This window comes from Azolla caroliniana, unplaced genomic scaffold (assembly GCF_043228905.1).
Source record: "Azolla caroliniana isolate FFs.n. ecotype wild unplaced genomic scaffold, voAzoCaro1.0.p SCAF_5, whole genome shotgun sequence".
In the NCBI taxonomy this organism is placed as follows: domain Eukaryota; kingdom Viridiplantae; phylum Streptophyta; class Polypodiopsida; order Salviniales; family Salviniaceae; genus Azolla; species Azolla caroliniana.
The window spans coordinates 19,547,337-19,619,425 of NW_028230440.1; the positions used below are offsets into that span (position 1 = coordinate 19,547,337).

The following is a 72,089-nucleotide window of genomic DNA, read 5'->3' on the forward strand; positions in this document are numbered from 1 at the left end:
TCAAGTTTAGGGTTTAAAATGCCTTTGTTGAAGACATTTTAAAAGAGTTGAAGAAAAGGATACTTCATGAAAACACAAGCAAAATGATTAGATAATTGTGAATATATGGGCTCCCAACTCAAAAGAAGATTCTCTTCCAAATGACCATTGTAAAAAAGAAGGGAAATTATAGCTCTCATTAGAATCCTATGGTATAGAACAAAGAGAACTAGGAAATACTTTAACTATAACTTTATGGAGTTGAAGACGTGAACAAGCACAAAACAAAACCAAGAAAGATGATAATATTCGAGCACACTTCAAAATAAAGTCACTAACATTTGTGTATTGAATAGTTGCACTTGCGTTACGAATCTAATTATAAAATGTGATTTAGTAATCATACGTTATAGCAACTTGTTGATGTAAGGAAATGATTAATAATTAACCTAGATCAGTAAAACATGCACACCCCTTGTGACTTCTATTGGGATGATGATTGCGTGATTTAGGGTAAGAATTGTTTATTTGACTACCAAAATATGGTTTGGGTAATGCTATACTTCACCAACAACCCAAAATACCTAAATGCCCTTTACTGAAACCTCCAAAAGAGACAAAAGATGATATGGAGCATATCATCACTCAAACAACATATCATATAGAAATGCTCAATTGTTGGCTATCCAAGTTGGTGAAAACAATGAAAATCTAGGGGCATCTGGGCTTTCTGACAATTGCATGCAAGTTGTTTTTAACTACTAAAGTATAGGACTTGCATTTAATGGCTACACACAAGTTTTAGAAACTTGGTTCCTTCTAAATAATTAACTTTAACAAAACCTTAGTCGAACAAGACTTTTCGAAATGGTGAAACCACCAAAATACCCCTTATATTTTAGCAATTTATAAAAGTATCCCTAATGTTTTTTATATTCCCAAGATACTCACTAACTTTGATCAACCAATTGGACGAAGAATTAACACTAATCAAACTAACATTATTGGTAGTAGTTATATGGTCTCTAATTAACACTTGTAATCAAGCACTTATAACCACTCATAGAAACTTGCATTTTAGCCTCTAATTGATATTAATAGAGTTAATTTGATTTGATTAGAAAAAAGTGCTATTTTTAAAGTTTTTAAAAAGAAAACTGAAATACTCTTCGAATGTAGAAGAAAACATGGGAATAATTTGGTAACTTTGCAAAAAGTTACAGGTATGTTGGTGTACAAAATTAGTTGAAAAAATTACATTCAACACCAAGAGAGAGTTCTGTTTGGCTTTTCTCCCAAAATGTGTATTAGGAGTGTTTGACAACAATGTATTGAGTCTTTCTTTAAATAGAGTTCTAGTTTCTTGAACGCACGATTTACATGTGAGTTCTGTATTCATACCTCATATCAACTCTTAATCTTTCATATCACATGATCGTCAAAAGTTTTTTAAAACCTCCAGTAAGTTTAAGGGAGTTCCTTTTATAAAAGTTAACAAAAACTTGTTGTCTCAAAATGGAAGCGTAAATCAATTTTGCTTTCTTTTTTACATCTAAAAAACACTACTACTTGTGACACCTTTCCTCTTGATAGCTTTGGAACATAAATATTGTAATCCATGAGAGCTTCATGGCTAAAATGATAGGCTAACATTTCGTCTACAAAAATAGGGATAGTATACTCATGGTAACATCAGTGGGGTGCTATATATATAGATATATACTATGGGTCTTAATGGCTTTTTCAAAAATGTCGAGCAAAATTCAGACCATCAAACAGCCTGAAAGTCTTTGAAACTTCTCATGAGATCCTTTGTAGAATTAATTGGGCGCCATACTTGGGCCTCAAGGTAAGAAGAGTGACAGGTGCATGCCTATATGTGGGTGATAGTGTGAAACTAAACCTTTGAAGAATCATAGCAAGAACAATTTTTGTTTCCATGAGCGCAAAGCCTTGACCAATACAATTTCGTGGCCCAAATGCAAATGGTATGTATGCAAGGGGGTGTTTGCATGCGTGTGCGACTCCTTGTTCAAATCGTTGTGGTTTAAACTCATGTGCATCCTCACCCCATAGCTCTTTGTCTAAATGAAGAGCGAGGACGGGTATCCACACAGATGCGTCCTTTGGTATAAACATGTCACCTAATTGCATGTCCATCAATGCATATCTTATTATGACAATCGCAGGAGGGTACAATCTTAATGTCTCATTTATAATCATGCCCAACTGCAAAACCAAGCAATAAAAATTCTCATCAAAACCCTTTTATGTATGTCATATTATAACAATGATAACAACACATTCAATGCATATTATGCAAGAAAAATCTAATGATCTAGTCTTGAGATATTGAACCATTTGTTTATGCGTATTAAGATCAGGATATCAAAAAGTGAACCTTCAATGGAAAAAATAAGGAATTGGTTGGGGAAACATACAATTTTGAGCTTGTGTAGTGACTCTGCCTCTAGCAACTCCACACCACTCCTGCCAAGGACGTCAATGACCTCTTCTCTAGCCTTCTCTTGCCACTCAGGATTAGATGCAAGGAGAACCATTGTCCAAGTGAGCAATCCGGCCGAGGTCTCATGCCCAGCAAAGAAAAATGTTTTGCACTCATCCATGATTTGTTGGATATTGAACTTTGGTGACAAATATGGTTTTTTGGTATGATGACCATTATTGGAATAATTGCTCTTGCTTATACCATTGGTATTATTATTATCATTACGATTATCACATTGAATACCTTCACCCTCTCTTAGCATTAAACCAAGTAAATCATTTCCATATGATTCAATTCTTCCTATGTTCACCAAGTCCCTTCTCTCTTGTATGACCTCTTTCATTAAAATTTCCATCTCTCTCTTTAGGCTCCATATCTCCCGATTCCAAGAAGTTGGCAAAAACCTATAAAAATTTGAAGGAAAAAATTAAGAAATGAAATCCAACTTTGTTGGAATATATCAACAATATGGCTGATACATCATTGGTTTTGGATACTTATGAATAAATGGGGAAGAAATAGATAAAGATAAAATAAGAATGCATGTAAATTTTATTTGATCATAAATAACATTCAATCTACAATGTTGAGATTAGCAAGCCTTGTGAGAAAGACTAGATCTATGTTAGGATAACACTCTCCTAAATGCATAGTTATCATGAACACAATGTCTAACTAATTCAAGCATGTTGAAAGCTAGAGTATTTCTCTCCACCCAACTAGACACATCCATCATGCTTATTAGATTGATCATAGTATGCACCATACGTACCATATGTGCATTTGCGTTCGTGAATGATTGAAACATTCGCGAAAGAAAAACACCCTCAAAGAATGAGAAATACAATACTTTTGGATTAACTATTTATTATGAGGTAAATAAGCCTAAAAATGGAAAAAAAATATTAAAAAATGGGGGAAAAACAAAAAAAAAAAAACACAAGAATGTTTGAATAATATTCGCATTCGTTTTCCTACTAGACGAACACGAATTTTACGTACTATGAGACTGATTATACAATATGAAAGGAACACTTGCACAAATCTTAACACGTTTAGTAAGAATTTCACATGTTTATCCAGTAGCCTATTGCTAGGACCCTCCTAGAACTAAACTTGCTTGATTTGACTCTTTAATAATGATATGGTATGAATGAGTCTACTTTATAAGCATTGAGGCCTAAAAGTAAAGATTGCACCTGCTTCCGGGCAACCAAACAAAGTGTGCAAATTGAAGGGTGAGCTTCTGAAGAGAAGTGAGGAGGTCGAAGATGCGTTTGCCTTTTTCATAACTACTCCCAAATTCGGTGCATGCGATGATATCTGCAGTAAGGACGCGGAGGTGAGTGTGAACGTCCACCTCCTTGCCACCCTTTACAACAAGGCCCTCCCATGTCCCCAACATTGTCTTTGTACACTTGGCCATCACCCCAACAAGTCCCTTGTGAATCCACAACACAGATAGAGCACAAGTTTGATAATTGGTTATTGTGTCAATTTCATTTATTAATCAATGCTTATTCATGGATGGAATTGTGTATGTAGTAATAGTAAGCACGTGAGGTGTGTGTATACACACATACACACTTCCCCATTGTCCCCCATTACCGTTTTATTATTTTTTCTAATCATGTGCTTTACAAGCAACATAGTTCAATCCCCAAATTTTCATAAGTTTAAATTAACTTCATAACGTTATACTACATTATTGAAGAAACAAAAAAGATAAATGTACTAACATCGCTAAAGAAATGCTCTCTATTATGTCAATTATAGAATTTATACATGTGCATAATGGAATAGACAATTGTAACAATATTCAAAGCCTATGGCCCTATGTAGAAAATACGTTGAGTCGGTACCATGACTAACCATAGTTTGTCCTCTTACATTGTGGCCCATGAGTAGATGGGAAGTAAAAGTGCATATTACACGAGAAATTGTTTATGGGCCTTTGTAGTGTTTATAGATAGTATGATTAGGGTCAACTTTACATATCACATTTGTGCATGGTCACACTTTTAACTATATACAACTAGCTTTATAACCAAACCCATGCCTATGGTACAAGGAAGTCACACTTCAAATGGGAGTTATTCATGTACATGAGGGTCTTGCTATTGAGCATCCATTTAGACAAGAGTTATGCATGTGCATTCTTCTTCTACGACGACAATGAGGAGGAGGAGGATCAATGAGATAGTATCAAAGAGGTGACTGAAATGTGTTGGATCAATGAGCTAGTTTCAAAGAGATGAATAAAATGTGTTGGATCAATGAGATAGTATCAAAGAGGTGAATGAAATGTGTTAGATCAATGAGATAGTATCAAAGAGATGAATGAAATGTGTTGGATCAATGAGATAGTACCAAAGAGGTGAATAAAATGTCTTAATTCTTTTATGTCAAGAGAATAGCAACATACGCTTGGACAAACTTAGAACGGGCCAACGGGAACTAGTGTTCCTTGCATTGCAGGGGGTGGCTCCAATTAGGGCCGACAATATAACATGATGCCTAGCTAATTGCACCAGCTAATTGTAAACAAACCCATGCTTAAAAAGACACATATAGTGCCACCAAATTCTACATATATGTAAACAAACCCAAACTTAAAAGGACACATATAGTGACACCCAATGCTATAGAAACCCATACTTAAGACACATATAGTGACAACCCAATGCTACATATATGTAAACAAACCCACATTTAAGACACATATAATGACAACCCTGAATGCTACATATATATGCATACACACAAAACACATATATAGATATAGTCTTAGAGATATGAGATTGTTAGTACCTTGAGCCTCTCGAGGTGGAATGCGGGTGCGAGGGTGCGGCGCTGGCGAGCCCAGGCTTCCCCGTTGGCCATCACGAGTCCGCGGCCGAGGAAATGCTCGCAACACCTCTGCTGGACGAATGACTTGCCGTACGAGAGCACACGCTTGGTCGACAACACCTCCCTTATCAGCTCCGGCTCCGTCACCACCACCCGAGGCTCCGATGCCTCCCAAAACACGAATCGCTTCCCTACCATTTGTGCACATACATACATATATGACATATATATTATCCATAATTTACAATATCATCGGATTCAATTCGATTCCGATGAATTGTCAAGTCTTGACTATATTTTGCAATTAGATATATGGATGCATTTGGATTGACAATGCATTGGGATTCTTAAATGAATTAACTATCATGCATTGGGATTCTTAAATGAATTAATTAACTATCATGCATTGGGATTCTTAAATGAATTAATTAACTATCATGCATTGGGATTCTTATGAATTAACTATCATGCATTGGAGCTCTAATGAATTAACAATGCATTGGAAGTGCTAAAAGAGGTAACGACCGCGATGGATGTAATGATGGAAATGGGCTGATAGACAAAAATTAGGTTAATAAAATGTTATGATGGTTAAGGATTGATGTATATGTAATCATGATGGAAATGGGCTGATGGACAAAAATTAGGTTAATAAAAGGTTATGATGGTTAAGGAGTGATTAAGGATTGATGTCATATTGTAATGATGGAAATGGGGCTGATGGACAAAAATTAGGTTAATAAAAGGTTATGATGGTTAAGGAGTGATTAAGAATGTAATTAACCAAATGGGGCTGATGAGAGATAAGGTTTAAAAAAATGGTATCATGGTTAAGGAGTGATTAAGAATGTAATTAACCAAATGGGGCTGATGAGAGATAAAGTTAAAAAAAATGGTATGATGGTTAAGGAGTGATTAAAGGATTTAATTAACCAAATGGGGGGGGGGGGGATGAAAGATAAGGTTAATAAAAGGGTATGATGGTTAAGGAACTGATTAAGGAGTGATTAAGGGACTGATTAAGGAGTGATTAAGGGGCTGATTAAGGAGTGATTAAGGAGTGATTAAGGAACTGATTAAGGAGTGAATTAATCAAGGAATTGAGGAGATTAGCATACCATAAGATTGTGTCCATTTGGTGTAGTAAGGGAGCATGCGGCAGAGGATGTCATGGCAGAGGTGGGGCATGTCTGATGCCATCTCCTCCCCTTCGAGCTTCATGATTTCTATGTAGTTCCCGATCATGAACTTTGGATGAGGCCCATGGATACCCTGCAGACGGAGTGCCCGCTGCAGAGAACGGGGATGCCACCACAAGGACCTCACCACATTCGCAAGCACCATTAGTAACCTGCACACTAGGCTTGCCGCTAACCCTAGGCAGAGCAGGGCCATGGCATAGCTCCATGTCCATGAGGATGTGCTCGCCGCTTTTGATGGCGATGGCACAACAATCATCATGGCCCCCTCCCTCCTAAACGCTTTTGATGGACCTGATGATTCACTGATGATTGATTGATTGATTGGTTTATGGATTGATTTATGGATTTATGGATTTATGGATTGATTGATTTATGGATTGATGGATATATGTGGTCTCCGAGGTTAAGGGATGAATATAATTATGGTGATTCTTCAAGAGCTTGATCGGGGATCCATGGCAGAAGAAGCAGTAGCAGGGGGCTGCGGTATGATACTGGATAGCTTCACAAAAACAAAAGACAAAAAAAAAAAAAACAGGAGCTCTGATATCTGATCGGAGCAGAAGCAGAACTCAAAACAAAACAAAAAAAAGGCTTTTATTTTGTGTGTGTGTGTGGGGGGGGGGGGCAGAAGAAGAAGAAGAAGAAGAAGAATTGGGGCAGTTTTCTGTTCTTTTCTTTCTTCTTCTTTTCAAGAACAAAAAAAAGAAGAAGAAATATATGTGTGTGGGGGAAGGGGGGGGCCAAGTTTCGGGCGGGACGGGATTTTCTTACGGCCGGCCGGCCGGCCAGAGTAGAATGAGGCTTCCGGGTTTTTCCGGCCACGAGAGACTAGAGAGACAAGGAGGGGGGAGGGGGGGGGGGGGGGGCTCCGGACAAAAAAGATGAGAGACTGAAACACGCGCACACATGCAGGGAGGGAGAGAGAGAGAGAGAGATGAATGAAGGAATCGGCAAAATTCACGACCAAACCCGATTGGAGCTTTCCAATGCAGGTGGCAAATTGTATTGTATCGTATCGTATCGTATTGTATTGTACCGTATCGTATTGTGTATTGTATTGTATTGTATCGTATCGTATCATATTGTGTATTGTATTGGGTATTGTATTATATTGTATTGTGTATTGTGTATTGCGTATTGTGTATATTGTTGTATTGTGTGTTGTGTATATTGTTGTATTGTATTGTATGGTATTGTGTTGTGTATTTGTATTGTGATGTAAATAGATAGATGGATGGATAGATGTGTGTGTTATGTTAGGTAGTTGTTGCCCAAGGTAAAAAAAGACTCAAAAAGATTGATAGAAAGAAAGGTAGAGTATATATGACAAGAAGAGAGCACAAGTGGTCCAAAGAGAGAAGAACAATACCATTACATAGAAAGACCCACACTCACTCACTCTCTCTCTCGCTTTCTCTCTCTTTCTCTCTCTCTCTCTCTCTCTCTCTCTATCTATCTATCTATCTATCTATCTATCTATCTATCTATCTTTAAGTTTATACATATATGTGTGTGCCTATATATCTACACATGTGTGTGTGTGTATATATGTATATGTAAACAAAGATGACAAGAGAGAGGATAAGGTTACTCTTAAGGCAATTTTAATCCCACTTGCCACCATAACGTCCTCGTCCAAGCGCCGATTAATAACACACAAGAAACAAACGAGCTCCTTCGAGTTAATAATAATATCGGCGGTTTTTGCTTTCATTCAACTGAGATATAGAAAACAATTCTCTTTGTGTGTTGTGTGTGTGTATGAGAGAGAGAGAGATAGAAAGAAAGAGAAACATGCAGTTTATACATAATAATTGAATTATAAGAGCTCTCTCTCTCTCTCTCTCTATGTATTTATATGTTTCTATAAATCTCTTTGAGCCACTCATATTTATGTATATATATAGAGTGAGATCTCCCCCTCCACATGTATCCATGAAGCCTTTTTCTCAACAAAGCTTAAAACTAATGCCTCTCCCCTCCCCCCACCCACCCATGTGCCTCACACACAAATAATGGAGAAAGAGAGAGATATGATCTATGAGTGAGTGAGTGAGTGAGTGAGTGAGTGAGTGAGTGAGTGTGTGTGTGTGTGTGTGTGTGAGAGAGAGAGAGAGAGAGGATCTCTTCCCCCTCTCACTCATGCCCTATTTAAAGGCTTACACTTTGTTAGTCGATATTATCACGCTTTTGTTGAATAAGGAGAGAGATAGAGAGTACTCCTTTTCGTGACACTAATTTCTAGGTGATGCCTCCATGCATATACGAAACAAGTTCATTCCGAATCTATCTTGGCTTTTTGCCCCTATTTGTATCTCGAAAATGAATGAATGGGTTGCAGAGATATTCTTATGCCAATCTTCTCAAAGGTGGCACAATAGTAGCATATATAGATGGTGTGGAAATGCCCATGGTTTGAGGGCCAAGTCCTTACCTAAAGACATCTTGTTGTGTTTTTAGGTTACTATAAGAGTTTACACAAACAAATAAAAAAAGAGATCATGCTTGAGGTCATCTAAGGGCCGTTGCAAGGGTGTTATACGAGTTCACACGAATCAATATTAGATCCATATGAGAAGACATTAAGTTGGCTGATTTCTTAATTTCATGAAAATCTAAGGTTTTCCAAGTAATTTGTTATTCTTTACAATATAATTGGATGGCCAAAATCATGAAAGAAAATAAAACCAAACTTTAATAACGGGCGAGGTTGCACAGACCTAGAGGGATACTTCTATAGGCATTTAGCAACCTTGCCTTCAAGGAAGGCAATGTCAATCAAAGTAAAACGAGCACTAACTATTAACTTTTGCAAGTGTGTGTATGAGAGAGAGAGAGAGAGAGGAATTATGGAAGGCCTTGTGCATATTAGAATGCTCATACCTAAGCTTGGGGAATGAGATCACTTCTCTACACTTAGGGTTTAATCTTATAGTTCTTAAACCTTGTAGACAATTCAGACACCAATTTATCTATTACCAATTTCAAGTGTGACTAGAGACCTAGGTCCTACTTCACAATTGATAGAAATATTCATATGGTCATTAAAAGAGATACATATACATTGACTTCCTCGTTCACTTGTTAAGAGACTGAGAGAAGAAGAGAGGAACTCACACTTCTTTACACCGACCTATTTAGAGATTAAGGGAGAAAGGGGCGCGCATATCTCAATATCTACTAAGAGATTGGATAGAGAAGGACCCAATTCACTATGGAGGAAAAAAAAAACACATAAAGGAGAAAAGGGATAGAATTGTACATGCATCCATAGAATGTATGTAAGACCAAAAGTTGATACACCGAATTATTACAATCCACTTCGGGGACGTTCACGTAAGCATGTGTGAACATGAAGTTTTATGTTCTACCCATTGAAAGAGAACAAGGGAGAAATGTGAATGGCATAAATGTGGTATGCTTCATGAGGCTAAAAGTACATATATTGTCTCACAAATGTAAGATACAAGGACTACTCCAATTCTAACTTTTTAACTAAGGTGTAACAAAGTTCATACAAAGTGAAACAACCTTATCATTCCATGCCCAATAACACACATCCAAGGCAAGAAAACCTAGGGTATTGTACTTATAACAACTTATCCATGTATGCATAAAATGGTTCTATGAGAACTTCTATCCATAAAATAAAGTCCACACATACTACAAACAACCTACCATTATGTGCACCCTTAAAAAACATATGAGAAACACCTAGGCTATTGTACTTATACCAACTTATCCATACATGCATAAGGTGAATAGATAGGCTTTTGACCCACTCAAATTTCATGAGGTTAGCCTAGAAAAGGTTATGAAGATTATTGGTTAGTGTGCGTCTTGTTTCTACATGGCACATGATAATTTGTGTTTCCTTGCAGACACTTTTGTCGTGGATACTTCGACATTTGCCCTTAGTTTTAGAGCTATTCACCGTGCACAAAGAAAAAATGTATATGACACGTCCGATTAGATTTATACGTGTGCAACATATTTGTACATGTTTTCCTTTGTGCTTTCTTACACCATAAGAGAATATCTTACCCTTACTACTTGATGTTTCCTAATAAGAGGAGAGTGTGGTTAATTTATGCATAGGAGTTCAACATCATATAAAGTATGCGTGAATCTCATTGCTTGTGATGTGCATTGTGTGTGACTCGCCAAGATGGTGATGTAACAGCAAAAGATTAAATCAAGAACATATTTCTTCAACATAGTTGAAAGTTAGAAGTATCAAATGCACCTCTTGCTAGGGGTCAAAATGGTTGATTTCATACATCATATTCACATATGAAGACCTCCATGTGCGTTAGAATTGACGTTCTACAAAACTTTCATTAAAATGTTCATAGATAGAGAAGTGTCTATAATGTGTAATAGTAATGCATACGTATGAATCATGTTTTACACACAAATCTCAAGATGCTTGCATAATAGATAGAGTGATAGATCGTGCAGCACAACAAAGTTTACTTTATATTTTATTTTAAGCACAAACATTAGTACGATGTCAATGAGAGGGAGATATAAGAAAAGAAAAGAACTTCACAGTTGAAAATGGGAAAGTGCATAAGACACATAGGTGATACTATTCCGAGAAAGTGCCTTGGGAGAATGACATGTTTGAAAGCCAAATATACTACTACACTTAACAATCTCAAGCAATCAGAGAACATTTCCCAGTTTTTACTTTCTCTTTCTCACGAGAAATACAATACAATAACCATTTGTGACAAGTAGTACAAGCACACCAAACTGTCTTGCATGGTAAAACTAATTTGATGCTAAAATGTGACCATTTGTGAGCATTAGGGAAAAGTATGGAAACCAAGACCATCACATCCTAATGAGACCATGATCTCTCTGCATCACAAGTCGCTATTCTCAAGTTTAGACGATTTATTTAATCATCACGCGTTTTTCAATATTCTCAACCTTAGTAAAAAGCCCTCACTTTTTTGGGAATAACTTTTCTATAAATAAAAAATCTCGATTGTTTAGGAATCTCTGAACTTCTCTACCTTGACAAAACAATACAATTGTGAGGGCAAGAAGTATTGATATGCGGTCATTAAGCTACTTCAATCTATGATAAGCCCTCACTTTTTTGAGAATAACTTTTGAATAAATAAATTGTCTCGACTTATTAGGAACCTCTCAACCTTAAGAAAACAATACAATGGTGAGGGCAAGAAGTATTCCTATGGAGGCATTAAGCTACTTCAATCTACGATTTAATGAATAGAATACATTGCATTTATAATAAAATAGTGCACATTCGAACTACAAGAAGTTTGGTGGATGTTACTTCAATGTATGGTTTTTTGGGTGGTGGAAATATGAGCTACAAGTTTGATAGGTGTTAACTTCAATATGTCTTATTTATTAGCGAAAACAAGTTTGATGTTACTTCAATGTATGTTTTAATGAATACAAGGCGAAACAAATGCTAAGAAAGGGGACAAAAGCTCATAAATGATAAAGATATAGGGGAGAAGGATAGAGTAAAAACAAATGAAGACATTATGTTCTAAAGCACAATGTGAAAGCATTGATTTTGTACCTTTGTATGAATGTGTATGCATATTTATAAACTTCAGATGTGGGTTCAAGTTCTACTCCAATGGGTCTCGTGTTTGCGAAGGTGTGAATTGGATTCGCCTTCTTGATCTTAAATCACATACACCATATAGTTTTTTTCACCAAGAGAATGAAACTACAGAACACCCTAAAAACTCACCAAGAAAACAATTCCACAACGTAATGGTTCTATCATTTGAGTAAAGCATAGATGGAAGCTATAATTATTATAACAATTGTTATAACACCAATTCATATCAAGGAGTTTTATATGTTGATGGCAACCTAAGACACATATATGCATGCACGCGCGCACATGCCACAAACACAAACAAACAAACAATTCATGTGTGAGAGGGACCAGGGTTTAGGCTTTAGCATCTATTGCCTCAACATCATCCCATGGAGAGATAAAGAGCTAGTTTTTGGGAGATGCTGCAAATTGGCAAATCAATAAACCTCACAAATGGTGAGCATGTTTGATCACTCCACTTTTAATCTATCAAACACAAAAGCAACCATCCCACTCTAATAATTTTGTCAAGCATTGATCTATTATCTTATTTTACATGATGGATGCAAGGACAACCTCCTCATAAATGGTCATTTTAGGAGAATTGTCACATAGGACCTATGCATAAGGCAATTGTAATATATATTGGTGAAAGAGAGATTAATCTCCAAAGATGCTCTCAAGGCACCATATCAAAAGCATTCTTGAAGTCTACAAAGCAACAATATAATCCTTACCTTTCGAATGACTTTCCTCCATTACCACTTGAAGAATGACAAGGTGATAGATGACGTTATGTTATGTTTTAATTTTGGTTACCCTTTCAATGAGTTCTTACTCTAAGGAGCCAAAGCTTGACTACTTTAGGTTTTGGGATACAACTGCAATATGTGAAATGGGTTATTTTCAATACCACAAAAGGATAACTTGGTTATTTTTGCAACTCAATTGTATGGGTACCTTATCCGTCTAGGAGCTCCTTAATGTCTAAGTAGTCTCAGAAGGTTTACATTGCCATAACATCCTCATTACTAAAAATGGGGAAACATGTTTTTTATTTATTTCATGTTGTTTTAATATGTACACTACTTTGAGAGAGAGAGAGAGATGGAAGAATATCTAGTTTTTAATGTTTGCATGAGACCAACAAATACCTTTCCTCCATTAGCTCTTGAAGAATGATAAGGTTATCAATGGTGCTATGATTTGTTTTAATTGAAATTTATTTGGTTATTCTTTCAATGAGTTTTTGCTTTAAGGAGCCAAAGCTTTACTACTTTAGGTTTTTGGACATGTGCTACAGTTGCGGTATGTGAAATGGGTTATTTTCAATACAACAAAAGGTACATATGCCAAAAAGTTAACTTGGTTGTTGCTACTCAATTTTGTATGGGCACCTTATCCTTGTAGGAGCTCCTTAATGTCAAGCAATCTAAAAACGCCTTAGAGGGTTTACTTTCCCATAAGATCCTCATCACGACAAAAGGGGAACATGTTTTTTATTTATTTCATGTTGTTTTAATATAAGCACTACTTTGTGAGTGAGTGAGCAAGTGTGTGAGAGAGAGGGAGAGGAAGAGATGGATGGATATCTAAGTTTTAACATTTGGAGGACACTAATTGCAATTTTTACGATATTTGGGACTGCAACACAATTGGAATATGCATAATACTTTCATGCTTGATTGTAAACATGGGATAAAAGCTTATATTAAGAAATTGATAGGCATGCTTATGTGGATTTTTTGGATATTAGAGCACACGGGGATCATTTCCACAAGCGCATATTCAGGTTTTCTAATGGCTTTATAGGATTTCCCTCTCACTAGGTAGGTAGGTTAGGTAGGTAGAGGAGATTAAGAAGTTGTAACAAGTGAATTTTATATAAAATTAATATAATTGTGTGCTTTTACCAGAGAGAGAGAGAGATAGTTGGTAAGGTTGCCCAATGGAGACCAAGTGGTCATGGGTTCAACTGCCTGCATTCCACAATGGCGTCTAGTGAAATAAGAGATATCTATGGAGTAATAAAGAGGTGAGAAAATTGGGTTTTGAACCCAAGATTTAGTGTTGCTAGTGTAAAAAACTTACCACTGAGGTAAGCTAATTACGATAGAGAGTGATAGAGAGAGAAGGGAGAGGGAGGGGATATAACACTTAGATAGGATGTAGCTTAGTTGGTAAGGTTGCCCAATGGAGACTAAAAGGTCATGGGTTCAACGCTTACATTCCATAATGGCATCTAGTAAACGTTTAGAAGATATGTAGGGAAGTGAATAATTTGGGTCTCAAACCCAAGATGTCAAGCTAGTAGTTGTACTAGAGCTAATTAGAATAATGAGAGAGAGAGAGAGTGTGTGTGTGTGTGTGTAACAAGGGGGTACAACCATTTTGGCCCATTAGGACTGTAATAAAAGTATAGAAATATTGTATGTGTCTCCTTCCCAAGCATGTGGATTGCTACTTTATAATAAATAACTTTATGAAAAGTAATGCATGCATACATGTGCTCAAAAGTCTAGGGAATACCTTGTGTATAGCATGTAAGTTATATGTCCACTTAACAAGTCTTCATAATTCCGTGAATCTAATTATTTGCTAAGCATATGAGATCTAAGAGAGATTTATCCTCAACTAAGTCTTTATTGCATACTTGCAAATTACTATACTTGTTTTCTAATGACATGACACTACCTCTTGCCTTGTGAATTTTCCATGGATCATGTGAGGATTTCTCCGTGACATGATTGCTTTGGCATTTTGGCCTAGTATTTGAAAGGTGCATGTGTATGTGTGCGCACACTTGTGAGAGAGGTTACAAGGGATGCACAAGTCTTTCTAAAGATCATGGGTACTTTGTGAATGTAGCGAAAACAAGTTTATTGTGGTAAAAAAAAAGTACACAGGACCAAACCTCTTCAATGTTGTTGATAGTTCAAATACCTTGATGTAAATGTTGGCATCAAACCATATTTGGTATAAATATGTGGATTATTGTTTGAAATCAATATGTCAAGGTATGTCATGAAGTTGTAAAATATCACATGGAATGACCTACTAATTGTTGGAAAGTAAAAATCATGTGCTACACAAACTCTATTTCATGGTTATGTGGAGGACGTGTTCCATGAAAATAAGGACCATCATTTGGGGATTAAAAGCACAAAACCATACCATGCTTCTCAACATAAGGTGAAGGAAATTAGGGGTAGCCACTAGCTACTTTAGAAAGGGCTTATAAGTATGTGAATAAAGTTGATGGCAAGTCCAATGCTTTGTTTGCCATTAAGGAAGGAAAGAGAAGGAACATCAAGCCACACACAATTATAAATGTGTTGGTAGCATACAATCCCTTGAAATGCAAGATGGATTTAACGAATTGCATTGGAAATATTACCAAAAGAATGAAGTTGTAAGTATTGGATCTTAGTAGTTTTAGTATTATCGAGGTCATATATGTCAAGAACACATTGACACATCCATGCAATTGAAATATACCCATATGTCAATGAGTGTATTGAATGAGCTAGAAGCACCATAGCTCTTATTCCTAACAACTAATAAAGAGTACGACACATTCTGATATGAAGATGGCAAGTACATGAAAATATAAGTATCCTCTAGTTATGATCTCAAATTGAATATAAATCACATAGAGGCCTAAGTAGAGTACACTTTTCCTAATCAACCTATGATGTGAAATTATGCATGACATCAAGCAAAGAATTCCAATGCACCTACCTTGCACAAAAAACTCTTCTAGATGAACACATCCATATTTGCCCCTTAAGTCACATAAATATCCTCAACATAGAAGCTACCTACAGAAAAATGCATGAATCGCATGCATTCTACCAGTGTAATGTTTTTTTTTGTGTTACATAAATGGTTTAAGTACTAATGAAGATAATACATAAGTAGTCTCATTTTCTTGATCTTGATCTGAGGGAGATTCCCCGTTTTGTGTATAAGCTTCCTTGTATAGTCTCCTTGTAATAATCCTTCCTAACTAATGGGAAAGTAGCTTTATTTTGGAATAAAAAAATAAAAAAATACACAATGTCCTTCTCTCTCTCTCTCTCTCTCTCTCTCTCTCTCTCTCTCTCTCTCTCTCAAAAGGTGATTTGCACCTATTTTGTTGGCATTCCATCTTTTCCTTTTTATCCAGCACATTTAGTTTTGTTTTTTTTATTTGCTTCAAGATTTCTAACACAATCTGTGTTTTAATTGCAACAAAACATAATTTATAGAAGAGTCAAAAGATCAATTTGATTATGATCACTACTATGACGTCAAGAGCACATGGAAATCACTATAAGGAAAATGTGACGTTTCCATGGTCAAGACGTAAATGTCAAGAGAAGAAAGACAATGAGCAGCATCAAATTGATGTGGAGGAAGACCTTGAAAAGGACAGGGATCGTGTATGGTTTTTGCCTTGTCTTACATTGCAACTAGTCTTTTCCCTCTTTTCTCTACAAAAAAATGAGCTCTTATGTACATGTTTCAATGTTAGGTATGTCTTTGTCTATTTTCTCGTCCACCCACTCACAACTCACTAGCATTTGAGGAATATAGAATAATATATTTCAAAGTCATGCCTTGAGACAAGAACCAACTGTTAGTCTAGCATTAGAGCACGATGATTGAACAAATAAAAGGTATGCCATGAAATAACACCTTCAACCCATTAGAACATGACAAGTGAACAAGCAGGTACATATGATGATACATGACTCTATGCAACTTGATGATGCCTATCAATTTGAGTGAGTTCATGTGGACATACTATAGGTTGCCTTGTAATGCTATAACTAGATCTACATTTATTCTCTTTGGACCAACTTGTCCATTTCAATCTTGGTGACACAATAAAATTTGCACTTGCGCCCCACATGGGTCATGATATGGGACGGTGCAAAGTCAAAAAAAGAATAACTAATCATGTGATATAGATGAAACATAAATATTACCAAACGTAAACTTTTGGGAAATTTACACAAATTCTAGGAATAAATGTGGGTCTTAGAAGATGAAAACGAAAGGAAGACACACACATATACCACTTTTTGGGATTTTAGTTTTTGATTGATTCTAAAGTGTTAATGTTGCATGGGATGTTGACTAACTTTGTTGTGGTCAAATTGCAAATCCTCTATTGTGCAATTATTTGTACACACACATATCGCTGACATGGAAGCTTGATGTAACTATGAAACTATAACATTAAAAACAAACACAATCAGATGCACCTTTTACAAAATAACAGTTATTGTATATTATTATATGTGTCATAATTAAACATATACAATGTGATTGATACACTTTTCAATCTTAGTTAGATATTTCTTATTATTATTATTTATTTCAGTGAACCACAAGTCTACAAACTTTTGTGACATTATGGATATATTCATATTAAGAAAAATAAGGCAACAATATTCAAGTCATGTTGGTATATCAACCATTCAAAAAAGTGTAATTAATCACAATTTGGAATGTAATCTCTTTATTTTGGTATCATGGCTTCACATAAGCTTGAGCAAATTATATCTTGAGAAGGAAGATCCATTGCACATTTTGGACATTTCCTAATTGATTGTGCAAAGTTAGAAATGAGTATTATGCATATGAGATGACAATTGTCGTTGATTGAGTTGAGGAAAATGATTGTATGAGAAATAGACACAGAAGCAATATATAGATATTGAACCCAAGTTGCCAAACTATGAATTTGGCTATGTATATTGTGAAGTAATTAAGATCTTTCCTAGGCTAAATGGAATTTTGGTGAGCTTGTATAAAACTTTAATTTGACATAACTATTTGCGTGAAATACATACACACACACACACACACACAGAGCCCAGATGGATGTAGCTTAGTTGGTAAGGTTGCCCAATGGAGACCAGGTGGTCATGGGTTCAATGAGAGAGAGAGAGCCCAGATGGATGTAGCTCAGTTGGTAAGGTTGCCCAATGGAGACCAGGTGGTCATGGGTTCAATGAGAGAGAGAGAGAGAGAGAGAGAGAGAGAGAGAGAGAGAGAGAGAGAGAGAGCCCATATGGATTCAGTTGGTAAGGTTGCCCAATGGAGACCAGGTGGTCATGGATTCAACCCTTACGTTCCATAGTGGCATCTAGTGTAGTGTTAACAACTTACCACTAGGGTAAGATAATTACGAAAGAGAGAGAGAGAGAGAGAGATTATAGATAGATAGATTATGTTATCGTCTTCAGGGGTCAAATATGACCTATGAGACCAAAAATATTACATTTCACGTGATATGTGTGAAAGCGAGTAGAGACTCTCGATGTTCATGAACTTTTCCAATGAATTTTGCAATCGAGAGTGCACATTGTGGTTTTGAGAGAAATTCGTGCAAGAATTGGGCTTGGTCGAAGAGATGTGGAAAGCATGGTCGAATATGATCAAAGGGCAGAGCATTGTATCAAAGTGTGATACTCAGACTCTCGAACTTGTTTAGGGCAAAGTGTGCATAGCCGGCCACTCTCATCACTTGTGCCCCAACGCCCCGTCTCACATCACAATGCACGTGAGCTAAGTCGCATGGAAGCAATGGTTTGAATGGTAGATAACGAGATGTGCTCTAACATGTATCGATGTGTACGATTTCCCTGTTCCGCGAAGAATATGATTTTGTAATTAGGTGTAACATGTGTAGTATAATGTGTGAAGTGTGAGCCTCCACATTTGTCCCATGTCATGATACATTGGAATTGCAAAAAGGCATAGTTTACTGAGGAATCTAGTGATGCATCATGAAGCAAGTGTCTTGCATCCCATCTACCAAACCATTTTTCTATATCTTGCATCCAACCGGAACACAATCATTATTATTTTGTCTACGAGACCACCATGTCCATCATATAATCATACATCACATTCAACATTGTAAAATAGTTCATATAGTGAGTCCTCTAATCCATCCTTAAATAGAGAAGGGAAGAGAGGGGGAACATGAACAAGTAGAGCATGGATGTCATTTATCCATTGTGATGAAGAAGGCTAACATTTGCTTAGCATATGCATGTGGTTGGCCACACAATGGGAGAGTGGGGATATTCTCACATGGGTTTATGACTGTTTGGTTATTTTCGGACCATAAAAAGTGTCATACAATTGTATATTTAGCAATCCACGAGATGATTGCCCATACCATTTTATATGTCGTAATCCACAATGCTCCTTATTTTTTTGTGATGGTTAGAAGTCACACTAAGTAGACTTTTGGTCACAAAGGGAGAATGGTTGGTTAAACCCATGGGAACCATGATATTATTAATTCAATGCGGACATAATGTAGTTTCATAAAAGAATGGTGCATGCCTTGGATGGGTCCTTGGATGTGTCCCTCACCCAACAACCACCCGTATCAAATTTGAGGTAGAGGGGATAGTCCAATTGTGTACTCTTATAGATGAGGTCAAGACATGTTAGACCTCAGCTTTTTGCTACACTTCAAGACAAGATTTCTCCAAAGATTGCCTTGATGTTGGAGTCTGATACTCTAGAAGATGAAGTGGAACTTGTGATTTCTCACCTTCCATGAGAGAAGAATCTACACTAGCATAAACTCATTAATAATTTTTCAAAGCCTTTTGCCAAACTACTTGAATTGCTATACACTTATTCCAACCTATGTGGCAATGAAGATGGCTTAGCTCATGGTTTGATAGGCAACATTTTCCCAACATTGTTAACCTAAAATTTGAGCAATGGGGACCAATTTCTTCAATGAACAATTTGTACAAGATCTTTGCTACGATCCTCGCTAATCATTTACATAAAGTGTCGTGGACCATTGTCCTTCCTTTAGTACATGAATTTATTGTAGATCGTGATATTTTTACATAATATCTTTGAATCTAGATATAACAATGGATTAAGGTAAGAAATCAAGGTGAAAGATTATCATGAAGTACTACTATATTGGAAAAGGCATATACTTGTGCAAAATGTCTTTTAGTGGTCCACAAAAGCGATTGAATTTGGTGAAGATTTAGTATAATAAAATACATAGATTATCAAACACTTTTTAGTAACTGTGGCCCTTACCATAAAATTCAAGGGCTTGGATGGCATTTTGCTAATAGTAATCACCCATCTAAATGTTTTGGCTCCAAAATGACATTTATTGTTTTCATGGCAAAAGAGCTTAAACATTGTCCAATAGTACTTTTCATTGATAGAGGTGAGAAAGGACATATTTTCATGTTCTGGCTAGGATGGAAATGACACTTTCAACACCTTGGTTTAATTGCCTAGCTACACTTAGCTTAGCGATGGATATATCATTGCTAAACACCGAAAGCTCATGGCATTTTGAACCATTTGTAATATGTTTAAAGTTACCACAAGTTACGTTTGGTTTGGATTTTTTCTAGCCTATAGATACTGGGTATTATCATCCCTAAGTGAGATGACGTGAAATCATGGATAGATCGGTTATTTGACAACCAAATATCTAAACTAATAATATTCATAAAAGTTTGATTGAGAAGGAATCATGATTGGTTGGTCAAATAATGATGGTATGAGTTGTGACATATAACTAGATTTTCTGAAGTGGTGTTCAGGAGTTCACGATACAGTTTGACATTCTTATTTGTCATTTTGAGGGAATATTTTTGGTTGGGGACTCAAGATGGTTATATATTATCATTGGACCATTTAATGAAACAACATATCTTAAATGGTGTGTTTCTTTTATACAAACTCCTCAAGGATGGGATACATAGTTTTCTACGATGCCCAACTTCAAGTGCTATACGTAATGATTTCACAACTTTGAACTTTGGTTATAGAGATTACATCAACCTATTAAACACGGTCTTGGTTGGGGTCAATTGAGCATTGCCATTGTGCTCTTATCTAAGGTGGCGTTTGATTTTCCAAGGATTCTCAACTATCAAATCCTAACTATTGTAAGGCTGCAACTTCTCTCTAGACTATCTTGCTCACACATGCACACAAATTACACCAATTCCTTTATGCTATCTTTATGGAGTATCTAGGTTTAGGACTTATGATGTATGAGAGTTTCTTTTGCTTTTGGTTCTCTTAGGTTCTTTTCCCTTATGAGGAAAAAAGGAGTAGGTCATTAAATATGCCTACATTCGTGGGTCTTCATAAACTTGAAAATTTGAAGTTCAAATTTTTTATGTAATATAGTGTTCACTGTTCATTATACGTTCCCACCGTCTTTAATTCTCTCTACAATAATGCGGCAATAAAAAGATATTGCCAATCAATTGCAATTGATTTTTTAGTTGTCAATTATGTTATGCATTCACTTACTCAAGCCTCTCGTAATAACTACAACCTCTCTTTTTTTATGGGAGAATGTGATGGACTCACATAAAGTATTGCCCACTCTTCTATATGACTTTTGTATTGTCTAAGATTTTGAGTAACTTTAGTTTTGTTCTAAGATTTCTAAGGCCATTGTTTGATCAATTACCATGTGCCTAATTGATTTTATAAATACAACAAAATCATTTATGTACTTTTAGTGGCTCATATGCATGCCAATGCATGTATGATCAATCATATCTAAAGACACACATATTAGAACAAAGGATTTTACTTGAATAGTGGTTCTCTCAACGATGAATCATCATTGATTTCTTTGCTTTTGTAATATTGTGGCCCTCAGATCCTATTAGAGACAAATTTTAATACCATAAAACCTTTAATGACAATGAGTTGAAACATGCATGTGCCATAAAGATAACATTCAAATATAGTTACAATGGTTCATCACTAAGATTGAGTGTACATACACTTGTCTAAGATCTAATTGACCATAGGCCTTTTTATCAATGATGTCATCTCTTTAAGATAATCTCAATTCATGGAAGTTCAGAGAATTTTGGAGTACGATCAACACAAAACTAGAAAAGGACTTGCCTTTTACATGCTTTGTCTGACACATATTTGAGAAAAGTAAAGAAGCCCATAAAATATCTCAAAAGATAGTATGAAGAAGAACATCCTCTAAAAAATATGAAGAATACCTAAACTCAATTCAAAACAATAAATTGTATGGTCCAAAAGTATAGTACAGAGTATGCCTATATGTGGCAATATGCTAGGAGGCACATCATAATGCATGTTTCACAGGTTATTCGATAATAGGAATGTGTTCAAAATTCTCAAGATTAAATATAGAGCACAACATAAATTCATACACCTACCCCGATGAATGGATGATCATGGATGCGAGGATTAGAATTGCGAGAGAAAAAACATATAGTTTATCATGTCTTGTGAATGGAGATATTCCATCATGGTAAGAGGCTCAAAACCTTCAAATGTTAGCAAATTTATTTTGCAATGAGTCTAGTGGATGATAGATGATGATAGTGGGTGTGGGTGTGGGTGTGGGGTTCAATTTGCTCCGAAGAGACCAACAAATGCATTGAGCGTTGTGTATGGATCATGGATCATGAATGTGAATCGAGAAGAAATCTACATCATACATTGAGACTTGAGAATGGATGACTGTGGATCATGGTTAGGTGGTCATTATGGGCCTCAACATATCAACAAAGACACCATGAATTGAGCATTATGAATGGAGGGTGGATTATGGATATGTTGTCTCAAGCCTTGAGATACCATCAAATGCATTATGCATTATCAAGTCTTGGATCTTAGGGTCTTATGCTATTAACAAATGTATTGTTTACTAAAAAGCCTTCGTGAATGGATGATAATCAAATATTGTGGATATGAGGTCTATAGGGGCCATGAGATCGTTGTATGGATCATCCATCAAGCCCTTGAGAGTGAATGGTAATCGATTTCTTAGATGGGAGGTCTAGATCTTGGAGAGAACAAATGTATGCATCATACATTGAGTTTTGTGAGCCAATCATGAATGTGAGATCAAGAGCATACAACTGAAGAAAATGCACCATCCCTTGAGGCTTCCGAATCGACAAAACTCAAGAGATTGAGTGTATATAAGTTGTAATCATGAACAATTGAGGGTGTGAAACTTTGAATCTTGAGGAATAGTTAAATAGTTGTGTTAGTGTGGAATTTGGATCACGGATGTGCACATTGCCACACACAATACACACTTCAAACATATCATACACGCACGCATGCATGTGCGCACACACACTACCAATACACACACCGTTTTTGGCAATGTATTCTTTTACTAGTGACAAATCTCAAAGTGGGGTAAATATGCCCACCAATGTCATGAGATACAAGACAATCATACCTAAATAATCAATATGAGATAGGCATTGCTTATCCAAAATTGTGCTCAACGTGAATAGTACCCATGCAAAAAACATAGCAAATATTTCAAGGTCTTATGCTAGAAAGCCAAGAAGATAAAATAAAACTTTTATTATGAATGAGTTATTGGAGTCATGTACAGTTGTACTCTAATCCCCACATCTCGACCAATTACTCTTTACATGGTTTCCTACCATTATAAACTTGTTTTAAAATTGTCAAAATGATTTTACATACATTACCTTATTAAATTGTCTCGACTCCCATTTTTTATTTTTACCTAATTTTCATAATTATAACAAAACTTCTCTAGAGTAATGAAATAACAGATTCTATGGTTAATAAAAGTGTAGACGCTTTTAATCGTAATCAGTTTCATACATAATCTTTAATTGTGGCTTTTTCATTATAGAAAAGAGGAAATTTCCTCAATCACTCAAAATTCTCTCTCACTCTTTGAACATTTTTCGTCGTACATATTTTGTCAACATTCACGAGGGGGTCAATGTGACCCATGGGACCAAAATCTTTACAAAGTACTCACTCACTTCAACTTGTATAGGTGGGGGATTTTCAAATGATAAAATCAGAACAAAATTAAAGGTTGAAATAAAAAAACTAAGGTTCTTTCCCAATGTCACAATTTAGAAATTGGATGTTCCATTCCAATGAGGTCACAGAAGTTCCAATTCTTGTTAGGGTACTTGAAAGCTACTACAAACTTATAAGAATTTCAAAATATAAGCATGCTTGATGTCCTCACATGCAAGACATTCCCATGTGATAGGTTTGTCTATTTCTATTATGTTCAGGCAACATAGATCACATGTTACATCTTTCTATTCAAAATTCAACCAAGCACTAGTTTTTATTTTCATTGTGTGAGCGTGTTTGCATCCACATGACGACATATCTCACTCTCTTAGGCATTGGTGCATCAAATGTGAGCTTGGGCATAAGCTAGGCACCCTTAGTAGTTTTCCCACTATTAAGCATTAATCATTTGCCCAAATAGTCTCTTGATGAGCCATTTTCTATTGTATAGACTCTGGAGACCTTCAAGTGTGTCTAAGTAGAACATGGGCTTATTTTCTCTACCACTTTCTATACATATGTACTTGAACATGTGCATCTTGATTTGCCATTAATAGCTTTAATATGCCATATGATGTTTTAGACCCAATTGGATGCAATAAATTTGCATTTATAGTTTTTCTAAAGGAAGCATCCAAATCCACATGTGGTCTTAGGGAAGAAATTTGAACGCATTTCCTTTTTCATTATGAATTTGTAAACTCTTTGAATACTATTGAACTCTTTTGGCGTCTTCCCGTTTCTAGGAACATTAGTGACTGTGGAGTTATGCTCTCAACCCTAAATTGGTTTTGTATTTCTCTAAGAATGTTGAAATACTATTGTCCACAAATCTCAGTTCAATAAAGTGACGTTTACACCATATGCATGCATTGATTAAGACATTAGTCTACTCAAATATATCATCTTTGAGTTTTGTAAAAGTGGCACATGTTCACGAATTCATAACGTTGGGTATGTCGATCGTAGTATGTTGTGCTTTTAATTCTAACTGACAACATAGAAATTGCTTGTGCTTGAATTGCTAAAACATTGCCCCCCAACTAAAGTATTTAAAATTGTGGACCACTTGAATTATGGTCTCTTCATAGTGCAATACTAGTTGGTGATTCATATTTAAGAGCTTGCCACCAAGGTTCTGATCTTAGCCACATTGACTACATACCACTACTTATCTAAAACCTTTTGTAGCATCGAGTGAGGCTATGACAAAAGTGCAACATTTTGTATGTAGGTTAAAAGCAATATTATGAAATGTTTGATAGTTGGTTTTTCTTTGGGTACTCCTAAGGCTTCTTGTACACTGACCAAATAGAGTAGGTGATAGAGGGCATCTTTGTTTCCATGTTATAGATTTAAATTTGTACATACTAAATATGAGAGATTTGTCTCCTAGGTTATGAGTGACATGGGTCTCCCTAGTATAGTTGATCACCTTTTTAGAGGTTGATGAGAGATAATTTAGTATATTGATATAGAGGAAAACTGTAGAGATTGTTTTTGGTAAATCTCCCTTATAGAGAGAGTGTATACCACTTGGTATAGAATTATTTTTATTTTTATTTTTCCAAAAACACTTGGTATAGAATTTTCATCATTTAAATAAATTATTGCCTTAATACTAGCTAGTTTATCATGAAACTTAAACAAAATATATTTTGTTAATCAAACTTTCATTTAACTTATACAGACTAATAAGGGTTTAGGGTTTATTTACCCAAATGCCTCTAAATTTTCACTATTTCCCCAATATGCTAGACTTGGTTAACCTCGTCAAGCAATTATATGGCCTTTTTCTCAATTACTTGTGCTATTTGAGCAATCATGTTGTATGTTTCATCCCTTGGTTCTCTAGTCTAATGGTTGACTAGGGGCATTTGGGGAAACAAAGAAAAACACATTGTAGTTCAAAGTTTTCCTCGATTAAATAACTACAATGTCCTTAGTCCTCGCTTTATTATTATATAGAAAAGATGTCATAGACTACTTAATCTTAGATTCCCTTGTAAAAAAGCTATGACCCTAACTCTAGGGTTTTAAACCTATTAAAGCAATAATTTGTTACTAGATATATAGATTGATCTAAACTTTAAAGCATACTCATATTATATTATTATCTAGAAGCTATATTTCATCTTGAAGCAAACTCTGTATTTTATTACAAAAGAAAAAAGAAAGGTATTGTCATGAATGGTGGTCCATTAAGTAGAGTACTGTACATACAAATCTATGGAGGCATAAAGTTTAAAATTATTTCAATTCTATAAATTTGACTAAACTTCTTAGTGCTCAACTATCCATTGATCAAAAGTTGCATATCTATCATTAAATTCTATCAACTAAAGTTATTGAACTCCATTTAGACTTTTTTGAAGCCAATTGAAGATGCAACTAATTGTCAACTAACTACACTTGCATTGTTTTAAGCTAATTATAAATGAAAAAATGTCACTAACTCTTATAAAACCCAATATTATGGAATAACACTAACCCTTGTAAACTCCAACTCACGAAATAACCCTAACCCTCTTAAGCCCGAACTTGCAAAATTACCCTAACCCTCATAAACCCTATCTCATGAAATGCTAGAATAAACACTAATTGTAGTCACATCCCATTAACCAATCATGGTAACTATCCCACTTAGGTAGCTTCAAATGACCCTATACATTCCAACAAAAAGTTAGGGATTCCATCATGTATGTAAGAAACATAGTAGCATGGTGCAAAGTAGAGAGATTTTAATGGAAACTACATAAGCATGAAATTAGGAGGTAACAAATAAAAAGACAAGAAACTTATGAATTAGTGGTATTATGATCAAGCCAAAGTGTGGGTTCTAATATGAGATGGACAAAACAAGCCTAACATGTCTCAAATTGTGGCAACACTTCAAAAGTGAAACAAGGTCAACCTTTGCAAAGGAGATTCATCCTCCCAAAGAAAGAGGTCAATATTTTGGAAAGGTGAAACATACCCCAAGGTATAGGTCTACCTCGGAAAAAGGCAAATCTGTGGCTAGGGAAGAGCACAATTGGAACAAGGAACGAGGGTCATGCTTGCAAAGGGTTTTTGTCCGATTATGAAAAAGACAAATATTTGGAAAGGGGTCCATTATCTAGGTATAGGCCTACAGTATTTCAAAATGGACTCCAAGCCTCATGTTTTGGATTAGATATTGTACATATTGAGCACAAGGAAATTGTCCCCTATGTTGCTAGTGGCACACACTTCTTGGGTATGATTACTCGAGGTTTTAGAAAAGAAACCTCGTGAAACCAATTGTGATTGAGGGAGAAAGGACACTAATGCTAATAAACCATAATTGTGATGGTTGTGTCAACTATTTAGAGAGTGTGAGTGAGGTGGTTTAGTTTGACACATTGATTGACATCTAGTTTAGAAGACGAACTATATAGTGCGATAAAACTCATAACCTAATTTTGAAAGTCTGTAAGCCCATTGACCTAAAAACAAACAATATATAGCCTATTTTTGAGGTTACATAAGCTCATTGCCTAAAAAACATCGCCATATAAAAAACTAAGCATAAAATAAATGAGACACAAGCCCACATACACGCCTAGGATGTTTAAAAGTATTTTAGAACCATTTGACCTATTGTCATGTGCTTCTTTATGGCCAAGATGAAGAATGTGACCTAGTTGGTAAGGTTGTTTGCCAAAGACACTAGATGGTCATTCAGTTCCAATTAATAAGATTTTATATTTGAAACCTTGGTGCATGGGCTAGTAAAATTTTGACTTAGATAGCAAGGAGCAAAAACACCATATTCAAAATGACTTGAAAGGCTTAGTTGTATGCCATCTTTAACTAAACAAGGAAGAGCAGAGCTTATGACATAATTGGGTACTTAATGAAGGGCTCCATTAGCTATTGGATATCCTTAGGCAAACCACAATGGCTATGGATTAGGCATAGAAATTAGGGTGTCATGCTATACAAATCTTTTGGGGTATTATTGTTCGCGTTCTCTAATTGTGGATGTTGGCAAAACTACTACAAAGTATGTGTTAGGTTGTTAACTCCATACTATGGCTCATGAGTCCACATCACTAAACAATTGATTGTCTCCAACGTGAGTCACACTACTACCATATAGGAATCCTTCATGGTTATAGATAGAACAAGAGCCTCACATATAATGTGGAAGCACTACCTTGGGAGAGGAAAGTGCAATATGCATGAAAGTCGAACTTGTGGATTTGAAGAAATGACCTAAAATAACTTATTAATAATGCCATGTAATATGTCCATTGGATTGCTAAAATCAATATAATCTAGAACAAGGTTTGGGTCACTCCACTACAAAACCACATCCTTTAACTGCCCATGGTAATAAAGTCACTTGAGGGGATAATTATGGATGTTACTTATCCACCTTAATGTGAGCAAGCACCTTGTTATTACGTTACATCAATAATCTCTCTTGTATTATTCAAATATGATATACATCTCCATAGGTTCTAAATGCTTGTTTGAATAAGTAAATGTGCATAATTGGTTTGTCTTTGTTTTGTTTTTCTAGCCGAGACTTCTCCCTAGAGCTCTCCAAACAAGAAAATGTTAACAAGATTTCTCCCTTCAGCTATTTGGTTTTTGACCCCTCTTTTGTTTTAAATTTTCCACGAAACCCACCACACACATGCTAACCTAACCTTCTCTTAGATTGGGTCGTGCATACTCAAAGCTTAGCTTTTGTGAAATTTCTCTACCGCTAATGCAAAAAGAACACTAAATTAGTCACAAATGCTCACATACCTCGTTCCGTGTTGTGTAAATGAAATAAGCACATATCATTTGGCTATTCTTGAGAATATTAGGAATTAAGCAATAACAAAGTCGAATGCTCATTCAGTCGAGATGCTTAGTACATGAAATGTGTGCACTAGATTACTTAGTTCTACAATTCCCAACAATTCCCAAACACGAGCAAATTTACATTCCTCGTGAAATTACACATGATCTTCAAATGGATATAATTTATCATGTGAACTTTGACAAAAAGATATGCATGTGACATGGAAGAGCATTGCGCTAACTTATCTTAGTGACACAAATTCGCATAATTGATATTGGACAAACACTTGAACGTCACACCATCAATAGTTCACGAGCAGTTTTCGTTAATGCTCATTTATGGAGGTTCAAATCATGTAGCGATTTTCAAAGCCATGATTTATGGAATGGTAGATATAATGAAATAGTTCTAAATTAATTACGTAGGAGGTTGGTTGAAATTTGTGTGATTTTGAAGTGTCATATCACTAGGGATGGATCACCTTGCTTAAGCGATTTACAAGCAAAAGGCATGACAATAGTGATAATAGTTAGTGCATGACATGTATATGAATTGTGCAAGGGTGTAGTTCCTAGGTTCCTTATGGAGTGCTTTTTGTGATGGAAAATAAATTATAATGAATACATACTCACATCAAATACCTCTTTAGAAAAGTAGGAGGCAATCTAGGATTTTGTAACATAGTCTTTTCGGAGCTAAAATCCCAAGACTTTGATCCCTTTCCCAATAGGGAAGTGGCTTAGCAACATCATGGGGGGATGATGATTCATAAAGAAGCCAAAAGGAAATCCATGATTCAAGGCACTCTCATATGGGAAGAAATAAAAAATTGTACCTACTCACTAGTAAAGTGAGCTAGAGTTTACAAAGGGATACATAATTTAAACATGGTATGCAAGCATTCTGATGAAACTCGTAATAAATAACAAAGGTTTGCACTTTTGTTATTATAACTTGTGCAACTTACGTGGGTCACTTGGGTCACGTGTTTTCCTTTGGAATCATCAACCTCCTATAGCATTTTTTACCCCTTGCTTTTCTAGAAGTAAATGCTACTATACTTTCTTTTTTTTTCAAATCTATTTGTCACTAAAATATTTATGCATAACCTTATTCCTCTTGGGTGCATCAATCCATAGTAAAAACAATAGAAAAGTAGATATGAATGGCCAATAATCTATTAGCAAATGAAGGAAATGTTATTGCTTTCCGACTCTTGGGTGATGGAGATCTTATGAAGCTATGTTTAGAAGCAATGGGTTGATTGGATTATCTTCATCTAGAATTATGAAGAGACTTCCTATTGCATGAAACATCCTGCTAATTGGAAACTTTAACCCAAAACTGTAATGTCCCAGGTCTACGAGCAATAGGCAATAATGAGAAACCAATGCCTTCATATATATTGAAAAAGAGCCTCCAAAAATCTTAACACATTATTGCTTGGAGACTCACAATGTTCAACTTTGAACAAAATGTCTGGCATTCACAAATTATGGCCATATTCAAAGGAAATTTTGAGATATTGTCTTCTTGCTTGATCATTTCACTTAAAACTCTTAATTAGCATTTAAGTTTTTGTGTTCGCCACATTAAAGATTGTGTCACTTTGGAAGCTCAAAGAAAAGTTTGCTTGCTTGGTCTCATTACTATAGCTGAAAAATGGTATTGCTTACTTGCATGATCACTCAAATCAGAATTCATAGGCATTCAATTCTTTCCTTTCATCGCATTAAAGATTATCTCTGTTAAAGTTAAAAGAAAGTTAGAATTGCTGAATGTTGCAAACCATGTAAAATTTCCATAACATTGGTTTCAAAATGCTTTCCACGGATGATCATTCTAACCATCGTTCTTGTGCATTTAATCAATCCTATTCAAACTCAAAGAAAACCTGCTTTGTTGCATTTATAAATTGTGGCCAAAAGATGATATTTACTTCTTGGACAATCATTCTAATAAAATTTGTTATGCACTCATTTCTTTCTCTCTACTGCATTAAAGATGTATCTCATTGTGAAAGTTCAAAGGAAATCTATTTTGTTAGGTTTGCAAACTGTGGCCAGAAGATTATATTGCCTTCTCTCATGATCATTCCCCAACATTAAAGACGATCTCACTATGAAAGTTTGCTTTGTTGGATTCACAGACTATGACAAGAAGATGACTTTGCCTTCTTGCATGATGATTCTAATCAGGAATTGTTGAGATTTTTATCTTTTTGCTGCATCAAATATTAGTTTATAATTATCCATGAACTTTCAAGTGCAAATGAAGATTTGGTGGCCACCCGCACATTTCTACCGTTCATCAGCATATCAAAAAAGTCTTTATGAAGAATGCCACTGTATCAACCAAGACTTGCAAGCATATGTCAGATTTCCAAATCCCTGTAATAGTTCCAAAATTTACAAATTTCCTTGGATAAAATAAAAAAACAGTTTTTATGAACTTCAGCAAACACATGACAATTTTGAATGAGTAGAGATTCTTTTTTAATCAAGCAAGAATGGCATCTTACACAAGTTACTAGAAATCATGCACTGGTTTCAGTATAACCTGATAATTTAGAGCATATGTTACCACATCACAGAAAGCAATGCAAAAGGCTGATTGCCAATGTAGATAGTTTGTATTGATCCATATTACTCATTTTTACCTTCTCATTGCCTCTGAAAGCCATGCTCTCAGAGTTCTCTTGACTTCTTCAGGATGATTTCCATCTGAAATAAACAAACATTGTATAATTACGGACCTTGTTGTGTTAGAGCTCTAATGGAACTTGTAATTTCTCTGATCATAAAGAGACAGCTGAAAAAAATGATGTTTGGTCACTGACAATAATGATGAGAAACATTCAATACGAATTGAATTGTTATGTGAGCGGGCATAACTTTCATTACAAGTCACTATTGTGGTTATAAACTCATTTCCACGTGGATAACTTTGTTTATAGCATATACAGTCTAGTAGTGATGGAGGGAAGCTTAGGCTATTATAGTTCAACTCCAAGGCTTGTATCTATCGTTAATCAAAATCAATAATTACTTTGACTTTATTACTTCTATTTGCATTCGATTCTAACACAAATTGATGAATGAATGAATGATTGCTTACTTTAACAAATTGTTAAAGTAAGCTTTGGTCATGGTGAAGAATGACCATGACCAAAGCTTACTTTAACAGTGATAATGGCCATAAAATTTTCATTGCTCATTATGGAACTCTTCTAAAGATTCACATAATTATATATCTGGTAACGTTAACCAGTGAACATATATATCCAAACCCTATATATATCCAAATGGATTGAAGAGTAAAGGGCAAAGGAAAACTAATACTGCTAATGAAAGTACTTAAAGTCTCTATCATAACAAAACCCTTATATTTGAGCTAAAATATACTAAGAACTGTATGATTGTTTACTTCCTCCTGGATCAGTAAGATACCAAATACTCAAGAAAGGTCTTTACTATCACCATCACAATCATTATGCGATATAATTTACCTTTGCTTTTTTCTCTGGTTGAGGCCGTATGCCATCCTCAATGCTGAGTGTGGAATTGTAAATTTCTGCACAATAAACAATCATCAGACTGTACATGCATTCAGTAAAAAATTAAAAACAGTTCGTATAATCAAAGATGTCATGGATGTCCTTAACCTTTAAACTCTTTTGCTGGTTGAGACAATTTTCACCATGACGTCAAAAGCATATAACAGACATTCCTATAAAGAGTTCATACACCTTTGTTAGAACAAACCACACACGGGTTTGACTGTTCAACTCAAAAACATGAAGATTAAAATGAAACAGGAAATCCCTAAAAGAAGTTCAACAAACAAGACAGTAATATGCAAGATAATACAAAAGCTATAAGTGCATTGTTCACCTCACCCATGCTCATCTCAAGAAGTGCAAGATCATAAACTTAATTATGCCATTTAAAAAAATTGCATCCTTAGTAATGGAAAATATTAGATTAGATTTTTTTAATGTGAAAAGATTAAATTAGATTTTTTTAATGTCCACAAGGAAACCAAATTTGACACATGGGACTGAATAAACATAGCATTTTGTATGAGACTCCTTCCTATGAAAGGGGTTTACTACTCTGTAGTAAAAACTTTATGTGAAAATAATGCACACACATATGTGCTCACCCTTCTTGGTAGACATTTGCGTATGACACATTATCATACATGCCTAACAAGTCATCATATTTCTTGCAAATTACCTTATGTCTTATTCATCCTCCACTAGGTTTTCATTGCACACCTTGCATATCTTCATATTGGGTGATGATGCCACGATGCCACGATGCTACCTCAACACCTGACTTGTGTGAGTGAGTTCGAAGAATTGTTAAGGCTCTTTGAGAACCAAGACTCACGGGGGCAGTGAGATGCGATTGGATACGTTTTGGCATTTTAACTTGTATTGGGGCCAACATTGGGTGTTAATATTTGCAATGTAGTATTCCAATTTTGACATTTTAGCATTTTACCACTTCATCATTCGTGCCTCTAGAAATCTATCCTCAATGATCATATACTTCATAGCATCACTTCGGAGCTCCAATAGATCTTTTACTCCCATGTCTTACTTAAACCATTTCATAATGTCAAGAACCCAGCCAGATATTAGGTTTTTGTACCTTGCATGCAACGTTCGAAGCTTGTTTTGGCAATCTATGATCAGCATATTCCTAATTTTTTTGAAATATTGTACACTATGCTTTGCTAGTACCTCAATGGGGCAAACACCTGTTTCTAATAACATGACAGGATAGGTCGTTGAGGATTTCAACCCCAATTGTCTATGTAAGAACAATTCTTGGATTTTCTCTATTTCATTCAATGCATAAGTGATATAGTGCCATCCCACATTTCCACTCCATAAAGCAACACTTGGATCACCATAACATTGAATAACATCAATCTCACATCCCAATCCTCGAATATCACTTTGGATGCATTGATTCTCAAACATGTATAAACTATTCCAACCCACTGAAAGTCCAGACTTATAGAATACATTCCACCTATTCGTTGATAGGACATTAATACCAAGATATTTGAAGCTTTGCGCCATTTATATTGGTTCTCTCTTGTATGTAAAAGTGAGGTAGTGTCTTGGTTGAATTGTCTTTATTGTCATCATTTTTGTTTTGACCACATTGATACTTAGCCCACTGATTGACAGAACGTGTCCAATACATCAAGTAAGTGTTGCATATATTCCAAAGTATATGAGAATAAAACAACATCATCAGAATATAGTAATATAAAAATAAGCTCATGCATGAGTTTTGGGCCATCAAATCCTTCTTCTTTTGCAGCAATGTTTGCTATTTCTTCAAGTTTATCAATGCATAAACCAGAGACTGTGGGAGAGAGCGGACACCCTTGCCATGTTGCTCAAAAAGTACTTCAAGAAACCACTATCCATTTTCAATTGACACCTAACTTGCTCATACAATCATGCTACAGCTACTCTATACTCTAATGTCATTCTTTTCCATAAGCACACTTCTTGATATAGTGGGCGTTCTTTAAGTTCACAAACAACACAATTGGCACCCAACTTGCTCATACAATCGTTCTACAGCTACTCTATACTCTAATGGCATTTCAACCTCTATCATTCTTTTCAAAAGCTCACTCCTTCATACAGTGGGTGTTCTTTAAGTTCACAAAACAACATTATAGTTTTTATCCTCAAAGTCGACTTTCTTCCATAAAAACTCTTTGTGGAACCAAATGATATATAGTTGATTGTTTTTGGTTTGAAAGCTTGTTTGATCAAGTGCTCGTTCATGATGATGTTCAGCCCATAAGTGGTCATATTAGCCCTTATAAAGGGTTCATGTCCAAAAAACCCAAATATCCGATTACAAAGTTAACACACTCACAACCAAAAACACATATATTCTATTTTTCCTGAAGTAGGTGATTGAAAAGAAAAAACGTAAGGACACCAGAATATATCATTTTTGCCAAATACACCCTTTTAAAAAATAAGCATGGTAAAAATTACAACGTTATATTTTATGCTTACTTTTCACAACAGCAAGTTCGTTACTCTTCAACATTTCTACCACTGTCACAAGAGTCAATATTTCTGTACAAAGAAGAAAACTAATCAATATCAAATGCATTGAGGCGTACAAACCTAATAGATTATTCAATATTTGATGCAAAATACTCCTAATGGTGGTTGAAATCAACAAACATGGGTATTTACTAGAATGCCCTTAACTTTTGTACTACATAGGAGCATTTTTATAGTCTATTCAAAGCTTAGGGGTATCTTAGTAAATACAAAGCAAGTTAAGCATATGTTTTGTTTGTTTTCCCGTTCTCAATTCGAAAAGCTTTTCTAAGGACCCTGGCATAGATACCATATGACAAACATGCTTTAACAGTACAAATTTGAGCTCATAAACCAAACATGATGCTTGTGAATCAGTCATCAAATGATAGGACCATCAATAGGTGAATCCATTGTCTTTCAAGCCATGGGGAGAAAGAGATAGTACACTTACAAGACTTTACATATCCTCCTCTTCAATACATAATTCTAAGTTTTTAATTCTTTAATAGACTAGAAATGTAATGTTTCAAGTTAAACAATCTCTCAAAATATAGTACTCAGTAGACATCTAAGTCTAAGTTTTGATAAGATTAGAAAGATTGAATATCAATCCGCAAAATTTGTTAAAACCTTGATGTTCAGGAAAAATATTAGAGCTTAACAAGCTAGGACGTTAAGGTGTCAAGCCAAAAGGGTTCGCGGAAACTGAAGTCTAGTCACAAGGTTACGTCCTAACACTCTGGAAACAAGTGTTCCAAGTCAAACCATCTTCCTGGACCTAAGTTCTCAGCACAGGATTAAAGTGCCAAAATTTCTGACAAAACCTCAAGTAACTAGGTCTTAAAGGGCTGAACAGCAGATATTCCGACTGTGACCATCTGTAACGTTTCAGATCGAATTTCAAAAGAGTTTGGTTCTCAGCACTCTATAACATCACCCAATCTTTCTTTCTGCATCAAAGGATCATAATCCATGCATGCTACAATCATATGTACAGTTATTATCTTCACTCTTGAATATTACATGATATCAATCAAGGGAGTATTACTAAGGGAGTTGAAAGTTTCTAGTTTCAATCTTGGCTAAGTGGCCAGGAAATAGAAAAAGTCAATGTTTCAAGCCAAAATCATCTCTCGGGAACGAACCTGAAACGTTTCTTTGCTCCCTGAGTTTCTGTCATTTCCTCAAACAGGATGGAAAAATGGGATGAATTGATGATGCAGATACTGAATTAGCACATATAATTGAGAGAAAGGGGGCGAATTCCAACATGAATTGACTATACATATGCTCAACTAGCACATATAACTGTTCTTTCAGAGGTTAACAAAAACTCACAGGCACATATAACTCGGAGTCTTTTCCTAAAATGAAAATTTAATGACAAGGATGTTTAATGTTTCATGCGGAAATAACTCTGAAAAACCTCAGTTTCCCAGGATATAAAAAGTTAATTGTTAAAGGCAAATCATCTCTAAGAACATTTCGTTCTCAGAATAAAATCACGTGTGGGGAGTTTCATATGGAAGATTTAAAGCTAGTGTTTTATGTCTAGATCATTTGAAAGATCGACACAATTTGGTTAAGTATTGAAGCAGTTGAAATTCATAACTCTGATGTACAATGAAGACATAACGTTATTTTCTTAAGAACTACTATGTAGCAGACAGTTGATTCTGATCAACGGCTTTATCATCACTTCTGGAGGGCATAAAATTGTAGGAAAAATATGTCTATTTACATAAACCGATTACTCATGAAGACATAAATTTGGGTTTTGAGAATAAGTCTGTAGGAAATGATTGATTTTAATAAAAGGATTTACCTTTGATGTAGAAAACGATCGAGAGAAATTATGAAGTAAACAGCTGATTTTTCTTAAACAGATTAACTATAAAGAAAGACACAGAGAGACGGAGAGAGATTATGTGGTGTAAGAGAATGAATGAATGAAAGAAGTGCAAAGAAAGCACACCTTGGCAAGATCATCACGAATGAAGAAAGGAAAGGAAGGAATGGGTGACAGAAATGAATGGATGGAATGAAAGTGAAGGTGAAAGAAGAGAAAAGAAAGCATAATAGCATACCTGGGCGAGATTAACGCAGAAAGGGAAGGGGCGATTTGGTGGTAAAGGCTTGAAGATGTCTGTTCTTCCTGATTTGGCCATCGCCTTTCACTCTGAGCCCTTCTCTTTCTGCCATGACGAGATATGCAGAACACCACCCATCTTTCGAGAGACCAAAACGCAGAATGAAGATCGATGAGGCGAGACCGGAGAAGGAGGAGGAGAGAGGAGAGAGGGGTATTTCTGTAAATTTCCCAAAACGCAGGAGTTTGAAAGGAGGTTTGGAGGAGGAAGGGGGGGGCAGAGGGGTATTTCCTGTAGATTTCCAAAACCCAGGATTTGAAGGGGAAGCTTTTCTGCTTTTTACCTATAGATGGATGAAGATGGATGTGTATAATATTATGAAGATTTCCATGTGTCTGTGCTCCTCTTAGATATGTGGCTGTGTGTAATTTTCTGTTCTTTCTGTGTGCGTTAAAGAAGAGAAGATTGGAAGAGAGGAGGCTTTTTTCCCATCAATTCTTTCTGTTCTTTTCTCGTGTTTATAGCTTTTTTTTTGCCTTTCTGAGAGGTTTCAGAATTGCCCATCTTTTCTTGTATTCCCAGCTCTTTTGCCTTTCTTCTCAATAAGATGGTCATCTAACTCTTTAGTGCTTTAATCTGCAACCCTCCTCCTTGCTTGCTTTAATCCGCAAGAGAAAATAAGTCCAAATGGACAACACTGCTTTCGTGGCCTTGTGTCAGAAATGCATATGATCGATTGCTATATATGCTGAATGTGGCTTGCTCGATGACACTAAGCAAGTTTTCCATGACGATCTCATGATTCAAGATGTAATCTCTTGAACTTCACCATTGATTTCTCAACATTGATAGATGGAATGGCTGATCAGTGAGCCACATGCATGCCAAATGTGGTTCAATAAGCCCAATATGACTGTCCCATGGTGGCTCGAAATGTCACCTCATAGACTTGTTTTGTTGATTTTGTTATTGATTTCTTAGCATCAATGGAATGGTCTACTCAGATTTACCGTCGTTTAACTCACTCATCAATGGCTATATAAAGCATGGGAAGCTGCGTGATGCCCTCTACCTGTTCGCCGAATTGCAAAGGGATAAGCATAACACTGTAAAACCAAATGGCTGCACTTTTGTGGCCTTGCTCAGAGCATGTGCGAAGCTCCACGATCTTCGATCGGGGATGCAAATCCATGAGGTAATCTTGGAAAAGGCGGAGATCACATCGGATGGCTTCATCGGGAATGCATTGCTTGATATGTATGCCAAATGTGGGTCAGTCGATAAGGCCAAACAAGTCTTTGATAACCTTTCGGTTCGAGATGTGGTCTCTTGGACTTCATTAATTTCAGGCTATTCTCAACATGGGCATGCTGAGGAGGCTCTCCAATGCTTCAATCAGATGCAATCGGAGGGTGTTGAACCAAATAGCATTACATTTGTTGCTATCTTGAAAGCTTATGCAAATGTAAGGTTCATAGGAAAAGTTGAAGAAATACATTATCTAGCTGAAAGAAAAGGTGTCTTAGCAAAGAGTGTGATGGTGGGTAATACCTTGATAGATATATATGCCAAATTTGGCTGGCTAACTAAAGCACAAGAGGTTTTTGACAAGCTTTCATTCCGAAATGTGGTCTCGTGGACAGTCCTAATTGCTGGTTTTGCTGAGCATGGGTATGGCAAGGAGGCTTTGAAGTATTTGGATGAGATGTATTTGGAGGGCACGTTGCCAGATTCCTACACGTTTGTGAGTAGTTTGAAAGCTTCTGGAAGCCTCAGAGTAATAGAGAAAGGGCAGGAAATACATGCTGAAGTAGAAAGGAGAGGACTATCGGAGAAGGACCCTTTTATTGGGAATGCCCTGGTTGATATGTATGCAAAGTGTGGCTTTCTTGCTAAAGCACAAGAAGTGTTCGACAAAATCCCGACCCCAGCTGTAGTCTCATGGACAACGTTGATATGTGGATATGCTGAATATGGCCATAATGAGGAAGCTCTTATATGTTTTTATAAGATGCAATGCAGGGGTATCTCTCCAAATGTTGTCACATATGTTTTTGCCTTGAAAGCTTGTTCCAATATAAGAGACATGCTTAAGGGCCAAGAAATACACACAGCGATTACAAAAAGGATGGTATTTTGCCAGCAAGATGATCTTGCACTTGGAAATAGCTTGGTTGATATGTATGCCAAATGTGGCTACCTTGCAGAAGCTGAAGAAGTATTTGATGGGCTTCCCTTTCAGGATTCAATTTTATTTACTACACTAATAGCAGGATACACTGAACATGGGCGAGCTGAAGAAGCTCTCGGAATCCTTGAAACAATGAAAAATTGTGGCATTTTACCCGATTCAGTAACACTTATTTGTAGTTTAAGATCTTGTGCCAGCATAGGAGCTATAGAGAAAGCCAGAGAGTTACACTCGTATATCAAGAGGCATGGATTCATGGAAGTAGACCTGACTATCGGCGATGCATTGATTGATATGTATGCAAAATGTGGTTTACTTGTGGACGCACAAAAGGTATTTGATGACATTAGATCGGGAAGCTGTGTGGCATGGAATGTATTGATTGCTGGATATGCTGAGCATGGTCTTGGTGAAGTTGCTCTAAAATGGTTTGATCGGATGCAATTAGAGGGTATGCTTATGGATTATGGCACGTATATTCCAGCCCTGAAATCTTGTGCATCTTTAGGACTCACTAAGAAGGGCAGAGAAATCCATGCTAAGATTCAAGCAATACGGTTGCTCGAAATAGACTTCATAGTTGGGAATCTTTTGGTAGATATGTATGCTAAATCTGGTTTTCTGGTAGAAGCAAAGAATGTTTTTGATCAATTGCCCTCCCAAGATGTGGTCTCTTGGTCGGCATTGATCGCTGGCTATGCCGAGCATGGGCATAGTGAAGAGGCCTTGAATTGCTTTGAATCCATGCAAATGGACGATGATGTCTTCCCAAATGCTATTACGCTGGTTTTTAGTTTAAAAGCTTGCAGCACCTTAGGGGCCATTGTTAAAGGCCAAGAAATTCACGCTCATATTGAAAAGAGAGGTTTCATAGGAGGCGATCTCATTGTTGGCAACACAATAGTGGACATGTATGCTACATGTGGTTGGCTTGAAGAGGCACAAGAAGTGTTCGACATGCTTCCATCTCGGGATGTTGTCTCATGGACTGCATTGATCGCTGGGTATACGGACCACGGACATAGTGTGAAAGCATTCGAATGTGTAAATAAGATGAAAAGCGAGGGCATTCCGTCGAATTCTGTAACAATGGTTTGCATCTTGAAAACTTGTGGTAACATCAGAGCAATAGAAAAGGGGCAAGAGATACATACTGAAATTGAAAGAAAGGGGTTGTTCGATGTGAGGGGTACTCTTATTGAGATATATGCAAAGTGTGGGCTACTTATTGATGCGCGAGATGTTTTGGAAAAGCTCTCTAACCGATCCACTTATGCATGGAATTTATTACTTGTTGGATACACCGAATGGGAAAATGATTGGGAAGCATTAAAATGCTTTGAACAAATGAAACAAGAGGGTGTTCCACCAGATACTCTCTCATTCATTTGCATCCTAAAATCATCAGGCCGGATCACAGCTATGGACATTGGTCATCAGGTACATTGTGAGATTGAGAGAAAGGGTATATTACTCGAAAGTAACCTTGTCCTTGGAAATGCTTTGATTGGTTTCTATATGAAATGTGGTTTACTTGTCACTGCACAGAAGGTGTTTGAGATGTTACCTATGCGAGATATAGTGTCGTGGAATGTATTAATAGCTGGATATGCTGAACATGGGCATGGTCAGGAATCTTTAAACCTTTCAAAACAAATGGAGCTTCTTGATGGCCTTTCGCCCGATCCTATTACTCTCGTCTTGGCTTCGAAAGCTTGCAGTAGTATAAGATCCATGGAAATGAGCCATGAAATGCACGCCGGCATCGAACGGAATGGATTTTCGCAAAGAAATGAGTTCTGCCAAATGCATTCTGATGTACCGAGCAATAGCTTGATTCATATGTATGCGAAATGTGGCTTGCTTATGAATGCCCGCGAAGTGTTCGATAAAACCCCCTTACAAGACGTCGTCTCTTGGACATCTCTCCTTGAAGGGTATGTGGAACAAGACCGTAGTGAAGAGGCAATTAGGTGTCTTGAGAAAATGCAACTAGAGGGAATCCGACCTGACTCTGTCACATATATATGTATGTTAAAAGCTTGTGGCCGCATTGGAGCCATTGGGAAGGGTAGAGAAATACATGTGGAGATTATAAGGAAAGGGTTCCTGGATGAAAATGTAGCGCTTGGCAACTCCTTGGTCGATATGTATGCGAAATGCGGCTTACTAATAGAGGCTCATCGTGCCTTAGAGAAACTCTTGGTCAAAAACGTCATCTCATGGAATTCAGTTCTTTCGGGGCATGCTCAATTTGGAGAGAGCGAAAATGTGTTTTATAATTTTGATCGAATGGTAAGGGAAGGTGTGAAACCGGACTGCGTCACTTATATTATTCTTCTTAATACATGCAGTCGGACAGGTTTGTTCGATAGGAGCCAAACATATTATGATGCAATGAGCAAAGAACATGGCCTAAGTCCGACTCTCGAACACCTCACTGGCATGGTAGGTTCACTCTGTCGAATGGGGCAATTAGACAATGCAATAGCCATGATGCACAAGACTCAATTCTATCCGACTCCTGAAATGTGGCGTATCGTTTTATGTGCTTGTAAAAATTGGGGAAATGTAGAGCTTGGGAAACAAGCTTTTGAGCACACGAAACATGTTTAGGTGAGAAAGATGTTAGACCTAACCATACATCTCATAAGCCGAGGCCCATCGATTAACGAGAGGGTATAGGCCTTGATACTCATACGAAGGAAGAAAGATATATTAACCTTTACTAGAAGCCAAAATCAGTGTATGAGACGAATCATGATTATGAATATGGATCCAATTATCCATGTTGAAACAAACTGAAGGAATGAAAAGAAATGATGTATATTTCGACAACATTGTAATCATCTCATCAAGTAGAATCATTCAGATATAATAATTATAATAAAGTAGAATCATATATAAGGTATTGTAGGGAGGGAGATCATTTCATTCTCTCCTAAATTTTTTTTTGACTCCTACACTTTTTTCACATTTTAGGAAATTCATGGAATCCACTAAAATTGAATGAGAGGAGCGGATCGGTCAGAGTGTTCAAGATCCAACCGAGGATTCGATGGAACACTCAGGAGAAGATAATGATAATGCCCCATAGGATAGCGCTGCTGACGAATTATCACATTAATGGAGATAATCTCCATTGATGTTTGTAATTAGACTATTGTAAATATATGGGGGGCATATCATATGTATTTGTAATTCATGATACTTATTAATGAAATTTGTATTTGACCAAATTTAGTTGTTTGTGTCATTACATTGGCTCACCCACCATGATCAACAACCCACTATTCATCCTAGATGACATGAACCAACCTAATCCCCCCCCCCCCCCCCCCCCCATCCCCACCCCAAAACCAACATTCAAATTTGACCCCCTATCCTCATTGTCATGACATTATTGCTGAGTGGAGGACTACATCAATAATTTCTTTTTGGTAAAGACCTCCAAGTTACAAATGAAATGGATTACAAAAGTACAACATATGTCATGAATGTCCTTTAGACCATCAGCTAGAATGTAGCATAACCAATAAGACTTTCTAGCACAACCAAGAAGACTTGATGAATCCAAACCATGTCTATCAAACAAGCTTAGGAATGGGTTTGAAAATCCAACATCAAACACATGACCTTGGACAATATAGAGCAGAGATGTTTATGATGGGTGAATGCCACCCGACACCTCAATGATTGGCCACCACGATTGCTAGCTTAGAGGATGCTACAATGGTCATTCACACCAAGTCTCTCTAGCCTTAGATGCCATTTAGATAGCCTTTGGCCAATTGTTGGGTCTCCCTACCACCACACCCACTCTTTGTTGGTCCCACACTTCAATGACATGCCCTAGCCACTTCAATAAAACTAAAACTTGGCACACAACCCACATTTGGCAATGGTAGCAAACCGGGCAAGAGTGGTTGTCGATCGCTCTTGAGACTCTAATTTCCCAAACCAAACCTCACAAACTCTCACTCACACTCCTTCATATTAACTCTTAATCATGAAACTAATTAAACCTTAAAAAGAGCTTCAAAGTTAAGTATACATGCGAAGACAACGACATACATATTAATGTAAAAGCCTTCTTTATTGATGTAAGATTTTGCCACAAACATCCAAAAGGAATGATTACGATATCGACAATTAACACTTAACCTTAATCACTCTACTCACTTAAGTGGAAGATTAAAGAAATGGGAGGAGAAAGCTCTGATACCATGTTCATAATTAGGTAATTAACTAGGGTTAATTAGCGACTAATTATGTGAGTAGTTAAGCAGTGGAAGGTTGTGTGATATGTGTGTGAGAGGGAGAGAGAGAGGAAGATACACTTATGAACAATGATGTAAATGGGGGATGATTAATGAGACTATATTAAAAAGCATCATCAAATACAAAAATACCCACAATGAGGTATATATACATCTCATGTGCAAAGGTGCACTTGTGAGTAGAATATAGGTACAAAGGTGTAAGTCCTATATTAAATGAACATGAGGATAGAGGATCTACAATGTATCCCACTCACGTACAAAATCCTAATTAAGGCTTTAAGGTGAACACACTAACTAGATTCTATCTAGCCAACTACTAAGTTACGTGTGTTGAATAACTAACTAAATCTAGTTGAGCTTGATATCTCGACACACCCCCTCAAGCTCAAGCGTGAGGCGTCCGACATCCGGTTCTACTTTCGGTGTTGATCGGCTTTCGATGTCGGCTTTTGTTCGGCTTTTGGTGTCGGCATTTTCATAGCATTTTCGGTTCCTCCCCCTCAAGCCTGTGACTAGGGCTTGGGTCGACTGCTTCTACCCATCGTGGGTCACGAGCCACTTCTGTAGAGTTCTCGGGCTCTTGTTCGACTGCTACCTTCATTGTGAAGGCATAATGATGGGCCATATACTCGTTGTAGTCGAGCTGAGTGACGTGGTTCTTCTCTCTAGATGAGCGTCGAAGTTTTTTGCTTGTCGATGTGAGCACCTTCTTTACTCCGGGTGTCTGCATGATGGGTACACCAAACTCAGTGTCTAGTGAGGGAGCTGACACATCCGAATCATTGTAGTCAGGGTGGTCGACTTCATATTCGGGCATCTTACCTTTGCCTTTGTCCGATTTCGGACTTGGCCGCGACGTTCTTTGGTCGTGTGAAGGCTCATGTGGTGCACTAAGCTCGGTAGAGCTTGGATTGTCCTTTGGTAAAGGACTTGGACGAATATTGTCATTGGAGTTGACGTGCAACTCTTCCTTGGTCGGGTCGGATGGAGCCAAATCAGGCTCATACCATGATGTCGATTCATCGAAAACTACATTTAGACTCACCCGAACTACTAAGGTCGAAGGGTTATAGCACTTGTATGCCATTCTCTTGGACGAGTATCCTACGACGTCGGGCTTCTATTGTTGTTCATTTGGGATGCGTACATTCACAATGCTTTCGAACACTTTGAGATGTGACAGGATTGACTTCCTTTTGACAAGGAGCTCGTATGGAGTAAGCTCATGCATTTCATTAGTGGTGCATCGGTTCATGAGATAGATGGCTGTGGATGCCGCATCGACCAAATAGAAGTTCGGCATGTGCTTCTCATGCATCATGGCCCGTGCTACCTCGAGTATGTGCCGATTCTTTCTTTCGGCTACTCCATTTTGTTGGGGGGTGTGTATCGACATCAGAAATCTCTGTGAATGCCTTCACCTTGGAGGTAGGAGATGAATTCATCGAAGAAGTACTCCTTTCCTCCATCCGATCGTAGGCATCAAATGTGCCGACTGGTTTCTTTTTTGACTTGGCACTTGAGCTTTTGGAAGTGGGAGAGCACTAGGTGGGATGACCCGGTCAAAGAGAAGATTGGCTTTGTCAAGGCCTCGTGCCAGAATTACGAAGTCTTAGTAGAAGACAAATGATCCGGGAAGGGCGGAGGAGCCAGACCTACAAACCGGTATGAGACCCGGAGTACGCCAAAGAAAAGTGATGCAATCTTGCCCGACCCGCAGGAAAGGTCGAAGCCGACAAGCTTCCGGTTGAGTTCGGAAATAGAGACGACGGACTTGAGAAAGGTCCTGGAGGAACGAATCCTCGACAACAGGGTGGAGCTGTCATTGAGAGAGGTGTTGGGAATCGCCAAGAAGGAGTTCCATGACTCCATCGTGGACCTAATTAAAAGGAAGCGGCTCTCGACGGAGCCCGAGCCGGAAAGACCCGTAGAAGTAAGTGGTAGATGCGTGTTCGGACAGCCACTACATAAAATCACATTGGGCCAGAGCAACGACAAAGACCCCAGTTCGGATCGGGGATGCTGAGGAGCCGGTTGTGGCGTTGTTCGATCATGGGCCGGAGATAAACCTGATTTCGTTGGACTTCTACAAAAAGGGAAAGTGGCTGGTTAACACCAAGCATGGGTGGAAGATACGCGTGGCAACCCGTGCCACGGAGGAACTACGCGGGGTGTGCTTGAATGTCAAGGTGAAGGTCGGGGATGTCGAGATCGACCAACACTTCTTCGTACAAAGACATCCTCTCACTTGGTGATTCTCGGTGAACCTTACATCATGACGGCTCGTATAGAGACCAAAGTGCTGGACAACGGTTCGACTTACCTACGGGTAAAGAGCTAGGACCGTAAACACTCCGTCCAATTTATGACGGTTTGGCTGAACCACAAGAGGAATCGTGAGACTCTAGGCAACGACAACCAAGAGGATTTTTAGAGAGGGCGATCAAGGCGTGGGGCCATGATAGTCCGGACACTTCGGAGGAACCCCACATCTGTACAATAGGTAGGAAGTTTTGGCCCTCCGCTAACAGAGGTTGTACCATAACCGGCCATTGCATATGGTGCCCCAAGCCCCGATGACGAGATTAGTGGCAGCGTGGAGGCAGTCTCATTCGACGACACCCTCAGAGAAATCGGGAGAGTGGTCAAAGATGATCTAAGGGAAGACCGAGTGATTCCGGTAAATTCTGTTGAGATGTACAAAGTCATTGTGGACTTCGGGAGGGAGGTCGGGTCGAATCAAACGGCCCGGGTGGATACGAGGTACAAGACTGTGGACCGGAAGGTGAGGGCGATCGCGACTCCCTTGTTAGAGGGCAGCTGGGAACAAATAAAAAGGGTTGCGACCGACCCGAGTTTACGGGATCTGGCCGCATAGGGCACCGATTCACCAACAAGATGCTATGGGATCGGTGGGGGTGGCATTCTATTGCCGGTAGAGGAAGACCGGTTTCGGACCATGCTCGGAAGGCACGGTCAGGCCTTCGCATTCTCGCCAGGGGAGATTGGGTGCGTAGACCCGACTGTAGTAGAACCGATGGTGATCTTCACGGTACCACACGTGCCGTGGAATCTCAAGCCGATTCTAGTACTGAGGGCTCACATCCCGAAATTGATGGATCTACTGAAGTAGAAAGTGGATATGGGTATCCTTGAACCGTCAAATGCACCTTACTCGAACCTGTGGTTTACGGTGCCGAAGAAGAACGGCACATTGTGCTTCATTCAGGACCTGCTACCGGTCAACAAGGTGACCACACGAAACGCAGGGGTCGGGCCGACGATTGATGAATTTGAAGAGGCCTTCGCGGGAAGGTCGATCTATTCGGTCGGCGATTTATACTCGGGGTACGACCAGTTCTAGCTAGCCATGGAGAGTACAAATATAATGACAATGCGAACCCCGCTCGGTTTGGTTCGGATGTGTACCCTTCCCCAGGAAGGAACCAACTCAGTGGCACACATGGTGAATGAAATGAACAAAGTGTTGAGGGATGGCATCCCAGACATCACCATGCTGTTTTTGGATGACATCTAGATTAAGGGGTGTCCGGAGGACGTAAAGGTGGAGGCCATCTCCGCAATGCAGAAGGAATGCGAGTCGATCATGGAAGTCCGACGATTCCTGGGAGTGTGCGCCTTCTACCACGTCTGGATTCTGCACTACGCACACATCGCCGAACCGCTCTACGGGTTGTTGAAGAAAGGTCAAAAATTCGAATGGGGCGTAGAGCACACGGAGGCGGTCCAGAGACTGAAGGAAAAGCTAACGATGGCATCGGCTCTCTAGAGAGCAGTATATAGGGTGAACACTCCGGTTTACGTAACCGTCGACATTAGTCCTACCGGAATTGGATGGGTGATCAATCAGGAAGACGAGGACGACATGCGTTTCCCCATCCAGTTCGGTGCGAAAGTGTTGAGTGAGCGGTAGGGAGGATACGCCCAAGTTAAACGTGAACTGTGGGGTATCGCTTCGGCGGTGAAGGCTGATAAAGACTACTTGATCGGGGTGGAGGTTATAATAGAGATAGACTGCCTATCGATTCTCGGTATGGTTTTCGGATGCGCGACTCTAGACGTGGCGATGCTTAGGTGGATCGCGTACATCAAGTCCTTGAACTCGGAGATACGACACATCTCTGGAAAGGACAACACCATGGCCGATATGCTTTCGAGAGCACGGTTCGACAATGAGGGTGGCATGGTGTCAGAGGACGAAGAGGTTGGCGTGGATTTCTTTGAGTCGGCCTGACTGAGGGCAAATAGATACGACAATTTGGCCCTAAACGAGTTTGACGAGAACAACTACGTAGGGGAGTGGCTCCTAATCGGTAGGTTCCTGAGCATGATGGTGTCAGACGCGGTGTGGACGAAAGACAAAGAGAGCTGGATCTGAAAGAAGGCCTACCGGTTCTTCCTACGAAACGACAAGATATGGCGGCATCCGAAGAAGCGGATTGGCACACTGCTCTAGGTGGTGGCGAAGAAGGACCAATTGATGCCGCTGTTAGAATTTCACGGAAGCCCCTAGTTCGGACACCAAGGAACATGGGCCATGTTCGAGAAGCTAACGAAGAAGTATTGGTGGTCGAGAAATTATTGTGACGACATGCGCGAGTTGTCAGATGCATTCCGTAGTCCGGCACTGAGACCGTTCACTTCAACTGGGCAATCGACCTTGTCATGATGCCTATGGGGGTAGGGCAAATGAGATATCTGGTGCTCGCACGGGAAGATCTGATGAACCAGGTGGAGGGCTGAGCGTTAACAAACAAAACGACTGCTACGGTATGCCGGTTCTTGGTCGAAGATGTGATTTGTTGGTACGGGTGCATTGGGAAAGTCGTGACTGATCGAGGGGAGTTGGACATGCAGGAAGTAGAAGAGTTGTTTGGCCGATTGGGGGTCAAACTTTCCCTTACAACGGCGTACAATCTGGAAGCCAACGAGAATGTCGAGCGTGGGCACGGTCTGATCGTAAAAGCGTTGGTATGAGCGTGTAGAGGACATGTCAGAAACTGGACGAGATTACTGGCTTATGGTTTATGGGCCGACCGAACCACGCACAATTCGGTGACCGGGTACATGCCAACTAAGTTGATGTTCAGATAGAAGCCGATCATGCCGGTGGAGAGGACAATTTCTTCGCGGCTGGCGGTTGATTGGTCGGAGGAGATGAGTTGGGAGGAGCTTCTGGCGGTGGGATTCGACAACTCGAGCGAAGGCCGGAGGACGTAGAACAAGCAAAGGAAAAGTTGCACGTGGCACGAGAGAAGAACAAGGGCTGGTTTGATCGGACGCATTGACTCAGCCCAAAGAAGATTGAGGAAGGCGATTGGGTGTTGGTCTACGACAATAACCTTGACAACTAGCACCGGTCATCCACTAAATTCGCACGACGGTGGTTTGGTCCTTACGTGGTGACAAGCGCGAATGACAATGCAACCCACCACCTAGTGGAGCTCGACGGAATGAGCATCGCGGTTCCAGTTGCAGGAAAATGGATCAAGGCCTTCAAGAAATGGCACGAAGTGGATCCGGACCTAGAGACCGAGGACGAGGGGGTGGCGAAACCGAGGAACCGGTGGAGGATATGGCGGTCGATGTGTCGGAGGAGGAAGAGTACTGGTGGATGTGTGTTTTGGTGAGGGTGGATGTCGTGGAGAATTCTGGCTACGAGAGGAAAAGGGGCCGAGTGCGTATATATATAATTATGTACAAACATGTAGATAGTAAGGTTTAGTTTAAGTATTAAAAGGGGTTCTAGGTAGGTGGTGATGGAGACGTACTTTAAACCCACATGAACGAAGAATAGTATCTAGGAGAGGGAATCGAGGGAAATCACTGTCCAGACGGTTGCCTTAATAAATGATGTAACGACCTCTCCCTTGTGCTATAAAGGGGGAGGTTTGAGATTGAAAATGGGATCCAAGTTTAGGAGAAGAGGGTGTTGTTGGTTTGAGTTTTGAGCCCTCCCTCCCTCCTCTCTCTCTCTCTCTCTCTCTCTCTCTTTGTGCTCGGTTCGAAAAGGAAGCCTCTGTTCGCATAGAAAGCCAGTGAGCTCCCTGTCGAATACGAGGGTATAATGGCCGTATTCACATTGTCCCTTTGGACAACCCAAGTTTGGGCTATTTCTGTAAATAGCATAAAGGGCAATTGCCCTAGGATAGTCACTATATAAAGTGACTTTGTAACCTTTAGTTAAGGTTGTTGTTTGTTGTTGTTGGTTGTCATTCTTTGTAACTATTGCTATTGGAATATAACATTTGTTTGTGCCTACCTCTCTGTCTGTGTGTGTGTGTGTGTGTCTATCTTGCTTATGCACATACACAGGTTCTTCTTCATCATGAATGTTGCTTGCACTTCCGCATTGACAGCCTTGTCCCCAACATTTGGTATCAGAGCATTGGAGGTTCTTCAACCCGCTGCCGGCCGTCATAGTACACCACACAACATTCTGCTTTCGTTTTCTTTGAAGAACAGAGAAGGGAGAAGAAAAACAAAAAGCTCGCATCTCACTGTGCTAAATCACAAATTGGAGTAAGCCAGCCGACTGTACTCTGTTCCTGTGATTGTAACCGCTTGAGGGGAGCTCCTTGTGCAACAACCGACCCAATTGTGCTTTGTTCGGTTAAACAACATCCAAATAGGTCACCGGACACTATTCACCCACTTGCTGTAACCACTTGCTGCAGATTGGTCTCCTGGTAACAACCAAATTCGTGCTTCATTCGGCTGATCGACATTCGGGAGGATCAGTTGGATCCGTCCCTCTCATCGTTACAGTCATCCGAAGCAGAATCGTCCCAAACAATCGGTTTCTTGTAATCGGTATTCGGCATACGATCGGAAGCTAACCGGGCTCACTTCGACTTGACAACATTCGGGAAGACCAATTGGTTCTGTCCCTCAAGTTACCGGAGTCACTCCGAGCAAGTTCAGCAACAAGTATCCGAAACCAAACTGACTCGGGTTCAAAACCGACTAGAACGATATCGGGTGAGCCAACCAGCTGCATCCCACTAAGGTTTGCAGTCAATTCCGAACCGATTCTTACCAACCGAAACCGAAGTAGATGGCACATTATCCGGCTCATTGGAGATGATTCTAAGGAGGTCCGATGGTTCAAACTTCAACTTCTGGAAGGAACAAATGCAGGACTATCTCATAGTCAAGGGTCAGATAGACCCGATTGAGAATGAAAATCCTCCAAAAGCATACAAGGCAAACGAGTGGCTAAAGCTGGACAGAATCATTTGCGCCACGATTCGGATGCACTTGTCAGAGTCAGTGTACTTCATAGTGTTGGGAGACAGGTACCTCCGGATGGGAAGGGAGAAGGATAGTGCTGATGAACAATCTCGGCCGAGGCCGAAATCGTATGAGGTGTACCCGGCTACGGAGACCCGGATGGTGCAGACCCGGCTACAGAGAGTGAAAGAGGTCGCTGCCTCTATTGTAACCGCCGGCTGTGGTGAAGATCGTGAGTACGAGGTCGTTGCCTCCGTGAACTCACTATTTTGTACATTCCAACATAGTGATAGTTTGCAGCCTGTGGGCTGCCGTGGTTTTTTTCCCTCTTTGGGTTTTTTCCACGTAAACATTCTGTGTACCTTTTCTCTCCTTTGTGTCGCGTGCATTTGTTTCCCGTTTTCTGTGTATGATCCTAAGCTCGGTTGTGGCCGAGCGTTGTGCATAAGGAGCCTTGTGTTCCCGTCACATAGTGCAATCATGCACGACAACTTTTGAACTTTGGAAAACACTGTCGGAAACTTATGAAACGAAGGTCGCGGGAACGAAGATGTATCTGATCTAGTGCCTCTACAACTTGCAGATGAAAGAATCCGATTCGGTTCAGGCACACCTCAACGAGTACGAAAGCATAAGCTCCCAAATCTCGTCTCAGGGGACGACAATCGAGGATGAAATCAGAGCAATGATACTCATGAGTAGTCTCCCCTCTTCATGGGAAACTTTTGTTACAACCGTGTGCAATGCTTCAACAACTGCTGTTAAGTACTCTAAAGTCACGAGCGCAATCCTGACTGAAGCAGCTTGGAGAAAGTCTTTCGCCAAAGACTCGGCAGATGAAGCTTACATAGTACAAGGTTCGACCGACCGATTGAACAACCAGGGAAGAAGTTCTTCCCGACCGCCGAACAATCAGCGAAGCCAGAGCAAGTCCCGGGACAACCGAATCTGCAACTACTGTAAGAAACCTTCCGGGTGGCTCTACACTCGTACTATACAACGTCCGACATGTTCCTGAGCTTCCAAGACCCTTGATATCAGTCGGACAACTTGACGAAGCCGGCATCCGTGCCGGGTTCTCATTAGGAGGGTGGACACTCCACAAAGGGAACCGCCTGCTTGCTTGAGGACCAAAGGTACACTCTTTGTACCCTTTATATGTCACACTCAAAGAGGGTGACTTATTTCTGGTTGATATCCCCGTGTCATCGTTATGGCACGAACGACTTGGACACCTTAGCAAGGCTGGCATAACGCACCTATCCAGAGCCGGTTACATCCCCAAACTCTCCTTCTCCGATCACCAATTCTGTAAGCATTGCCAGTACAGCAAACGGGTAGCCGCATCACACTTGACATCAGCACCAAGGGAATTGAGTCCCCTCGATTTGGTCCACTCGGACGTCTGTGGCCCAATGCCACATCAGTCTCTCGGCGGTGCTTCGTACTTCGTCAGTTTTATTGATGACTCGACTCGGAAGGTGTGGGCTTACCCCATTAGAACCAAAGATCGGGTGTTCTTGATCTTCTCCGAATGGCTTGCAATGGTCGAAAATCAGACCAGTTGGAAACTGAAATGTCTCCGAACCGACGATGGAGGAGAATTCAAGTCTGAAGAATTCGTCAAATTCTGTCGGGAACGTGGCATTCGATGTGAATATACGACACCCTATAGTCCGGAGCAGAATGGAATTGCTAAACGCATGAATCAGATGATTCAAGAACGCGTAGTATCCATGCTCCAACACTCCGGTGTCGCGTTGCTACGCGCGTGCGTGGAGAACAAGGCGGGACCACTGGGGTCTTGGACCAAGGAATAGGTGAGGAAGCGAAAGGAGAGAGAGAGAGAGAGACACGCTCACACACGTATAGACAAAGAAGCGTGCGGGAACGCAACCCAACAACACAAGAGACACAAGTTGAGCAGGAGATAGGGTAAAAGGGACGCGTAAATAAATATATGTATGCAGACGACTCGAACGGTTACAACCGATTAGGTCGACGAGACGGGTGCCGACGCCTGATCACCCACGCACACAGGGGAGCAAGATGGAGATTCTGTCGGAAGCACACGGGCGTTCCACGGAGCAGAATCAGCCTCTCGAGAACCTGCGCCAAGAAAGCTATGGACAACGATAGAGGAGAAGAGCTCGGTCCCAGTCCGAAAGCACTTCGTCCCCTCTAGCGCGCCATGTCTTCTCTCCTCCGTCTCCCTCTCTTTTATAGCTCAAGGAGGGAGGCCGTCTTGCCTGTTTACATCACATTAATTCTCTGTCCTTTCGGATAGAGATACTCCTCGATTCTCCCTATAGAATATTGCTACCTAGGATCTAATCCTTGCGCCTACCTATCTACTTTACGACAAGGGACATGCCCACGTGTAAGGGCCGGTTCACACACATTATACACGGTTTGCGCCTGGGGACGGTTTTCTTCACGACATCCGCCCCCACCTAACCGCGCATCCACCGGTATGCGCCAAAATTGGGTTCCTACGAGAGAAAACTGATCCTTGCTTTTATTCCTCGTTTACCGGTTCATCCTCCGCCTCGGGCTGCTCGTCGTTGCTGTCCATGCCTCCTAGCCCCGGCTCCCCGTCGTGCCGTTTCTTGAACGCTTTGATCCTCTTCCCCGCTACCGGTATTGCCATTCTCGTATCGTCGAGCTCCGCGAGATGGTACATCCCATTGTCGTTGGCGCCTGTTACTACGTAAGGCCCGAACCACCTCCTCGCAAACTTCCGCGTGGCCCTGTGCTGATTGTCGAGGCTGCTGTCGTAGACTAGCACCCAGTCGCCTTGCTCGATCTTCCTTGGCTTGGACCGGTGTGTTCGGTCAAACCGGGCTTTGTTCCTTATCCTCGCTACCCGAAGTTTCTCCGCGGCTCGCTCTACGTCCTCCGGCCTCCGCTCGAGCTGTCGAATCCGCGCCGCCAACAGTTCCTCTCGGCTCATCTCATCCCTCCAGTCCACCGTGGCCCACGAGGAGATCGTTCGCTTTGTTGGCATGATCGGCTTCTGTCCGAACATCAGGTCAGCCGGCATGAACCCGGTTACCGAATTGTGTGTAGTCCGGTCTGCCCACAAGGCATAAGGTAGCAGCCGTGGCCAGTCCCTGACTCGGCCTCCACACGCCTGTACTAGCGCTTTGACAATTGGCCCGTGTCCGCGCTCCACCTTCCCGTTCGCCTCCGGATTGTACGCTGTGGTGAGCGAAAGTTTGACTCCTAGCCGGTCAAACAGCTCTTTGGCTTCTTCTGCATCCAACTCGCCACGGTCAGCCACGATCTTCCCTACGCACCCATATCGGCATATTACGTCCTCAATAAAAAACTGGCATACGACTGCCGTCGTCTTGTTCTGCAGGGCTCGGCCTTAAACCTGGTTCGTTAGATCTTCCCGAGCCAGCACCAGATACCGCATCTGTCCTACCCCCATTGGCATCGTCACCAAATCCACCATCCACTTGAAGTGGATGGTCGGAGGGTAGGTCGGGTAAAGCTCGTCCCGGTGTCATTGTTTTCAGGAACCCGCCGATCTGCAGCCACTCCCCGTCGTACTTGCTCTCGTCGAAGTCGTTAAGCGTCGGAGAGCATTCCCTGTTGGTTGTCACGTAAGCCGCCTCGAAGAAGTCCACGCCGATTTCCTCGTCCTCTGAAACCATGCCGCCGTCGTTTTCGAACCTCGCCCTTGAAAGCATGTCGGCCATGGCGTTGTCTTTCCCGGAGATGTGTCGTATTTCCGGATTCAGGGACTTGATGTACGCTATCCACCTGAGCATTGCCAGGTCCAGCGTCGCGCATCCGGAAACCATGCCAAGAATTGGCAGGCAGTCTGTCTGGATAATTACCTCTGCCCCGATCAGGTAGTCTTTATCGGCCTTTACCGCCGAAACGATACCCTAGAGCTCGCGTTTAACCTGGGCGTATCCTCGTTGTCGCTTGCTGAGGACCTTCGCGCCGAACCGGATCGGGAAACGCATGCCGTCCTCGTCCTCCTGGTTGACGACCCATCCGATCCCGGTCGGACTTGTGTCTACCGTTACGTAAATTGGAGTGCTCTTTTCGTAGACAGCCTTTCGGAGTGCCGGAGCCGCGACAAGTGCTTCCTTCATCTTCCGGACAGACTCCGTATGCTTGTCTTTCCACTCGAATCTTCGCCCCTTTTTCAGCAACCCATATAACGGCTCCGCGACGTGAGCGTAATGTGGGATCCATATGTGGTAGAACGCACACGCTCCTAAGAACCTCCGAACCTCCGTGACCGAGCTACAGTCGTCCTTCATCGCGGAGATGGCTTCTACCTTAGCCGGAGATAGTTTCCGGCCGTACGACCGGCATTGGTGTCCGACGACCATGATCTCTGCTTGCCCGAAGGCTGATTTTCCCCCGGAGAAGGTGAGCCTCGAGCCCTCCAACCTCTGCAGCACCTTCTCGCAGTCATCGATGTGCGTCGCCACGAATTTCCGGCACCCGTCCGGTCCGATCGTCTCATCCCTTTCCTCCACCGGGCATCCCTTGATCGGGACGTCGTCCAGAAACGACATGGTGATGTCCGGGATACAATCCCTCAGCACCTTGTTCATTGCGTTCACCATGTGAGCCACCGAGTTCGTCCCTCCTTGCGGTAGGGTACACATCCGTACTAGGCCGATAGGAGTTCGCATTGTCGTGATGTCTCTGCTTTCTATGGCTAGCTGGAACTGATCGTACCCTGAGTAGAGATCACCGACCGAGTAAATCGACCTTCCGGCGAAGGCCTCTGTGAACTCGTCTATTGTTGGTCCGATCCCTGCGTTTCAAATGGTCACCTTGTTGACCGGCTGCAGGTCTTGAATAAAGCGCAGCGTGCCGTCCTTCTTCGGCACGGTAAACCACCGATTTGAGTATGGGGCACTCGACGGTTCGAGGATTCCCATCTCAACCTTCTGCTTTAATAGCTCCATCAGCTTCGGGATGTGAGCTCTGGGTACTGGAATCGGTTTGAGACTCCACCGCACATGCGGTACCATGAATATCACCATCGGTTCCACGACTGTCGGGTCTACACACCCGATCTCCTCCGGTGAGAATGCAAAAGCCTTCCCGTGTCTTCCGAGCATTCCTCGAAAACGGTCCTCTTCCGCCAGCAGTAGGAAGCCGCCCCCACCGATTTTGAGCTCGCGTAGCGTTATATCGGTGAACGTGTGTCCTATGTGGGCCGGATTTCGTAAACTCGGGTCCGACACAACCCCCTTTATTCGCAACTCGTTGCCCTCCGGCAAGGGAGCCGCGACTGGCCTCACCTTCCGGTCCACAGTCTTGTACCTCGTGTCCACCCGGGCCGTCCGACCCCACTCGAGCCCTCTACTAAAGTCCGCGACGACTTCGTACATCCTTTCCGAACATACCGGAATCGTCCGATCCTCTCTAAGGACTCCTCCGACTACCTCTCGCAGCTCCCCCAAGGTATCGTTGAAAGAGACCGCCTCCACGGCTCCGTTGATTTCCTCTCCAAGGCCGAGGACGCCACATGCCCGAAGTCGCTCCTCTGCCCTTTTCTTCTTCCGTCCAACAATGTCAACTATCGTACACCCTCCGTTGTCGGAGAACCAAAATTTCGTACTTATAGTACAGGGTTTCTTCGCTATCATACACTTGTGGGGTTCTCCCGGAGTGTCCGGACTATCGTGGCCCCACGACTTGATAGCCCTCTTCAAAAATCCTCCCGGCTTTCGCCCCCGAGGGTCTCGCGGTTCCTCTCATGGTTTGGTCTCACCGTCAGGAACTGGACCGAGTGGCGCCCATCCTAGCTCTTGACCCTCGCATAGGTCGAGCCGTTGTCCAGCACCTTGGTTTCCATCCGTGCTGCCGTGATGTACGGTTCTCCTAGTATAACCGGATGTGAGGACGTCTCCTGCACGAAGAAGTGCTAGTCAATCTCGACATCGCCGATCTTTACTCGTACATTCAGGCAGGCTCCATGCAGTTCTTCGGTGGCACGTGTCGCTGCCCGTATCTTCCACCCGTGCTTGGTGTTGATCGGCCATTTCCCATTCTTATAGAAGTCCATGGATATCAAATTGATTTTTGAACCGTGGTCCACCAACGCCACCACCGGTTCATGAACATCTCCGATCTTCATGGGGGTCTCCGTGGTCGCTCTGGCCCAGTGCGGCCTCGAATAGTGGCTCTCAACCAACTCGTCTTCCAGCGCCATGTCCTCTATGTGCGTCGTCCGCACCTCCACCGGTTTCTCCGGTTCTGTCTCCGTCGACAGCCTCTTCCTCTTCACCAAGTCTACGATGGAGTCGTGGAACTCCTTCTTGGCGATCCCGAGCACTTCCCTCAGCGACAGTTCCACCTTGCTGTCGAGGATTCGTTCTTCTAGGACCTTTCGCAGGTCCGTGGATCTTTCGATTTTTGTGCCCAGCCGGTACCCGCCCTTCTTGGGATTATCCTGGGCGCCGGATGCACCGGCCTCATTCTGTCTTTGCCCGAATCGAGTTTCATATCGTTGCGAGGGCCCGGCCCCTCCGGTTTTCCCTACTCGCTTGTCCTCCACCAGAGCCTCGTAGTTTTGACAAGCGGCTTCGACGAAGCCCGTCTTTTCTTCCACCGGGTCACTCCACCCGGTTACCTCCCGGACCCGTTTTTCCGCGCGGTCCACCTCTTCTTTCCTCAGCCATGCGCCGGCGAGGCCTTCCAGCATCGTCGGCCAGAACCCGGCTTTGTTAGTCTTCGGGGTCTCGCCTCCTCCGACCCGAATACTAGCTGACGCCGAGTAGTGGACGGTCTCCGCGTGACGAGCCGCCGCCTCCTCCATCAGCCTTTTCATACCCTCTCGCCCGACATTCAGGTTTAGGGCCCTTCGGGTCTTGCTGGCGTGCACCCGATCGTTCCACAGGTACACCACGTTGCTTCTCATCGCCTCGGCGAAGTCCCCGCAGTCCTTTCGGATGTGCCCAACCGCGTCACACCACATGCACCTGTTTTCAGCCAGAGGTCGTCGGTCACGGGCCTGTTCGCCACCATCCCTCCGTGCCTGGGCGATCTGGAGATCCCTTACCATCCGCGTCAGCTCCTCCAGAGCTGCTCCCCCAGACGAGCCATTGACCATGCCGGTTGAAGCCGACCTGGTCTCGAGCCAATCTCGGGTCTCACCCCTTCGCGTTGGTGGTGTTGGCTCGAGCTTCCTTGCTGCGACAGAGCTTGCCCCTGTCGATCCTTTGTCAGTCCATTCCCGCCGTTTGTCGAAACGGCCACAGACCCTTTTCACTACGGCCCAGTCGGCCGTTAGCCCGTCATCAGTCTCCAATAGGAGGCCTACCTGCTCCCGATCCCGCTCGTCAACCGACTTAACAAACAATAGGACACGACTTGTGTCCAGAACGGTCCGGTCAAGCATCGAGAGGCGCGCGAAGCGTTCCTCAAACTCCCGAAGGAGCACTGACGCGTTCCTTCCTTTGTCGGGGGTCTCCACCCACTCCATGAAGTCCCGCTTCGAAAGTCGAAGCGCATCTTCAAGCCCGTATCTTTCGAGGAGCCGACCTTCGAACTCCTCCTAGGTCCGGCTCTCCGCCCGTACCTCGAGCACCTCCGTATGGATACCCGGCATCGCCACTCGAGGGAATCCGGCTAGACGCCTCTCTTCCGGAATGTCCCTCATTACCATCTCAGCCTGGTAGGACACCAAGTAGCTCGTGGCATCCTTCCCACTAAATCGGCCGATCGTACTGACAACCGCCTCGATAGCCCTATCAAGGGCGCCAGTGCCTTCGCGAGCACTCACTATACGGTCCACAGTCGAAGCCATGGCTTCTGCGAGGTCTGACCCCCTCATCTTCTACTCCTCTGCCGCCTGTTCACGTCGGGTTCACCAACTATGTCGCGTTGCTACGCGCGTGCGTAGAGAACAAGGCGAGACCACTGGGGTCTTGGACCAAGGAATAGGTGAGGAAGCGAAAGGAGAGAGAGAGAGAGACACGCTCACACACGTATAGACAAAGAAGCGCGTGGGAATGCAACCCAACAACACAAGAGACACAAGTTGAGCAGGAGATAGGGTAAAAGGGACGCGTAAATAAATATATGTATGCAGACGACTCGAACAGTTACAGCCGATCAGGTCGACGAGACGGGTGCCGACGCCTGATCACCCATGCACACAGGGGAGCAAGATGGAGATTCTGTCGGAAGCACACGAGCGTTCCACGGAGCAGAATCAGCCTCTCGAGAACCTGCGCCAAGAAAGTTATGGAGAACGATAGAGGAGAAGAGCTCGGTCCCAGTCCGAAAGCACTTCGTCCCCTCTAGCGCGCCATGTCCTCTCTCCCCCATCTCCCTCTCTTTTATAGCTCAAGGAGGGAGGCCGTCTTGCCCGTTTACATCACATTAATTCTCTATCCTTTCGGACAGAGATACTCCTCGATTCTCCCTATAGAATATTGCTACCTAGGATCTAATCCTTGCGCCTACCTATCTACTTTACGACAAGGGACGTGCCCACGTGTAAGGGCCGGTTCACACACATTATACACGGTTTGCGCTTGGGGACGGTTTTCTTCACGACACCGGACTATCGGATGGTTTTTGGGCGGAGGCTCTACTTACGACAGTACACATAATAAATATGTCACCAAGTAGACCTCTAGGACTTCAAATACCTCAAGAAATATGGACCAGCAATAAGCCAAATTATGACAAGCTGAGGATCTTTGGTTGCGAGGCATACGCCCTCATACCGAAAGACAATCACCGGAAACTTGAACCAAGATCAAGGAAATGCGTTTTCCTTGGATATGGACCCGAAGACGAGATTGGATACCGACTTTGGGACCCCGAGCATAGACAAATCGTCCGAAGTTCGGACGTCGTGTTCAACGAGTCGGCTATGCATAAAATAGCCGAAAGGCCTATTGAAGTCCGAAGGACAATATTCTCCAAAGTGCCAACCCTTCATGAAGGCCCAACCCACAACACGAGATCGGTTTCACGGGTAACCGACACCTCCCGCACTGAATCCACTGATTCAGCACAGTCGAGTGGCTCGGCTTCCGACCATCCGACACCTATACCTGGTGCGACCAGTCCAATCATACCTCGCAGATCCGAGAAACTGTCGCAACCTCCGGAGAGGTACTTTCCCGGAATTTTCTTTACCGACGCCGGTGAACCGACGTCTTATGAAGAAGCATCGACATCTCTCGATTCAGCCACATGGCATCTGACGATGGAGTTGGAAATGCACTCCATCCGCGCAAACAAGACTTGGGAGTTGGTCAAATTACCGAAGAATCGGCGTGCTCTTCCGTGCAAGTGGGTCTATCGACTAAAAGAGATGTCCGACTCGACCAACCCAAAGTACAAGGCCAGATTAGTTTCGAAGGGATTCCGACAAGAATATGGCGTCGACTTCGACGAAATCTTTTCACTAGTGGTGAAAATGACAACCCTTTGTTTCATGCTCGGCGTCGTGGCCGGCGACAACTTGGAGCTGATTCAGCTAGATGTAAAAACGACATTCCTGACGGTGACCTACAGGAGGAAATCTATATGGAGCAGCCGAAAGGCTTTGTAGCATCCGACCAGGAACATTTAGTCTGCGGACTCAGGAAGAGTCTCTACGGCCTGAAACAGGCACCCTGATAGTGGCACAAGAAGTTCGATGACTTCATCCAATCGGTCGGCTTCTCAAAGAGCGATGAGGACCACTGTCTCTTCACCAAATTAGCTCAAGACGGGTTTCCCGTCTTCCTCATCCATCATCTACGTGGACGGCATGCTACTCTCCGGCCGACATGTTGGAGAGCTTACTGAACTCGTTCGGAAACTGCGGTTGAAGTTTGCCATGAAGGACCTCGGTCTGGCAAGACACATACTCGGTGTGAAGATTAGTCGGCATCGCGATAAACGACAACTTTTCTTGTCTCAAACCGACTACATCGGACGTGTCTTGGAACACTTCAACATGCACTCGGCCAAGTCTGCTTCGACCCCGCTCCCCATTAACCTTCGGCTATTTCAGCGAGACTGCCCGACATTCGGTCTGGAGGGGGAAGATATGAAGTTGGTACCGTATGCATCGACAATCGGCTCCCTTATGTATGCGATGGTCGCGACACAACCTGATATTTCTCACGCCGTAGGAGTCGTCCGCAGATTCATGCACAACCCAGGCCGATCGCATTGGAACGCAGTCAAGCATGTGTTCAGATATCTAGCTGGCACAAAAGACCACGACATTCTTTTTGGCTCGAACTCAACCTTAGGCGTAGTCGGTTACACTGACTCGGACTTTGCCGACTACGTGGACAGTTGAAAATCAACAACTATATACTGTTTCAAATTCGGCAATGGAGCAATCTCGTGGAAGTCGAAACCTCAGGAGTGCACATCCACCACAATGAATGAAGCGGAATATGTAGTTGCGTCCGATGCGGCAAAAGAAGCTTTATGGCTCGGTCGGCTGGTATACATGTTTCGACAGGTCGACTTTGACTCGGCTCCAAATGTCTACAACGACAGTCAGGGTGCTGTTACTTTGTCAAAAAATCCGGTTCACCACAACGCCTCCAAGCATATCGACATTCGATATCACTTTGTTCGGGACTGCGTCATTTTAGGGAAAATTGGTCTCGAGAAGATATCCACAACTGATAATGTCGTAGATGGAATGACCAAGTGTCTTTCGGTGAACTGCTTCCGGTCCCTTTGGCACCAGATGGGCGTAACGAAAAATCGGTCTGGTTAAAGTCAGACACACAACACAGTATGGTTTCGGACCACTGACATCGGTTCTTTGAGGATCGGCTTCAGCTCTTCCTACCCGACCGGTTCGGTCTTCAGTCTTCGGATCCTGCCGACTTGAACAGAACTGATCTGTCCGACAACCTTGTACATACCTGTAACTTTAGTATAACCCATGTATACGCCCATTACGGGTGAGTGTCAAATACGAGGGTATAATGGCCGTATTCACACTGTCCCTTTGGACAACCCAAGTTTCGTCTATTTCTGTAAATAGCATAAAGGGCAGTTGCCCTAGGATAGTCACTATATAAAGTGACTTTGTAACCTTTAGTTAAGGTTGTTGTTTGTTGTTGTTGGTTGTCATTCTTTGCAACTGTTGCTATTGGAATATAACATTTGTTTGTGCCTACCTCTCTCTCTCTCTCTCTCTCTCTTTGTCTATCATGCTTATGCACATACACAAGTTCTTCTTCATCATGAATGTTGCTTGCACTTCCGCATTGACGGCCTTGTCCCCAACACTCCCAACCAAGGGCTCCCGTTCTATCTGCGTGTGTGTGAGTGGGTGTGTTTCGAAGAGGGTACGAATCTACTACCGGCCGAGCCTGGTTGTAATATGTTTACCTTAATCTATTCGTTTCTATTGTTGTTTTTCAACCTCCTCTCGCTTCGGGTGTTGTCTCTATTTCTGTTTCTACCCATCCGGCTCCGGTTCTACCTGAGGAGCGCTGCACATGGCTACGCCCGAATTTTCCTACCCGCCACCGGACATTCGATGACCGATCTGGCAAATAGTGACAGTTGTACTCTCCTATCCTGTAATTCCTTGGTTGAAGACCCCCTGCGGTCCCGCCTGTTCTGACACATACCCACGGGTTTCCGCGACAACTTAGCTCTCCTTCGAAAATGGGAGTCGATGTTGTTTGCCGAGTTGATATGCTTCGCATACTTGGTCGACTAGTTTCAACACGAAGGCCAGGAGTCCGATGATGACTCCCTTTGATTGGATCGCTCAAAGCTGTTGGAGGGTTATGTGGCCGATTCTCTTGTGCCACAACTCGATGTTCGTCTTGGTTTTGAGACCTTTGGCATTCATGGTTGATGTCACCTTGTTTGAATCAAGAATGAACATTCGACCTTCTCTCGGTCCTCTAGGTATGAGTCTGCCATCTTTCTCGATGAAGCATCCTTCGTTGTTGAAACGAACTTGCATGCCTTGCTCCATGATTTGGCCTACCGAGTCCAGATTCTTTGTTATGGTCGGAACTTGCAAGACATTCTTGATGCAATTGTTTTGGCTGTCGTTGCCGAATGAAACGTTGTTGATGTGTCGAATGGGATGTGTGGTGTCATCTCCCATCTCTATATAGCCGGGTCGATTCGATGTTCTTATGTCACGAAACCACTCTTGGTGTGAGGACATATGATGTGAGGCGCCAGAGTTGACGAACAACATGTCTTCTGGGTTGGAGATGCTTGTGGGGTTGGAGGCTGTCATAGAGTTCGTTCTATGTCTCATTACAAATAATCCACCATAGTCATCGTATTTAGAGTTGGTGGCGTAGTTTGTTAGTTGTCGGCTTGTCGAAGTCGACTTGCTTCTCTTGTTCCGGCACTCCTCTTCGCAATGGCCGATTTTGCCGCAAGAGTTGCAAGTACCGGGCCTTGTTTTCCGAACTCGTTCGGCATGGAAGCCCCCCCTTCTTCTGAAAGTTCCTCGATGACTTCCGTCTTGTTGTTTCAGGTTTGGGTTGAATCGACCTCTTCTACCGCCTCGACCTCGTCGTCGACCATCATTCGAATTCGAGATGAACATTTGTCCTTCCGACATCTTGGTCTTGGTTCGGACATGGTTCTCTTCAACCAATAGCATCGATTGAAGCTCGAAGAATGAAGGAGGATTTTCCCTCGCTAGGATAGCCGTCCTTAATGACTCGAATCGTTGTACGAGTTCGGCCAGGCATACTTGAACCATCGTCTTTGTCGACGTTTATGTTGATGGAGCCAAGGGAGTCAGAAATGCTCTCTATCTTGGTGTAGTACGACACAAACATGTCTTTTTGTCGGATGTTGTTCAACTCTTGTCGGAGTTGAAGCTTGTGGGCAGTCGTGTTGGCGGCGAACATCTTCTTCAAGTTCTCCCACGCCTCTTTAGGCGTCTTGGCATCTCGAATGTGGCTAAGCATGTGGTCGTGGACATATATTGACAAGCAATACATTACCCGACTCGCTCCTTGCTCCCACGTTGGGTAGTTGGCGTTTGTGATGTCGGGTTTGGTTTCGAGTGCGCTGTTGATGTAGCTCCAATACCCTTGGCCAACTATGTATTGGTTCATCTTGTACTCCCAAGATTAATAATTTCTCCAGTCTAGCTTTTCACTAGGGAGCGAGCTACCCATTTGTGTGTTCATGTTGATGGAGTGTCTTCCGTCTTGGCTTTTCTTCCTTTGGTCCCATACACGTGCTACGTATCAACACTACGGTAGCCGATAGTTGGATTTGTCATTGGAGTCTCGAACACACAATCATGGAGTCGGGTGGGCTTAGTGGATCTACTAAACCACTATTGAGAGACAAGCTCAACATCGGCCGGATTGGCTGAGCAAGCCGAGGACCAGATCGATTGGGATCGATCGGTTAGGCCGGATCGGTTGGAAATCAGTACGCAGACCAGTGCGTAGAAAGGCCGGATCGGTGCAGAAACCGGGAGGCCATCGTAAAAAAATTCCACAAGGAATATATTTGGGAGTTAGTGTCGAGGCTCATTTATGAGTAGTCAAGTACTGTCAGTACTTGTGTCAGCCCGATTGTCAGGGTTTGTATAAAGGTGCTCACTGAGCACATCCTACATATAGATTGAGTATTATTTTTTGAATTGAGTTCTGTGTGTTCTCTCTCTGTCTCTCTCACGTACTATGTATATTCAAGCTCTCCATTAAACCTGCGTATTTTCTTTGTGTTCGCTTTCCTATTGCTTCCGCACATAATCTTTCACATGGTATCAGAGCGCGAGGGTTGAGAACCTCTGCAGCCGACATAGCTTGAAAAGAAAAACCAACCGAGAAGAACATGTAAAACTGATGGATAGAGGCATAGCTAGCTCGCTTCCGACGGAGAAGCTCGACAGAAACAACTACACATCTTGGTCCTCCAAGAAGCACCAGTACCTACTCGGGCATGGTTACCGGAGCTATGTCGACGGAGCAAATGACACAGCACCCGAATTGAAACACAAAGATTTCCTGGTGTGGGAACAATCGGCGAGCAGAGTGCTATATAGTTTCGCGTCTTGTGTGGGCGTACAACTATTAAGCTATGTTCGGGATGCAAAAACACCGAAGGGTGCGTGGGAAAATCTGAAGAAGATCTTCGCTGCGAGCACCACAGCCAGGAAGCTTCAGCTCTGACAGGAGTTTAGCAACCTATGACAACGCGATTTGTCGGTGGCTGACTATACCTCGAAGATCAAGGACATATGCGACTCCTTAGCTTCCATCGATGTGAACATCAAGGAAAGCGAGATGGTCCAGGTCTGTCTCGGGGGTTTGGTCTCGAAGTTCGAGGCATTCCGAACTGTTGTGTGTACCTAGGAGAATACGCCGTCCTTTTTCAACTTACAATCGATGCTCCTGGTAGAGGAGAACCATGCGGGTGCGTCAACGAGCACACACACTAACATCAAGATGCTGTACACGGAGGGAGATAGGCCCCCTGGACGTGGAGGACGAGGCGAGTCGGTGCACAATGGAGGCGGCCGACGAGATCAAGGACGGAGGCACCGAAATGATGCCGACAGCAATTCCGGACCCTTCGGAAACAGGGGGAGTCGAGGCGATGAGAACCGGCAAGGGAAACCCGCCACGAAATGTTGGTACTGTGGCAAGAAAGGGCACAGGGAGAGCGCATGTTGGAAAAAGCGCGCCGAGTCGGAGAGGACCGGTTTCGGATTTGGTTCCAGACATACCGACAAAGGAAACCGATAGCAATCGCACTACGCCGAAGGATCCGGGAAGGGTCTGCCTTCGTGACGAGACATGAAGCAAACTCAATGAAGCAAACCACCCCGGAATCGGACGAGGTGTGGTATGTCGACTCTGGCGTGTCAAATCACATGACGAGCCATAAGTAGTGGTTCTCGTACCTAGAAAAACTGATGCAATCGGGAGTAGTCACAACCGGAGACGACACTCCGCATCCGATCGCGAATGTCGGAGAAGTTCCCTTGAGCCATGTCGGGCAGAAAGGGAAACTCATGAACGTGCTACACGTTCCGACAATCACGAAGAACTTGGTGTCGGTCGGACAGATCATCGACCAAGGGATGGAGGTCCGGTTTACACACCTCGGGTGCTTCATCGAGGAAGAAGGCCGAGTTATTGGGCAAGGGCGCAGAGATGGGTGGATGTTCATCCTCGACTCTACTGACGGTGGCACCGCCATGTTCGCGAAGGGACAAAAAGTCGAGTCGGACATCGACTTATGGCAGAAGCGGATAGGCCACGTCAACTACCAGCGGCTTCAAGACCTGCAATCGAAACAAGTGGTGTTCGGATTGCACAAATTTGTGAAGCCTGCTAGCTTGGGAAGCAACACCAACTTCCTTTCCCCAACGAGCGTAACCAGAGCCGGAACAAGCTCGACTTGATACACTCTGATGTGTGGGGGCCGACACAAAACGTTAGTCTTGGCGGGAGCCGATATTTCGTCTCCTTTATCGACGACTACACGCGGCACATGTGGATCTACCTCATTGAGAGGAAGAGCGAAGTCTTCGATTGTTTCCGGGACCTCAAAGGGTTCGTGGAAACGGAAATAGGAAGAAAGATCAAGTGCCTGCGGTTGGATGGCAAAAAAGAATACTTTTCCGGTCAATTCAACGGTTATCTACAACAGATGGGAATTCGGCATGAATTTAGTTGTAGATACACGCCGGAGCAAAACTGCGTGGCCAAGAGGAAAAATCGGTCGGTTGTGGAAGCGGCACGGGCAATGGTGGAGGAGAAGAGCCTGCCCAAGTTCTACTGGGCGGAGGCGGTAAGGACCACGGTATACATCCAAAATCGGATCGGAGACAAAGTGTCGGTGCACGAGCTATATTTCAGAATGAAGCCGAACTTGCGACACTTACGAGTTTTCGGTAGCATTGCGTATGTGCATGTGCCGAAGGAGAAACAGAGGAAGCTGGACACAAAGGCCGAGAAATGTATCTTGGTCGGTTACTCAGACGAGCAGAAGGGTTATAAGTGTTATAACCCGCGCATGAGCCGTGACGTTGTGTTTGATGATTCCGCGTCCTGGTACTTGCCTCCGACTCCGGACCTTGCCTCCAATCCGAGTTCTGATGATGAGGTCAGCGAGGCCGAGATGTCTCCAGATGAGCCTGAAATTGGGACCCGCGAAGAGAGTCCGATTTTGTTTCGGTTAAGTGGACCGAATGGACAACTGAGTCGGTTCGACCAGTCCGATGAAGAGCCAGCGAGTAGTGGAGACTCGGCCGTGCACTCCCCGTGCAGGAAGCCGAGGAGACGGCTTATGCACAAAGAGAAAGGGAAGAAGGGGGTGTTGGATTCTGGCACGGATAGGAACGAGTCAGACCGACACGAGTCCGACTCCGAGGGAAGCTGTGACGGGTCTTCAAGAGTGAAGTCCGCATCGGCCGAGAAGACCTCAACATCGGCTAATGACCAATTACGCCAATCTACCCGCTGGAGGAACCCAATTGTGCAGTTCGGATACAATGAGTACATGGCGCATCATTATGCGTACATGACCCGTGTAGCGGAAGTGTGTGAGCCGAAGAGCTACGTAGAAGCGGCTAAGGATGTGAATTGGCGCGCCGCGATGGAGGAAGAGATGCACGCATTGGCGAAAAACGAGACCTGGGACCTGGTTGACGCACCGAAGGGTGTGAAGCTGATCGGATGTAGGTGGGTGTACAAGGTCAAGTACAACACCGACGGCTCCGTCAACCGATACAAGGCCCGGTTAGTGGCAAAAGGCTACGCCAGAAACACGGCATCGACTATGATGAGACATTTGCGCCGGTCACGAAGATGATGACCGTCCGTGTTTTGCTCGCGGTAGCTGCGGCAAAGGGGTGGCATTTACATCAGATGGATGTAAAGAATGCATTCCTACAAGGTGATCTTGAGGAATAGGTGTATATGGTACAGCCTCTTGGATTTCACTCCAGAACGAACACGTCGGTAGTGTGCCGATTGAAGAAGTCCCTTTATGGACTGAAGCAAGCCCTGCATGTCTGGAATGCGAAGATCATGCAGCAACTGCGTTGGATGGGCTTTGTAACGTCAAAATTGGACTCTTCCCTGTTCATCCGGAAAGGTCGACTCGGTCCGGTCAGTATTTTACTATATGTTGATGACTTGGTCATCACCGGCGCCGACCTAGGTGAAATCGACCGCGTGAAGCTCCAGCTTGCGGCATCATTCGACATGAAGGATTTGGGGGACCTTCATTACTTCCTCGGGATCGAAGTGATCTGCACCCCCGAAGGCATACTGATCAGCCAACGTCATTAAGCGTTGAATATGCTCTTCAAATTTGGGATGGTAGACTGTAAGTCCGTCTCGACTCCTCTGGATAGAACCGTCAAGCTTTGCCCCGAGTCCGGAAAGGTATGCGAGCCGAAGAGGTTCCGACTGATAGTCGGCAGCCTTATATACTTGACCATCACTCGACTAGATCTATCATGGCGCGGGGTGATTAGTCAATTCATGGTGCGACCTATCGAGGAACACCTTCAGTGCGCACAACGCGTACTCCGATACGTTAGTGGCACTAAGGACTGGGGGCTACTATATCGGTTTGATACAGCCCCGTAGTTGGTCGGCTACACTGACGCCGACTGGGCCGGCAACGTCGCCGATCGCCGATCCACGTCCGGTTTCGTGTTCTCTCTCTCGAGTGCCGCGCTCACGTGGAGTAGTACGAAGTAGCCGACAGTTGCACTGTCGAGCACCGAGGCCGAGTACAAAATCCTTGTTAAGGCTTTAAGGTGAACACACTAACTAGACTCCATCTAGGTAACTACTAAGTTACGTTTGTTGACTAATTAGCTAAAACTAGTTGAGCTTGATATCTCAACATTTAGGTTATAGGAGGAGAGAAAACTTAAGAGGGAAGGAGAGCTATAAAATTCACAAAAAGTGACTTTTATAACTTCTTCTACAAGGAGGTTTGGACTCTTTCACATTGGAGTGGCCATTCAACCTAAAGTTTTGAGAGGACTTTTAATGTTCGATCCACCTTTTTCCTATTGTGTTGGTGAGCTTGTTGCATGGGTCAATCGATGATGATGTCTTCATGAATCACGTTGCCGCGTAAACATGTCATGTTCTGCTTGAGTGGGACCATGGGGGTCTTGAAACAAGGAATCGAAAAGATGGAGGAGTTAAAAGGGAGTAAGTCAAAGACTTGTGTTTGTCAAAAGATCAAATATACTGCTAGAGCATAGGGCATACGACTGCCTTATTGACTTACAACCAGGGAAAGAATCGCCATGGGGGCAAGGTTGTTAGGCATGTTGGATATGGTACGGATACCATATGTATATAACGTATTAATACACGTATAGTACCTCCCAATTAAAAAATACGTTAAATATGTTTTTTAATATGGTAAATACTTATAAAATACGTAAAATACGTATTTTACATATAGTATGTTAAATACTTCTACAATTTGAAAATTATTTACCTTTTAAAAAACATTTGTAATATTGTAAAAAGCATCTATGTTTACACAATTTTGTGATATACATTATAGTTCTACATCCTAAAATGCATATAAGACATTTGAACATTTCACATCGTAAAATACTTATAATATGGATGTCGACATTCACTTGTTCTATAAATCAATGTAAGTGTGTATCATGATGTTCTACTTCAAATTGTAATTATTTACGATTATGCCTTCATAGATTGAGGAATCATCTATGATTATCATTCTTATTATAGGTTTCTGTCTTCTTTTCTCTCTTCTTCATCTTCTTCTATCTTTTATGATTATCACACTCAGAGTCAGGACAAGTTTATGTCTTCTTTTCTCTCTTTTTCTTCGTCATCTCTTATGTTCTTCTTTCTTCTTTCCTTTTGCTTCTTTTTCACTAAAATCTGTTTTTTTCTTTCGCTTTTTGTTGGGGTTTTACTTACATTTGTTTAGGCAGGATTCATAATTGCAACATTGGAAGGCCTCAAGATGGACTGGCCAGTGATTGTGGCCGACTTATTATGGGCAAGAATAACGTCCGTAATGGATGGGAAGAAGGCATTGGGCGGATTAGCACAGTGGCTAACATTATTGGTACCCCCAACACATGCCATCAAGCCAAAGAAGCGAGCTCGGCTAGAAACTACACCGAATATGTCATCCAAACGGCAGCAACTCCTAGCGAAACACACCCTCGGATGGATAGTAGGAGAATCGTCTCGAAGGGAAGAGGAAGCATTGACAAACTAGAGGTAGGAACCGGTGGAGGAAGTTTCGGAAAAGATGGCAAAACCGATCAAGATAAAGGTGCGCCAGCATGTTAGAGACCAGGAGGAATTGGTGGGTAGAGTCAACTAGGAAACCGCAGAAGAGGATGCTGAAGAAGAACCAGCCGAAACCCTCCAGCATCACCCAAGGAAGCGTAACAGTGAGCAATAGGGTGAAGGATCGGGTCCGGAGAAGGACAATACCCCAAAGTCCCGCTCAACGGTGGTGGAACCCAAGACGGAGGAAGAGTTGGTAACAAGACTAGAAGCGGTGGCAACAGTTCAACAGGAACCGTTACAGAAAGACTTACCTCACCGGGTCTTCTAGGGTAGCAACAACAAGAGGAACGCCAACCGGAGAGGACACCAGAGCAAGAAGCGTTGTTTGCACAATGGCTAAGGGAGGAGGAAGAATGATGAACGAAGCCAATAAAGAAATTCGTTGCACTCACACAACATGAAACCTACTGACAATGGTTAGAATGGCTTGGCAAGCTGGTATCCGGTGTGGCGGATCGGATGGATGAAGAACAATGGGTGGAGCGACGATGAGTGGATCGGTTGCTAATAACAACCGACAAATTGGATAAGGCCACAATTAGATTCGGAGCTTGGAGGAGAAGCTGGCAAGGGCTAAGGAGTTCAGAGTCCTCATGTCAAAGATGGGCCAAAACACAACCTCTGGAACAAAGCCGGTAGATTGGCTAATCTACAAGGAAGCTCCGGAAATGGATGCACAACCGAAGGCCAACATAACTCTGATAAAAGATGCTGAGTAGGAATAGGAAATGCTAACACTAAGGGAGGAACTAGCCGCTCAAGAAGCAATAAGGGAGAGAGAGCGAGAACAGAGGAAGACAACCGAAGAAGAGAAACAGAGGACTGAGGAAGGTCTCCGGAATAGTCAATTGAACAATGACCAACTGAAGGAGGAAACAGAGAAGTTACCGCAGGAAAAAGACAAGCTCCGAAGAATGGCGGAACCGGAAATAGAATGACTAAAAGAAGAAATCCGGCAATTGAAGGAGAGAGAGGATCGGGCATGCTCTCAAATGAATCGGTGGTTGAAGCAGAAAACGGAGGGGTCAGATTTTGACCGGCATCAAGATAAATTGAAGGAAGTCTGGATGGAACAGGCAAAGAAAACAGAGGCTTTGACGGAAGAACAAAGGATAGCTATCTCAACGGCGAAGATTTTGGAAGAAGTGGTGAGGGAAAGAACATAGCTCACCGGAAAGCACTATGAAGAATTAGAATGGGCAAAAATGGCTTTGGATAGGGTCCAAACTACCGACCAAACCAAGTTGTTGGAATATGAAGTACATGCATAGGCCACTGCCGCCCTTATCAAGAAGATGAAGGACGAGAAGCAGGCTGGAGAGGACAGTATAAACCTCGGCATGGAACGAATCCGGATGATAGTCTCATAGTATTGTAAAAGAACTTGATGCAGTGCATCGAGATCTCTCACTATTGTTTAATATGTTTGACTAAAATGGTTTTCCTTTTTCTAAATTTTGAAAATCACATTAGAGAAAATACTGTTTAAACAAGAAAATTATTAGAGAATCTTTTAAGTATCTTTTGGAATCCGTTTTTGGAGACATACCTGGTGACATTTTTGCCCTTGTTCATGATGATTGCTTGGTGATGAGTGCTAACTTTGAAGGCTCAAACAATGACTTTTTTGTTTTGAGCTCTGAGCTTTGTAATCTTGTGACACATGATGTTGACAATAAGGGTAGGTCCATCCTTTATTATTAAAAATAATAAAAATAAAAATAATAGTAACTTTTTTTATTAGTTTTTTTCAAATAAAATTTATTTTTCACAATTAAAATTTTTTTACAAGAAAAAATAGAAAAAAATTTAAACTTCAAATGAAAAAAATACATTAAAATAAAGACCGGTTTTCTAAAAAATTATTTTCCAAAGAAAATAAAATTTGAAAATTTAGGTGAATTAGACATAACCTAAAGAAATGATATAACGTAAGGTAATTTTAATAAATAAAATAATAAAATTGTATACAAACTAATTTTGGGGACAATCAACTTACAAAATACGTTGATAATAAATTATGTATGTTTTTAGGTTTTCCTATATGAACAAT

General features: G+C 41.6%; 2 protein-coding genes and 1 long non-coding RNA gene across 3 annotated transcripts; 1 reads left to right on the top strand and 2 right to left on the bottom strand.

The window, feature by feature from the left end:
- Window positions 1-1,565: 1,565 nt before the first annotated feature.
- Window positions 1,566-6,829, bottom strand: LOC147864354 (cytokinin hydroxylase-like). Its single transcript, XM_087320262.1, has 5 exons — window positions 6,457-6,829; window positions 5,300-5,529; window positions 3,688-3,929; window positions 2,421-2,892; window positions 1,566-2,208 (listed from the first exon to the last, which is right to left on the bottom strand). The coding sequence occupies exons 1-5, from the start codon at window positions 6,797-6,799 to the stop codon at window positions 1,780-1,782; spliced, it is 1,716 nt and encodes a 571-aa protein (XP_087176388.1). The 5' UTR covers window positions 6,800-6,829; the 3' UTR covers window positions 1,566-1,779.
- A 25,416-nt stretch (window positions 6,830-32,245) lies between these two features.
- LOC147864355 (uncharacterized) lies at window positions 32,246-37,035 on the bottom strand. The gene is made up of 3 exons (XR_015529749.1): window positions 37,020-37,035; window positions 34,897-34,959; window positions 32,246-32,408 (listed from the first exon to the last, which is right to left on the bottom strand). It is a non-coding gene; the product is annotated as an uncharacterized LOC147864355 (long non-coding RNA).
- A 686-nt stretch (window positions 37,036-37,721) lies between these two features.
- Window positions 37,722-42,051, top strand: LOC147864356 (pentatricopeptide repeat-containing protein At2g39620-like). The gene has a single exon (XM_087320116.1). The coding sequence runs from the start codon at window positions 38,014-38,016 to the stop codon at window positions 41,827-41,829; it is 3,816 nt and encodes a 1,271-aa protein (XP_087176242.1). The 5' UTR covers window positions 37,722-38,013; the 3' UTR covers window positions 41,830-42,051.
- Window positions 42,052-72,089: the final 30,038 nt, after the last annotated feature.

Coding starts and splice junctions, on each gene's coding strand:
- LOC147864354 (XM_087320262.1), bottom strand. CDS start 6,799: ATGATGATTGTTGTGCCATCGCCATCAAAAGCGGCGAGCACATCCTCA. Junction 3,930..5,299: donor TCCACCTCGAGAGGCTCAAG/GTACTAACAATC, acceptor TGGATTCACAAG/GGACTTGTTGGGGTGATGGC. Junction 2,893..3,687: donor GTTTGGTTGCCCGGAAGCAG/GTGCAATCTTTA, acceptor AAATTTTTATAG/GTTTTTGCCAACTTCTTGGA.
- LOC147864356 (XM_087320116.1), top strand. CDS start 38,014: ATGGTCTACTCAGATTTACCGTCGTTTAACTCACTCATCAATGGCTAT.